Source organism: Anomalospiza imberbis, chromosome 17 (genome assembly GCF_031753505.1).
Source record: "Anomalospiza imberbis isolate Cuckoo-Finch-1a 21T00152 chromosome 17, ASM3175350v1, whole genome shotgun sequence".
Lineage (NCBI taxonomy): Eukaryota > Metazoa > Chordata > Aves > Passeriformes > Viduidae > Anomalospiza > Anomalospiza imberbis.
In genome coordinates, this window is record NC_089697.1 from 13,318,270 (window position 1) to 13,389,134 (window position 70,865).

At 48.1% G+C, this 70,865-nt stretch overlaps 1 protein-coding gene and 1 long non-coding RNA gene across 2 annotated transcripts; both read left to right on the plus strand.

The window, feature by feature from the left end:
• Positions 1-29,614: 29,614 nt before the first annotated feature.
• Positions 29,615-30,586, plus strand: LOC137484459 (uncharacterized). Its single transcript, XR_011004879.1, has 2 exons — positions 29,615-30,214; positions 30,246-30,586. It is a non-coding gene; the product is annotated as an uncharacterized lncRNA (long non-coding RNA).
• Positions 30,587-42,599: 12,013 nt separating this feature from the next.
• Positions 42,600-51,190, plus strand: ZFP64 (ZFP64 zinc finger protein). The gene is made up of 6 exons (XM_068208058.1): positions 42,600-42,750; positions 43,866-44,105; positions 45,973-46,134; positions 46,453-46,515; positions 47,009-47,260; positions 49,183-51,190. The coding sequence occupies exons 1-6, from the start codon at positions 42,699-42,701 to the stop codon at positions 50,478-50,480; spliced, it is 2,067 nt and encodes a 688-aa protein (XP_068064159.1). The 5' UTR covers positions 42,600-42,698; the 3' UTR covers positions 50,481-51,190.
• Positions 51,191-70,865: the final 19,675 nt, after the last annotated feature.

Consider the following 70,865-nt stretch of genomic DNA (forward strand, 5'->3'; position numbering starts at 1 on the left):
TTTTAGTCATTCTGACATGAGGCTTTCACACTGCAAAAATACTACTAATACTATTTTGCCTCTAAAGTGCATTTGTTATCAATATGCACTTAAACTGGTGATCAAAAGTTGGTGGGAGAGACACCTGCTCTGCATTTCTTATCTTTTTTAATACCTTAGGGACACATCACTTAATAATTTAGTGCTAAACCATTTAGCATTTTAGCCCATCATCTCTTATATTACACATAGGATTTCAGTAATGTCTGATAAAATTATGTGTTAGCTGCCTTATGTGTGTGTAAAACTTAATAAGTCTTCTTCCCCCCCTCAAGTTTAATAACTGATTTCTTACATTTATGGATGTGAAATTTTATTGCTCATGGATATAGTTTGAACCTAAATCTTCATATCTTATAAATTGATTTTTAGTTTCCTTTTTGACCTTATGAATTTCAATCAGACATTGACCTCTTGTTGCTCATGAATCTGACTGATTTAGTGCCATATAACAATAATACTGTAGAAAAGCATTATCATAAGAGTCCACAGGGTTTGCTGAAACCCATAACTAGATTTTGGAGGCCTCTAGCAATAATAATTCTTGACCCAAGACTATTCTCTAATACCTTCATCCTTTACTGTTCTGGACTGGCCAATCCTTGTTTTAGTACATTCAAGGAAAGTGGTAGAGACTCCCAGGAGGGTACGAGCTCAAACTGTGTGGAGAAGATAATGCTGAATATACTCCTGTAAAATGAAGCTTATAAAAGACCAGTTCTGTCTGGGATTTGTCACATTTTGAAGTGAGAGGGAAAGACGATTTAAAAGGAACCTTTTGTGGCAAAAATTAGTATTTATTCAGTGTTTGAGATTTTTGAAAAATAAAAATTTGATAGTAATTGTCTTTACTGGAATATGTTGTTATTCTTCAGTCTATCACTATGGCTGCAGCCTAAATAGAGGACTTGAATGATTACTGCTTTGTTTGCTTGACTGTGCTAATTTAATTTAATTTAATTGCTTATATGCTTTGCTTTACTGAATAACTGGGTGTTGATGTTCATTAGTCCTTATTAAGAAAGAATCTTAAAGTGAAAGCAGAAGTGGGGAGGCCGTGGGCCTGTGGTGTTGGTTTACCAGTGCTGAATTTGGGCACAAACATTTCCTGAGTGCCCGTGCATTTACTGAGTTTCTCTGTGCCTGTCCATAGGTATGGAAATGGCTGGTTTATGTATTAACTGATGGCCAGGACACAAGCAGGGAGCAACCAAGAAATCAGATAAAACTGCTTGTGCTAAACAGGGCAGAGGGTTAAGGAAGGAGGCATGAACTGTGAATTCCTGCTGGGAGCAGCCCCCAAAAGCTGCAGGTGTTCCAGCAGGACAGGGGCACAGGAGCAGAGAGCCCCAAGCTGCCCCAGCCTCCCAGGCAGGGCTCACTCTGCCAGGGGGGATTTATGGGGATAATAGGTTTTCAGTATCCAGTGTTATGTAAAACTTAGCTAACAGAGACCACTCAGATTAATCCTTTTCGTTTGTGCTTTGTGATTCCCTTGCTTTCACAGCAAAGTTGCCACAAAGAAAAGCAGAACTTGCAGCTGGGCATGAGAGTCTGTGCTGCTCCTCACCCTGACTGTAGAACTGGATGGAGAGTGCACTTTTTGGCCTGTGAAAGCCAAAACCGATCCCTTGGAGTTGTCTGAGAAGTGAACCTGAAGCTGCAGATTCTGCAGGCGCTGCAGGACGTGGCCACATCCCTGTGCTGTTCTATCCAACTCGTGCTCACAGGGGCTCCTGCAGGACACCCAGCAGCCTTTGTTTCATGCTGGAAGGCAAGAGAAGGGCAAAGTGCTCCTGTGCTTCTCGTGAAGGGTATCACGCCCTTGATGCTTGGCATTTAAAGTTAATTAGAAGTGAAGCCCTCTTCGTGGCAGTCCAAAAAGTCCCTTGCACAGAACCAGGTCCATTTCTTGCAGGTCCCCTGGAGAGCCCTTGGCACGCTGCTGGCACCGGGCACCACCCGCAGCTCCCAGAGCTTCCAGTGCAGACACAAAGGTTAAAACTGGAATTCCCAAACAGCAGCTCAGCCTTCTCCAGCACCACTTCCTTGGAGGAAGAAGTGCAAGATGGGAGCTTGTGGTAGTTTGGAATAAATGATGCCAAGAGTTGCTTAAAGAGCAAAACTCAGACTCGATGGAAGCCAGTGAAAACAGATTTCACATGTAACAAAAAGAGCTTCTGCTTCCCCATGCACTGGGCTGGGAGCTGTTCAAGGGAGGAATTTGTGTCTGCTGTATTAATGTTCAAGGCTTTCCAATTTACACACAGAACACAAGAGGTGAGTGGTCCAAGATATAAATATATGAGTAGAGCTGTGTAGTATTACTACTCTGTTTATGATGCTGAAAAGTCAGAACTGTGCCAAGCCACTGTTTTCTTATAAACTATTTAAATAATTTATTGACGTGTAAAGTTAACAATTCTCTGTGTTTGCTCCAGCTTGTGTTAGATCTGATATGAATGAGGCTCTTTGGACCTTGCATTTTTATCTAATTTCCTCAATGTTGGCAATAATTTTGCTGTTTCAATAACTTATCTTATTCACCTGCTGCTAAAAACACTTGTCATGTTGAATTACATACCCTGCACAGATATTGTTGCAATTAGCAATTACAAAATATCACAACAGAAGTGTACAAAGGTTTAGGATCCAGATTTTTGACTGTGTGTAATCATGTCCTAATTTGCTGAAAAACGAGCCAGCAAGTTCTGTTCATCTCTACATATTTTTTATTGATCTGCATGTGCAGATGCAGTAATTGCACATGTAAATTTGGAGTCAGTGATATAAATACAATAAGAAATTCCATGTTTTTCCTCATTCCCAGAGTTCCCGACTGGGCCATCCAGCACCACTGGGCCCAGCTGGATCCAGTGCAGGCCTTCTCTCAGTGAGAAGACTCCTGAGTTCATGAATCTGCAAACCAAGATCTCCGAGGTAAGATTCAACCCAATTTTTTGTGCACAAACTGACTGCCCTCCTCTTCCACAAACATTTCCAGGTGTGACAGATGTCCCCACCCCCAGACAGCATCTGTGACAGCAGGCAATTGTCTTCAGCACGTGGCCAGAACAAATGAAACCTGCCTGGAAACCAGGGAGGGGGAGCGATGGTTTCCAGGAGCCTCCTGGAGCCACTGGAGTGTGCAGCTTCCTCTGGTGGGGCTGGGCCACTGCAGCCCCATCCCAGCATCCCAGTTCTAGTGGAAGTGGAGAGCTGGGCAGCCGGGACACTGTGGGAAGCCTGGTCTGAGTGCAGGAGGGCACAGGATGGAGGGAATTGCTGTGTTTGAGTGCTGGTCCACTTTGTGAGGAGAGGTTTCTTTTCCACTTAGTCTTCATAGCACACAGAGAAATTAACCACTGTGCCATTGCTTTTTTTTTTTTTTTTTTTTTAAGAAACAAAAAAGGCAAGAAAATATTAAAAAACATTATATAGAGATGTATAGATGGGAGAGAAATCCTGGAAACATTTATTGCTGCTGTTTCCATCCAGTCTCTTGGTACAACTCTAACCAGGCAGTTCCTGGGGACCAACAGCTCTGGCTTCTCTTTTGGCTCTCCAGCCAGTGGAGTCTATTTTGATTTCTTGGTGTCCTTTCTGGTTGTGCTGGATTACTCATAACTGCAGCGCAGTGGTAGCTGCCAATACAAATTTAGTCTTTTCTGTTTATTCCGTACTGTCCTGTCAAAGCAGATAAGTCTGCTTTGCATTAGAGCTCAAAAATTTAATTGTGGGGAAATGATGAGTCACTGCAGCGAAGGTAACCAGTGTCTGTGTCAGGGGACCTTCTCCTGGTGGACAGCACTGAAATGACATCAGGGCCACGAGCCAAAAGCACCAGCTCTCACACCAAGGTGTCATTTACATTCCCCTGGGACGATGGGGCTTTTTGAACCAGCCAGAAGATTGATTTGGGGTCAAGTGGGAGAAAAAGTATAACAGGAAAAGGGAATCTTCCAAGCTCTATTAGCAATTCAGAACACCTGCTTGGGAGCATCTAATGAAATTCTCTCAAGTGGCTGCTCAGGACAGAGCAGGATTGTCCGTTCTCATCCCCCTGAGGTGGAGCTGGGCAGGGAATGCTGGGAGTGACCATCCCTAGGAACCAGAGCTGCCACAGGCTGAGAGGAGCAGAGCAGAGCCCAGCTCTCACAGAACCACGGAGTCATCAGGGCTGGAAGAGACCTTCAGATCATCCAGTCCCACCATCAACCCAGCGCCACCACCACCCCTAACCTGTCCCCAAGCGCCACACCCAGGTGCCACTTGAACACTTCCAGAGATGGTGATTCCACCACCTCCCTGGGCAGCTCGTTCCAATGCCTGGAATACACTCCTGCAGTGAAAAAAAAATTCCAATATCTAATCTGAACCTCCCCTGGTGCAACTTAAACCAATTTCCTCTCATCCCTTCACCTGGGACATGGCAGAAGAGCCTGATCCCCATCTGGGGGCTGCACCCTCCTGTCAGGAGTTGTGGAGAGTGAGAAGGATGTAGAGAGTGAGTGAAAACTCCTCTTTTCCAGGACGGAGGTCTGGCAGCCTGAAGCTGAAGTTACTCTTCCCTGGCAGCACTGTTCCTTGCAGAGCTTCTCTGAAAGGAAATCCATCTGCAGAGCCACACCAGCCTGAGCACTGCTCCCCGTGCTCCCCAGGAATGGGAGCACCGAGCCTTTGCGTGCCTGCTGGTGCTGTCTAAAGGAAGGACAAACGCAGCCCAACTCCTCTGGAGCTCCCTCAGGCCCAGTTTGAATCTTCCCCAGGTTAAGGTTGCCGTCAGCCCTTCCCTGGTGACTGGAACTGTGGCTGTGAAGTTTGTTTGGAGGGCCCATATCAAATCTGCATATCTGAGCTTGCCTCGCTGCATTCCGAGCAGACCTTCTCAAGGACAAACCTAGCAAGGCACTCCAAGACTAAATTAAGTGGCTGCAGGATTTCCTTGTGATATGATAAATTTCCAGCAGAACAAATAGCAGAAATGGAGTAGAAATGCATAAGGAAATCCCAGGAAGGACTGATAGTAATTAATTCAAAACCTTTTTTCTCCAACATAATTTGGGCAAGACATAATAGAGTTCACAGTTTACAAGTAAGAAGCAAAAAGCAGGAAGTACATAACTACTAAAACAGCTCAATTAATTCCCATTTCGAGCTGCATCTTTATGGGGAAACTCAGCTGTGTGTTAATGATCCTCAGAAGAACCCAGACAACACTGATGCTCCACTTACACTTCTTGTTAAGGGTAAAATTCACCCTATTGAAGAGGACAAGCTTAAGATCTATGCATCCACTTAGTACCACTTATCCCAATTTTCACATAACAAGAGCCTAAGTAGTGTATACGCCTGGATTGTCCTTCTGCACTAAAGTGAATTTTCTCCCCAGTAAATTAGATTGGTCTGATGTGTGCTTAAAAGGAAGAAAATCTTTGCTCTCATTAGGGGCTGTGCTGGGAAACTGCTGCTTGACCTATAAATTAAACAAAAAAAATTTGCAGTTGTTCACACCTGCCCTGGCAGTGGGACACAGGATATTTGCAGCATTTCGCAGCTGATCAAACGGCAAAGCTGAAATGCTGGAGCCCATCAATCCTGAAGGGGGATAAGCTTCGTGAGGGAGCTGCTCATTGCTTTGTTATTCACATCCTTCTCGTGGATGGTTTTTAATACACATTTCTCTCGATGTTTGAGTCAAATTGGCATAGAGTGGGCTGAGAAGCATCATGAGACCATCAGCAATCCCTCAGCAGAAAGCACAGAATGGTGGAATGAAGCTTTATATTTAACTTACATCTGAGATAAACATAAACAGGAGAGTTTTGCCAGCCAAGAAGTCCTGACAAAGCTGAATTAAGTGGCAGATCCTGTGTGTGTGCAGCCCTGTATGTGTCTGCTGTGCTGTTTGTCACCAGTGGCAGGCCAGAGCCTCCCGTGTGTGCAGCCCTGCTCCAGGGACAGTGCTGGGGCTGGACAAACACATTCACCATTCCCAGTGCCATATCCAGGGTCCTCTGCCTTCAGCCTTGGGAATGGGCATTCTGGTGGAGCAGTCTCACCCCAGGACATGCAGGGTCCCCTCCTGTGGCCTCAAATGCATGTTTTTATTTGCAGGAACACGGGCTCTGCGAGATATTGCAGTCACAGTTAATGAAGTCCTTAATGAACTGACAGGCCTGGCTCTTATCTCACTTATGCCAGATTTAAACCTATGTAACTCCATTAACTTGGTGAGTTGATCCTAATTTTACATAAGTGTAAAAAAGATGAAAACCAGGCGTTTTATGTTCTCATTATCTAAGAGAATACAAAGTACGGAGTTCTTGAAAATCTTTTTTCTGTTTTCTCTCAGTTGCAAAGAGATTTAAGGGCACCTCCACCTTTGACCCTCCCCGCTTTTCCTATGTACCCATTCCTGCAGCTCCTTACTCTGTCTCCCAGGTTAGTCTGATCATGCAGGTTTTGATCTCATTGTGGTTTGGTACCTCCTGAAACGAGTTTTGTAAACTTTGTTCCCAGTGAGCACATTCCTTCTGGCATGAATCAAAACTCTGCATTCTTCCCCCCTTCCCACGGAGCCTCTTCTTAGAGTTCAGCCTCCCCCAGAACATTCATGGCTTTCTTTAATGCAAAGAAATTACCAGCACAGAAACCAGTCACAGAACAGGGGTGTAAAATTGTGGAACTGAAGGCAAAATCGTTTTCCTCCTCACAGGTTACCTTTGGAGATGTTTAATCCTGTTGTTCTCAGCCAATTCTGCTGAACTTTCTCTGCCTGCAGTAGTTTACTTCCCACTTGAACTCTGGAAGATCAGTTTTACCCCAAGGAGACACGCTCTGTGTACACAGAGAAAATTATTTCAGATGTTTTTTGGTTGGCTTTTATTGTGTTTTGATATTGATATGATATCCAATAGAGCACTGCAGGGTTCTCCACAGCCAGGCTCAAATGCCAGTGTGAGCCTGATCTTCCAGAACTCCAAGGCAGGGAGAAGCTCACCCCCAGCAGGTCCTGTGCCAGCAGAGCCCCGAGGGAATGGCAGAAGTGGCCAGCACCACCCCAGCCAGACGTGAAATCCTGAAAGCACGACTCCCAGCTGACCTCCCCGTGTCAGCACTGCAGGAATGCCTCTGATGGAGTCGCTCACAATTTACAGCTCTGGGAGATCAAACCCGCGGCCCAGAGCACAGAGATGTTAACATGGACAGGCCCTGTCGGAGGAGGGATGCTGATTCTAATGGTACCTCCTGTCAGTCAAGCCACACGCTGCCTGTCACTTATGGGGACAACGGGTCACCTCTTCCCTCCGCTCTGCATGCCATTAAAAATATCAAAATCAGGGTCAGAATGGGGGAATGAACTATTAGGGAAATAAATAAGGGGACTGGAAAGAGAAAGAAAGGAGAATGAAAGGCAGGTGCCCTGCAGAGTCCCAGGCAGTTGCCCCGGGCTGGGCAGAGGGTGAGGTGGCTGCTGGTGAGCCCCAGCTCTCAGCGGGGTCACAGCCCTCCCTCCTGCCTGCCTTCCCCAAGGCTTGTGCCAGACTCCTCCAGAAAGGCCACGGGAGGCAGTGGGAGCTCCAGGACCCCTCTGCAGCCACAGCCAGGGAGGGATGAGGGCAATCCCCCCCGTCCAGGAAAGCTGTGTCACAAGGGGCTGAATAAACACCATTCAGGCACCCAGCTGAAGGGGAAACGAAGCAAATTTGGGATGTGAAACGCTGAGTAAGTGATTATTTCCCCTCTGTTTGGTCCTGCAATGTGCCTGACCCTTTCCATTTCTCATGGCAGTGACCAAAGGTTAAAATGAAGACTAATACTCCTTTTGTGCCCTTTATCACGAATTAACAAGATTTTTTTTTTTTTTCTGGGGATAAAAAAGAGGCCCAGGTCCACTGATCATCAGGTAGACTTTTCTGTCCCTATTTACAGTCTAGGATGTGCTGAGAGCTCCCTTCAGTTTAAAGATCTGTGAATTCTGCTCTCTGTCACAACCTCACACTGCCAAAATCCTGAGTCTGCAAGTGACTGCAGCAGGATGGGCTCCAGCCCTGAGCCCCAGCGATGCCTCTGTGTAAGGAGCAGCTCCTGAGCGAGGCACTGGGAGCCCTGCAGCTGCTCCTGCAGTCTGTGGCACTCACTGTGGGGAAAGAGCCCTGGAGCACTGCTGGAGCACAGCCCTGGCTCTCTCTGGCTGGGGTTTTTAACCACGGCAAGGTGCAGGAGATTCCCAGCAAGGCCAGCTGGGCACGATGAGGTTTTTAAAGCACAGCAATACCTGGCTATGACAAACAGCACAGAAGGGCTAATGCTGCTTGGCAATTTCCTGGAAGGTCTGTGCAGCAGAAGTTCAGTTCATTAACTGCTGCTGCTACCTCCAGAAGCCAGTTCAGGCTGTTTTCCTGCAATAAGACCTGAACCCAGATGGCAGAGGTGAACCTGCCTTGCCAGCCTCCACCAAGAGAAGATGCAGGTTCAGAAACAATATTTATACTCCCAAATCTCCATCGCTCTCTCTTCTTTAAGCTTATTAAAATTAAAACCATGACCTGCCACATCACATTACATCAAAACATGATGTAACTTCTTAATTTAAAAAAAAAAAGTTTTAATTTATGATTTTGTATTATGCCACAAAAAGCTTTTGTTTTCCCCAGAGAAACTATAAATTTTTTACAGTGACTGTTTCTCCAGTGTCTTTGGCAGACTGAAGCAGTGAGCGTTGGCAAAAAGCAGATATTTAACAGCTCCTGACGAGCAGCTTATGAATCACCAGGCTGGGATGCTGGCACACAGCTCCCTGCAGGTACCTCTGAAATCACCCAGCCTCCTCCCCTCCTGCTCCCTGCAGTGACCCTGAGGAACTGCCTGCCCCTGTCTCGGGGGTCTGGTGGTCGAGATGACCCCGAGAGTGTAAAAAGTCTTGTTCTCCCGGCCCCGCAGCCAAAGAAGGAGTCGGAATGCACAGGGTCGGCTTCTCCAGGTCTTTTATTGTCTCTTATCTAGAACACGCTTCCTCAAGGAGCTGCAGTCTGTCCAGCAGGTCAGTCTGTCAGTCTGTGACAGACTCCCAGCCCCTTGGGGCAGTGTTCACATTTTATACCAAAATCTCCGTGTGCCATGTTTACAATAACGTGCCAATATCTGTCATTTATGTTGGACAGTGTGTCTGTGCCTTAAACCAACAGAAAAGTGTCACCATCACAGCGAGACACGGAGGGCAAGGAGAAGGAGAAGGTCAGGACACACCCAAATCCCTCCAGCTTGTCCCCTGAACCCCATTCTAAAAACCCCAAAATTCTACTTTTCCACCCTGTGTTAACTCAACTACCACACCACTCAAACCCCTGTAGCTTGTAATTCCTCACACAAAGTTGGCAGCTTTTTCCACGGGCTAAAATGGAAGCCACAGGTGTTTTTGACTTGGTGCCAAGGTCTCTGAGCCCCCTGCCAGGGTCTGGAGACACAGGGCAGCCAGAGGGATGTCCTGGGTTCCCACACCCCTAAACTTGATCTCCTCCAGCCTCTCCAGCCCCTGGGTTTCTGCAGGAAAGCCTCTTTGCTGTAAAGTGCCACTGAGGCAACCTTCTAGGAGCAGGGTCCAGCACGGATTTCTCCTGATCTTGAGGGGCCAGGAAAATGCTTTTCAGTGCACTTGGCATTTAGATGTTCTACATTTGGAGACGTGGAAGTGCCCTGTGCAAACCCTTCCCCTCTGCAGAGGGAGCTGAGGCACGAGCAATAGGAGATGGGAAAAGCCAGCTCTGCTCTGCTGGTGCCTGCATCTCCAGGTGACAGATTCCTAAGCCCAGCTGGTTGCTCCACGTGCCCCTGAAGGCAGCCTGGGCCAGCCCAGGCCATGGAACGAGGTGTTTGTTGGCCTGGGGCTCTCACAAACTGATGATTTTTTTGGGAATGCTCTGGCTGAACCTGAGAACAGGGACTTGCTCCTGTCCAAAGCAGGGGTTTCAAGGCCCTGGTTTCCAAGCAATTGCTTTATGGAGTGAGCTGTGTGCTGTAAAGCTGCAGCACAGGCTATGGTCAGGCTGGCTTAACTGCCTTACTAAGGCTGGGCTTATTTCTCCCCCAGCTGCTGAAAGCCATGATGCTGTCAGGCCCTGCTGTGCTGGCTGGGCTCAGCTTTCACTGCATCCCATGATCCATGGTGCCCACGTGGGGAATAAAGCCTTCCTAAAATCACAGCCCCTTAACTAAAGCTTTTTCTGGGACACAGTGTGCCTTGAGTCACACTGGGCACCCCAAAGTGCAATGACTCCTGGGCCAGTGGCTTTGAAATGGATCTGTTTGAGGTGGATATTCCCCTTTGGAAGGGGTGCTCCTGATCCTATTTGTGAGCCTGACTGCTCCTACTGAATAACCTAAGAGGGGTGGGACAGTTCCTGGAGTGCTTTGGGTGTAAATGTGCACCGAGATCTTCATCACAGGTGGGTGGGAAGGGGACAGGCTTGTGTCAGGTTCTTTGTGGAGGTGGCACCTTGGGTGCCCCGCTGAGAACCAAGGCACAGGGCTTGGTGTCCTGTGAGAATCCTGGGAGATTCTCCGTTCTACCTCAGTGTCAGCCAGGGGAGAGTTCTGCCTTCAACAGCTGCCCATGGGCAGGAACCCACCCCTGGTGCCATTCCTGCATGGAGCACCTTTCCCATGGCTGCTGTGTCCTCCAGTGAGGCACTGGGGAATTTCCTCCAGTGAGGCACTGGGGAATTTCCTCCAGTGAGGCACTGGGGAATTTCCTCCAGTGAGGCACTGGGAATCAGCCTGAGTGGGTTTTACACGGGATCACATCTGCAGGGGTGCTCCTGTATTGTAAATGCAGGTGAACCCGGTGGGAAGAAATGCTGGTGTGTGACTCCAGCTCAGGAGGCTGAATGATTTCTGTATTATAACTATGCTACAATCCATTAATATAATGTTTAAAGGAGATACTAAAACTACAAACCTGCTTTTCTAACTACCAAATCTCACTCCCAACTCGTGCCCCTCTCTGAGAGTGCAGCCACAGGTGGGTTGGATTGGCCATCAGCTCCAACAATCCTCACCAGAACCCAACCAAGCAATCACCCCAGGTGAACAATTCTGCAAACACATCCCACATGGGAAAAACAAGGAGCAGGAATAGAAATTGCTTTCTCTTTCTTCTCTCGTGCTGCTCTATGAAAAAATCTTGAGAGAGAGAGAGAAACGTGCCTGCCCCAGTAAGTGCTGTGCAAACCCCTGCACCAGCACAACTGCCAGAGCACCGAGGCTGAAATCAGCTGGGGGCTGCTCCCAATCCACTTGTGAACCCACACCTAAAATGCTCTGTCCCTCTACAGCCTGGAGGACACTTGGCCACTGAGAGGAGATGGAAGGGCTCTCAGGTGAACGGATGGAGCCGAGCTGAAAACCTCCAAACTCTCTTCCAAATGTGGAAGGAATTATCTGGGATGAGTCTTCTCTTGACTTGACATAGGAGGTTTCAAGTTTCATGGCACCTTACATTATTGTTTAAATTTGTTTCAGGCAAGAAACACACTTTTTAAGGCCAGGAATACAGATTTGTGAGATGCTAAGACACCTGAAAAGCAAGAATACAGATTGTAGGATGAATATTTCACAGAGTAATTATTTAAATATATTCAAGTATGAACATCTTTAGATCCTAAATTTAGTATTCCTTAAAAACATAATATTACAATAAAATCTAGCCTGCTCTCACATCGCTCCTAACATCCCAATTCTCTGTTTGAACCAGCTGTTTTTTTTAAATTGTGTCTTGGTCGCTTATTTAAAGCGTCCCACTGGTATTTCTGCCCCAGCCTTTAATTTCTGGCATAGCACTGGCACATCTGCTGCTGCTGCTGCTGTGCACCTGAAGTTCCCAAAGCACGATGGCACAGCAGGGCTGCTGTGGGGATCCCTGATGGGAGGGAGAGGCAGCTCCTGCTCCCTGCAGAGATCCCCTGGCTGAGGTGGGGTTTAGGCACCTGCCTGGGGCACACCCAGAGCCTGCAGGAGCCCTTGGCAGCTCAGGCAGGAGCGCTCTGGGCATGGAGCAACCAGGGAGCAGCAGGAAAGTGTCCCCTGGAGAGAGGTGACGCTCGAGTACTCGGGCAAGGAGCTCGGATTTAAGGGGCTGAGAGCTCTGGAGGTTGTGCTGCAGCACTGGAGGTGCCCGAGGGAGGGATGGACACCTGCCTTGGAAGTGAAGAAAGCACTGGGAAAGAACAGCAGCTGCTGCTGTGAGCCCCTGAGCACACCCTGAGCTCTGGGGGAGCCTGGCTGCTGGAAGAGAGGCGAGAAGTCCCCGATTTGTCTGTAAATCCCATTCTCAGTCAGGGCCTCCAGCTCTGCACACGGAGGTGAGCTCCAGATTTAGAGCCCAGCTGCACCTCCCAGGTTTGTGGGTGATTCCCCCCACTCCTCTGAGCTCTGGGAGTGCCTGCAGGGACAAAGAGGCACCTGCAGGAACCTGAGCCTGCCTGCAGCTGGGGGCAGCTCACACACAGCCACACCTGCCCTCTTTAAACCCCTGCTAAATGCTAATTACACCGAAATGCCACCTAATTACCCCATGGAGTGACACAAACACCTTCAGTTGCCCATGGTGTCACCCAGCCCAATAAACAGCTCCAGTTTTGGACTTGAGTAGGGGCACATTATTATCAAGTGTTGGCCATGAATAATTGCTGGCACCCTTCTCCAGCCGCCTGTTTTCCTGCCTGGGTTTTGGGACGTCCTGATGGAAGATTTCATCTCCTGAGGTGCCCTCACTGCACCATGTTCAAGTAGGGTGTGCAAAGTGATGGGGAAGGTGCAAGAGAGCTCCAAAATTTTTGTGGCCTCAGTGTTACCACGTGTCTTTGCTGGTCTGTGAAATCCAGCAGGCTTTATGCCCTTCACAGCAGGCATTTCAGAGGTATTCTAACATTTGCCATTGTCAAATGTAACCTTAGGGCCAGAGAATGCTCAGAAATGCTGTGCTTGGACCCAGCTCTGGCTTTGGTCGCTCAGTTTTCTGGAAGAAGCAGTTTGGAGTCACAGGAGCAAGTCCAGTCCAGCCCAAAGGTTGCCATTTGGACCCCTGATTTATTTTCCCAATTTGTTTCCCTGTTTCCAAACCCTCCACTAAGCCAAACTGAACCTTCCCTTGCAGAAAGGCCCTTTCTCCTCCCAGCTAAAAGCAGAACGCTCTGAGTAATTTCAAATACAAATGTGCAATGAAATCTCAGCCTGGGTGATGCTACGAGAAGGAAGAGTGTGCAGTTTGCTTTATGTGCTTTTAGCTGTTCTACCCTGCACTGCAACATGTGCACCCACTCTTGTAACCTTTACTGCTGTGCAAAGATGATCTGTCATTTCTACAGGATATATATATATATATTTATTTATTTATATATTTATTTATCCCGAGGCAGCTCCGAGTCCTGACTGCCCTCTAGAGAAATTCTGCTGCAAAAGCTCCGACCCACAGAGTCAGCAAAAAATAATTGCAGCCCTAATCTTAACTAGAGCAGCTGCACACGGGGTCGGTGACAAGATCTGGAGGAGCAGAAATGCACTCCAAGGATGATTTCTCTCGCTGTCCTTGGGAGCTGTGGCCAGACACAAGCACCCCAACCCAGCCACTGCCTGGGAAAGCTCAGCAAAAACTCCGTTTCCATCTTCCACGGGTTGAAGTGGAAAAGAAATGAAAACACTTTTGGCAAAGAAATTAAAATCTGCCTCGTGTTCACCTCACTGGCACGTGATGCTTAAATTATTGAAGCTGCACACCTGAAACTCTGTGTTCTTACCGTGTTCTCACACTTGTAGCTCACACTGAATGTGCCTGAGGATGGGTCTGGCTGTGATTTCCTCTCTGGAGACATCCCATCCCCTCCTGGATGTGTTCCTGGAGGCCCTGCCTTGCACTGGAGCATCCCCAGAGCTGCCTTCCCCCCAAATCTGGGATTCAGAGTGGCTGCTCAGGCTCCTGCAGGGCCAGGAGAGCTCCTAGGGGTACCCCTGACCCTGCGGTGACTCCTTGCTGCTGCTCCAAGAGCAGCTTTTGGCAAGATTCATTTGTGTCCTTCTGTAAAATCACAGCATCAGAAGAAAGTGCATGTTTGGCAGTGCTGGGGGTTGTTATTCCACATGCTTGGGTCAGCACAGGGAAAATGGCATTTTAGCCATGAGAAACAGTGCAGAGCAGCTCAGCAAACTGAGATCCTCTTTGCACATGACAAAAATAAGAGAAAAAAAATGTAAAATGCGTGTTCCTGAATGTATTTTTCCCCAAAAGAGCCAAATCCCGCAATCCTGCAGGATCTTACTCGTTGGCCAGGCTGCCACTGCGAGTTCCCGTGCAGAGCTGAGCTCAGGGGTCTGCCCTGCCCACGCAGGGCCCAGGAAAGCTGGAAGGTGGCACAGGAGCCAGGCTGGAGCAGCCTGGGCTGCCCTCTAATGGCACCTGTGCCGGGAGCACACCTGGATCCTGCTGGGATTTGCCAGAGCACACCTGGATCCTGCTGGGATGTGCCAGAGCACACCTGGATCCTGCTGGGATCTCCAGGAGCACACCTGGATCCTGCTGGGATCACTGGGAGCACACCTGGATCCTGCTGGGATCACCGGGAGCCCACCTGGATCCTGCTGGGATCACCGGGAGCACACCTGGATCCTGCTGGGATCTCCAGGAGCACACCTGGATCCTGCTGGGATCACCGGGAGCACTCCTGGATCCTGGATCCCGCTGGGATATGCCAGGAGCATTCCTGGATCCTGCTGGGATGTGCCAGAGCACACCTGGATCCTGCTGGGATCTGCCAGGAGCACTCCTGGATCCTGCTGGGATCACTGGGAGCACACCTGGATCCTGGATCCCGCTGGGATATGCCAGGAGCATTCCTGGATCCTGCTGGGATGTGCCAGGAGCACTCCTGGACCCCACTGGGATCTCCAGGAGCGCTCCTGGATCCTACTGGGATGTGCCAGGAGCACTCCTGGATCCTGGATCCTGCTGGGATGTGCCAGAGCACACCTAGATCCTGCTGGGATCTGCCAGGAGCACACCTGGACCCCACTGGGATCTCCAGGAGCACTCCTGGATCCTGCTGGGATGTGCCAGGGGCACACCTGGATCCTGGATCCTGTTGGGATGTGCCAGGAGCACTCCTGGATCCTGGATCCTGCTGGGATCTGCCAGAGCACTCCTGGATCCCGGACCCTGCCTCGTAGAAAAAAATGCTGCAAACTTTTCTGAAACATAAGAAAGGTTCTGCTCAGTTCGAGGCAAAGTTGCACGCTGGGTTTTACTTTATCTGAACCACCTTTGTTTCCAGAGATTGATTTATTGTCATTTCCATGGACTCTTCCTCTTCTCCACTGAGTAACGTGGAAATCTGCAAAGGCTGAATTGAGGGTTTGGGCTCAATTTGGGTTGTTTAGACATTTTTATTTATTTTCCCAGTATTTTCAATCTGAGGCAAAGGTTGCTTTGCCCTCTGATTTTGTTATTACTGCTCAAAAATGCTTTCTGGAGATCCCCTGCTTTTTCCTCACTGCAGCTCAGAAACAAAGTTTCTGTTCCAAAAGACTTGTACCAACTTGGAAAGACCAGATTTAAAAGGATTTTCCCCTGCCTGTGCAGGAGTTTCAGTGATGCCCACGGGAAGGGACCAGGATTATCTGGTTCCACTTCACAGGAACTCCTTATCCAGGGTCTTCAGCACTGCAAAGGTCAGAAACACCTCCCCAAAGATTTTTTTTTCCCTGTTATTCCCAATTATTCCCCTTTGTGCTGGCCAGTGTGAGGATGGGGAGGGGAATTGGAGCAGTTGGTGTTGAAATGGAAGTGGTGAGGGTGGGCAGAGGGATTTGCAGCTAAGTCAGCACTGTGGTCCCCTGGATCCATTAGCACCCCTGGCCCTGCTGAGAGGGGAATTACAGCACCACGTTTCTGCTTGACCTGCCACCAAAACCAGCAACAAATCTCTTTATTTCCTGAAGTGGCTGTTTGACAGCATCCCCTTTCTCCAGCGAGCAGCAGAGGGGATGAGGGGATGGACAGTGGTACAGAGAATGCTCAGGGAAATACTCCAAAAATTGTGATTTCTCATTCATGTCTCTCTCTCTTTGCTCTATGTCAGGAGGACCTACAAAAGATGAATTTTAACAAGCAACCAACCTCATGGAGGCATTTGAACTCACACCCCCAGTGCTGGTGAGTGACTTATCTACCATTGGTTCTGTGGCTTTGCTGTGGACTAGAAAATCTCCCTGAAGCTCAAAAACTCCTCCTGGCAAGCACTTATGCCTTTCCACACAAGAAATTGGTTTAAATACAGAATAATTTCCAGTGAAAACTTGTTCAGGCAAGAAAGTACCCAGCTATCTCCATCAATTGGCCTAATCCTGTCCTGCCAGTGATACCTGAGCAGAGCTTGGCCAGTGCCTGCTCAGCTCATTGAGAGGACAAACTGTCCCCAGAGGAGCTCTGGCTGTGACCATTGTCCCTCTGAGTGACCCATCCTCACTGCACCACCCCCCAGCAGCCTGTTTGTTTTTCAATACTGCCTCCCCTGCCTCTATTCAATTTGCATCTGCTCTGAAACCCTGTCTGGCCCAGCCAGGAGGGGACACGGCGATGGGGGATTGGTTGCTGAGGTGATTTTCAGTGGCAGTTCTCACCGACTGCAATCAGGGAACTCTGCCTTGGCTTTCCCAGAGCAGCTGGGGCTGCCCCTGGATCCCTGGCAGTGCCCAAGGCCAGGCTGGACAGGCTGGGATGTGGAAGGTGTCCCTGCCAAGGAATGAGATGAGATTCAAGGTCCTCCCAAGCCAAACCATTCTGGGATTTTATGGTTCTGCAACTGAATTTCTGATGGATCCCACCCCTGGCCCATGATGTCAGATATGGACTAAGCTGGGTTCTTTGGGGTGGAGTCCAACGCTGGCAAATGTTCTTCACTGCAGTTGTCAGCTGCATTATTCAGAACAGCTTAATCCTGTCTGGCTCCTTGCACACAAATGTAACACGCTGATAATATCCATTCCCTTTCTTCTGTACCTTTGTCTCTCTCCATTATCATAATTCTGTCTTCCAGCTTTTTCCTCTGCTGAGCTTTCAGAGACCTCCCTAATCAACATTTGACACAGAGGGAAGATGGGTGGCACCAGGGTGGGTAAAAGGCTGTGCTGCAATTTGAGGGGCTCTGCAATCATCCCCAGGAGTGACAGCACAACCCAAGCAGCAGCTACAGCTCACTCACTCTGGGGAAAAACTATTTGATTTTAGCTATAAATGTATTTATATTTATGTGCATATGCTTGTACACGTCAAATATTAATTTCTTTTATTCTAATTTCCTCTCATTTCCATTTCCTGCTCCTCATCAGTCTGGGGCTGGGCTGGCTCTGCTCAGGCTTTGCCTTTGAGGGGGCACACAGCATCATTCCAGGGAAGGAACTGTCCCCAAAGGCCACTTCTGCTCTGTCCCCAGCAGGGGCTGTGGGTGCACCGCTGTGGCCCTGGCACCCTGTGCCAAGCAGTCAGTGCTGGCAGCACTGGGACAGGAGCTCTGGGACCAGCCCAGGGAGGAGCTGGAGCTGCTGGAGAGCCCAGAGGAGGGACCAGGATGGGCAGAGGGATGGAGCAGCTCTGCTGGGAGAGCTGGGATTGTTCACCTGGAGAGGAGAAGCTTTGGGGTGAGCTCAGTGTGGCCTGGAGGAGCCAAGAGCAAGGATGGAGAGAGGACTTCCAAGGGATGGAGGGACAAGACAAGGGGATGGCTTCAAACTGACAGAGGGGAGGCTTAGAATAGAGATAAGGAGGGAAGCCTTTCCTGGGAGGGAAGGGAGGCCTTGGAACAGAAGTCCCAGAGCAGCTGTGGCTGCCCCTGGATCCCTGGCAGTGCCCAAGGCCAAGCTGGACAGGGCTGGAGCAGTCTGGGACAGTGGGAGGTGTCCCTGCCAGGGCAGGGGTGGGATGAGGTGATTTTTAGGGCCCCTTCCAAGCCAAATCCCTCCATGATTCCATCCCAGGAGCAGGGGAGCCAGACTCCCACGGGCTGTACCCACAGCCCCCACAGGTGCCAGGCTGTGCCCCCACCTCTGGACGGGCACAAGGAAATGTCCTGCCAGAGCCTGGTGCAGGGAAAGGCAGAGCAGGAGCACGCCCTGACCAGGCAGGGAGCCAAGCCTGACCCCTCAGAGGGGCTGTCCAAGGCCAGACATTAAATGGGACCCAAAGCACCTCCCATTTCCAGCCCCTGTAATTTGTAATCCTATCACCAATGTCCCCATTACTTTTGATGTGTATATGAGATCCGTGCTGTCCCTAACAGGGGAAGGATCACCTTGGCTCCCTGCAGGCTCTGCTGGAGGCCAGCAGGTTAATTCCATGCTCCATGCATGGATAAAGAGGAGGAGAAGAGGAAAGAGGAGGTCAGGCAGTGGCAAAGGTGGAGAAGCTCTGCTTTAAACACTTCATGGGGAATTGTAAAACTTCTAAACAATTTAATAGATTAACCTCCCCTTTCAGTGGCATCAGTAAAACTGAATTATCATCCTCACTTCTAACTGATGCCCAGGCCCAAGAGTCATCCATCAGGGATCATTTACTGATAAAGCAATCAATCCTGCCAGGTGCAGAGGGGACAAACTACTCCAGATACCATCACCAAATATCCTTTCCACCCCAAAGCTTTCTGCAGCCTTTGTCAATGCAAGTGCATTTGTCTCCCCTTATCTGCTGCAGGAGATGTGGAATACAAAGGAAGAAAGGGAAATCTGCCTTTGATGTGCAGGGGGCAGAGATCACCCAGCCAGGAGGGCGGACTGAGCTCAGCCCTTGCACCACCACCTCAGGCACCACCCTGAGGGAAGCACACCAGCTGGGAAGGATTTGAGAGAAAAATGAGAGAGAATGGGGAAAAAAGGTGTTTCTGTTATCCTTGTTCCAGGACATCTTCCCTGACTTGAGCCAGGATCTCTAAAATCCCAATTGTTTTCTCAGAGATGCAAATTGGACTTTTCTTTTGGACTCCTCACTGGTACCAGGTTTGGGTTGGATGTTTGCCTTTCTGATCTATTAAAGATTTGTTTTATTTGGTTTTGTATATATCCAAAAGAACTGGGGAAATTTATGAAAGTTTCTGTAATTCTTTTAATCAGTAATTGGATTTTGATAAGGTCTATGTGTCCTAATGAGCACAACTATAATTTAAAGAAATAACTTCCAAAATATTCCTTTTACTAAAAATATCCCCACTTCCATTTGTCCATTTCCACTACAAAACAGGGAGATTTTTGGCAACAGGGAATCATGTTTGACTGAAACACAGAATAACTTATTTGCTAAAATAAGAATGATTTTTAAATGATTGATTTTCCTGCTCATTGTAGTTGAATTTCTCTATTATTTGAACATAATGTACAAAATCAGAGCAAGTTTCTCAGCCACATATGAACTGTACTAACACCAAACTCCTTGGATATTTGTGGATGATAATGTGGCCACGGGAGCAAAAAGAAACTTCTCCCTCCAGCTGAGGAGTTGGGATTTTCAGCAACAAACAGGTTCAGGGGAAATTAAGAGGTTCAGTGTAGCAGAGTTCTTCGAAGGCTTTCTAGTTGTTCAACTCTAATTAAAAGTCAATTGAATTGGACATTTAATTCCATTTGTGTCCATGAAAATCTCTCTTCTGTAATGTCCTGGGTCGCAATGGGTTCTGCAAGAGCTGAAAAAGCAGGGGCACAAAAATGTGTAAAGAATGCAGTGAAGGTATTTGTTGGGGGAGTATTATGGTATTTACAACATTTAACAAAGGGTATCTCCACAAAAGCATGCACACCACCAGATAATAACAAATTAAGATTTTAATATTTGCATGTTTAATATTTGTAATAGTTAATATTTATATATTTAATATTTGTAATAGTTAATATTTATATATTTAATATTTGTAGTGTTTCATGTTTGTGTATTTAATATTTGTAATGTTTAATATTTGTAGTGTTTAATATTTTAATATTTTTATTCATGTGTGCGATCTATCAGCCAAGACTGATAGAATTGTGGGATTTTTCTGTCCAGAAAATAGGTTTTGTGTTGTGTGCCAAAGGCAGCTGATGGAGGACGGCCAGCACAGCCCTGCTGGTGGCACAAAACCGAGCAGCTTTTCCAGGGAATTAACAGGGGCAGCGACTGGAGTGGAGCTCAGAAGTGATGACAGCAGAAAACTCTTGAGGGAAGACAGTCTGACTCTGCAGAAAGTGACTGACATATGCAGGACAGGAGGAGCAGCCAGCAGCGCGCACGCGTCCTGTCCGGAGAGGTGAAGTGCGTCAGAAGGAATTGCAGCAGGTGAAAATGCAAAGGTAAGGTGCCAGGCAGGGCTGTGTGTGCCTGCTGCAGAGAAAACCAACAGGGCCAGGGCCAGGGCAGCCCCTGCAGGGTCAAAGCCTGATATTCACCTCAAACCCCCCTGGTGCTCTGGGGCTCAGCTGTCAGCGAGCAGGCCAGAGCTCACCGTGGAAGATTCTGACTTTGGCAGAGATTCCCAGGGACGGAAGGACTTCACTCCTTGCTCCTGCTGGGGATGGGAGTGAAGGGCTTCTCATCCCCTGGGAACTGATCAGGATCAACAAATACGACCGGAGGTGAGAGTCACAAGCAAGTTTTCAGAGCAGCTGAGGGCAGGTTCTGGGTGTCCACTGCTCACAGCAAACCCGTGAATCCACAATTCCTGCTCCTACTGAGCAAATGGGAGCCCATTCTCCTCCCAGCCTGGGCTCGTGGTTTGGATTTCAGGTTGTGGGCTCGGCTTGCAGCAATTTCACTGACAGGACTCACAAGCAAGTTTTCAGAGCAGCTCAGGGCAGGTTCTGGGTGTCCATTGCTCACAGCAAACCCGTGATTTCCACGAGGGCTTTGCTTCTGCTCCATTAAAGAGGGAAGCCTGGGAAGCCCAGCTCAGCCCCAGCTGGCAGCTGAGCCTGGGACAGGCTGGAAATGCACTCCAGCCTTGGGAATAACGACCCGTTTGCATGCACAAAGCTGACTTCTGGCATCAGTGGCGTTTGCCTATAGCTTTCCCTTGAAAATCTCATCCAGACTGTCTAGACAAGTCAAAAGGCTCATTTGTGCTCAATATTTTATAATGTATTATTTTGTCTTCTGTTCAGATTAATTTGGAAAGGGCTTCTAGCAAAGCTGGAGTGCTGGGAGGATGTGATTTTTGTGATTTTTGTGATTTTACAGGCCACTCACACAGTCCCCCTGCTCTGGTCAGCTCACACACATAAACCCAGCCTCATAAATCTAACTCTACCTACTGGCATGCACTTTAGACATCCCCAGTTCATCCAAACACACACATTTGCTTTTTATTTCCTCCTATAGCTTTTTTTTTTTTTTTTTTTGATAGGAGCATTGTAAATGTTTCAGCAGGTGGACATTGTAGAGCTAAAAGAAATTTAACTGTGCCTTGTGTTTGCTAAGCAAAGATACCCTGGTAGACACTGACACACCTTTAAAAGGGTCTGTCTCCCTCCTTCTAACTCAAAATACAGCTTTAACAAATATGACATCTGAAAATTAAAATGCTTGTTCTGAAAGTAATAGCCAAGATCATGGCTAATATTTATGTGATCATTAATATTTGAATTTTGAATAATGTATACTTATATATATCCATCAAAGGATGCAACGTGGGGTTAAAGTCCAGTCACATTATTTCCTGTCTCAAGTGCAGGAGCAGCTTTATTTGCACGAGTCACTTGCAGGGATGCAATATCAGATTACAGCCTTACTTCTCTTTGTTTCCTGGAAATATCCACGTGGGGCTCTCTTCCCTTGCACACACGGGGGCTCCAGATTCAGAACAGCCTTTTAAAAGCTGGGTTTGGAGCAGCTCCCTCCTGAATCCCCTCAGTTCCATTTGCTCCCCGTTGTTTCTGCTCCTCACCACAGGTTTTCTCCCTGGCAAACACAAACCCTGTCCAGCACCCATCAGGAATGGTTTGTCTGTGCCTGGCAGTGCCAGAGGAGGGTGACAGCTGCTGCCCAGTGGTGCCAGTGCCAGGATGAGGGGCAATGGCCAGAAACTCAAGCACAAGCAGCTCCCCCTCCCCTGGAGGGGGCAGAGCCCTGGAACAGCTCCAGGGGGGGCCTGGAGTGTCCCTCTGGAGCCATGCCAAACCCACCTGTGTCACCTCTCCAGGTGACCCTGCCGGGGCAGGGGCTGCACCGGGGCATCTCCAGAGTCCCTTCCAATTTCAGGGATTCTGTATTGATTCTGTGATCCCGTGTGCAAGGGCCCTGTCCAAACTGTGATCTGCTCCACAGTTCCTGACCCTGCTGAGCAAATGGGAGCCCATTCCCCTCCCAGCCTGGGCTTGTATTTTGGATTTCAGATTGTGGGCTCGGCTCGCAGCAATTCCACTGATTCTCAGCTCAGGGTCTGGGTGCTGACACAGCAAGTGCAAACATTCCTTAAATATTTCACTGGACATTGACAAAGATCTGACATTCATCGTTACAGGACGTGATCTGTGCCCAGCAAGGTGTTCATGGTTTTCTGGGAGGTTCCCTGTAGGAGGACACTTCCAGGAGTGGGACACAGAGCTCATGTGAGCACAGCCCAGATTTCACACTCGCTGAGCTGCCTCTCACTGTGCTTTCTGTGGCACCCAGGTGCAGGAGAGCTGAGCAGCTCTTTGAGCACAATTGTAAAAATCAAATCCTGAAGAAGGGATTTAATGTGAAAACCACCTGAGAAAGATGATGTGAAGTAAAACAAATCCAGGAAATTGTGCAGAGACAGTTCTTCTTTAATTGCAACTGATTGGTAAAGGATTTCCTACACTTAACCCTGTAATTAAAAGAAGATTCACAACCTCGAGTGCATTCTTCCACTAGAAACCTTACAAGCATTTCCAAAGCTGCATTTTGAGCCTTAGAAAATATATTTGAAATACTGGCTAACGTAAATCACCTTTTATCCACTATTCCCAGTAAAAGTGCACAAGTTGAGGATAAGGACCCTGTTCCTGAATTATTTGTGTAAGTCTTGTTAGCAGAGGTGTGAGAGGGATTCCATGCTTGGACAGTTAATGGATATTTCTGACTGAAAAAGAACATTTAAATCAGTTGAGCCTGCAGCTGAAATCTTTTGCTCAGATTTTAAAGGGAGCCAGAGTGCTTGGCATCGTCCTCCCCAGCACAATCCCATCGAGCCAAGCAGACTGTGGCCAGACACAGCGTCTGCAGCGCTGCCTGGGAGCTTCCAGCAGGGCTTGGACATCTCCCTGATCTAAACTGCAGCTGTAAGTAACTGCAGGTGAGACATGCACCCTTAATTATTGTTTTGCGCACACACCAAAAAACAAAACCTGCTGGCATTTGATCCTTCCCTTTCTCTTTTTTATTACGCAGCAGAGCCATGAGAAACAGCTTCACCCCGCACTGTGCACAGAGACCTTTCCCCCTCTGAGCCTCCAAGGGAACACCAGCCCAGGCAAGGGCCCTAGTGCCTGTGGCTGTGCTCCTGTATTGTAAATGCAGGCAAACCCAGTGGGAAGAGGGATGATGTGTGACTCCAGCTCAGGAGGCTGAAGGATTTCTTTATTATAACTATGCTACAATCCATTAATATACTGTTTAAAGGAGATACTACAACTACAAACCTGCTTTCTCTAACTCCTATATCTAACTCACTCCCAACTGGTGCCCCTCTCTGAGAGTGCAGCCACAGGTGGGCTGGATTGGCCATCAGCTCCAACAATCCTCACCAGAACCCAACCAAGCAATCACCCCAGGTGAACAATGCTCCAAACACATCCCACATGGGAAAAACAAGGAGCAGGGATAGAAATTGCTTTCTCTTTCTTCTCTCTGTGCACCTCTATGAAAAATCCTGGGAGAGGAGAAAATCCTGTGTCCAGGTGAGTGTGCAGAGCCTGCAGGAAGGCTTTGGGAAATCTCTCTGTCCTGCTGAAGTGCCACGGAGACGTTCTGTGCACAGAGCTGCCCACGGTGCTGCCGGGCGGCTGCAGCAGGGACGGGGCAGCTGTGGGGCTCAGCAGGGCTTGCAAAGCTGCTCCTCTCCTCAGCCCCACTCCCTGGGGGACTCAGCCCCAGACCCTGCCCTGTGCATCACACACAAAGCTCTGCGTTGGGTGTTTCTCCCAGTCCCTCGTGGCAGGGGTGGCTGAGGAACGCTCTCTGCTCAAGAGAACAAATCCCATCCATGCCTTCACTTCCACTTTGCCAGAGTCCCTAATTAAGGGGGACTTGCTCAAGAATGAGCACTCACAAGCACAGGGCAAGGGAGACGTGTCTTGTTCCTCTCCTCCTGGCACACGGATCGGATTTCTAAAAATTCACTGTGGTAATCACAAAGAGCTGCTGCAGAGAATTACTTGAGAAAACCTTCTGAGATTTCAGCCTACCTGGTCCCTTTGTTTCATAACTAGAAGGAGCATAATAAATGCAAAAACTCTGTGACTAGAGCTCAGCAGGGCCTACTTTTTTCTCCTGGCTCCTGTGATAATAATAATTTGATTTTATAGGTGTCTATCCTCAGACCCCGGCTAGGGAGCAATCTTCACTGAGTCATGAACTTTCACATCATTAAATCCCTCTACATTTATTTTAAACATATCAGAAGTGTCAAGTAACTTTAGATCCACTAAATTTTATGTGCTCTGGGTGAAATGAAGTTTGGCCACTGGGGGAAATGAGTGGAATAGTTTCCTGAGCAGCTGGGCAGGGATTTGGGAGCGGTTCCACCCTCGGAGCAGAGCAGCACATCCTCTGTGCAGGACGAGGGTTTACAAGGACAGGAACCTGAGTAATCTCCTCCCAGTCTGAAGGGAATATTAAACTCTTCTGTCAGTTGGATGTATATTATTTATGGCCCTTTTTTTATTGTTGTTGTTGTTGATTTCAAAAAATATTTCTTTGTTGGTGCAACGCTGACTCCCGATAGAAAGTGATGAAATGCCCAATATGTTAAAAAACCTTATCACTAAATCAGAGGCAGAACCATAAATTTGGGCTTTTGAAACTGAACTGACTGTTGAGGATCATTTTGCTCCTGAAATATTACAGCAGTGATCAATTTGCTGTAAAATTAAGCAGTTTAGCTCTGCAATCTATAGATGGAAAACATGTTGTTCTTGAGCAAAGTTTATGCCCTGCCCAAGGGATAAATTAAATTTTATGGGTAAGACATGCATTATTATATGCTTATCTGTTTAACATATCATTCTTTTCCACATCAGTATTATAAATATTTTTAATCACACATTTGATCTCTTGTGCATATAGTGATATGGTAATTCCCCCTGCCCCCCTCAAAAAATATGAGCAAACGCAGCTAATTCATCACAGAACAGGGGAGAATATTCTAATCTTCCCCAGAAATGTGCTGAAGGTTGAAGCAGAGGCTCGTAGAACTGGGGCCACTTTGCAATCACTCAGTGGGATAAAATTTTCCTGAAGGAAGGGGTGGGGCTACGTTCCTCATTTTTATTACAGGTGTTATTATTGAATATTTATCTTACAAGGCTCTAATCAAACCTCAGGGCTGCAGTCCAAGACAATGCAGTCACAAAAGTTTGGAAAAGTGGTGAAATATTTAGTAAACCTGTTAATAATGGTTTTATGGATTTCTGCTGGTTTTCCCTGAATTCTCTAAATGGGAGTCAAAGCTCTCAGACTGGCCCAAGCCCTGGCCTTCCAGCAGTGGGAAGTTTGTACAGAAATGGATCTTCTGAAGGCAAGAGGAGGAGGGAGAAGCTGTGAATCCTCTGCCTTTCCCAGAGGAGAGAGCAGGGAGAGCTTAAAAAAAACAAAAAAAAAAAAAAAAAAACAACAGGGAGGAAAAAAGTGTCTTCAAGAAGAAATCATCCAACTGTGGAGAAAGCATTATTATTTATATTACATATCCATTATACATTTATATTACATATCCATAAATTTATATTACATATCCATTTATAAATTTATCCATTTATAAATTTACAACTAAACACGTTTGGAATTTCCCACTTGTCAAAGCCATGCGACAAGAACTGCTCCATCCCCAGGCCCTGAGGAACTTGTGCCAGGACAAACCAAGGTTTTGTTGGCAAAGCCCAGTCCCAGGCACTGAATTCAATGCCAGTTTGCCACTGTCCTCCCTGGATTCTGGAATCAGTCCCCAGCTGGGACAGCAAAATTCCTTCAGGCTCCTCCTTGTCTCCTGCAGGAGAACAAGACAAAGGAGGTGGTTCCAGGCCCAATATCTCACACAACTCAGCTACACTTGATTATTATTTGCTTCTCACAGCCTGAAAAGAATCCCACTCCCAGATTTGTCTGTCTCAGCCCTGCTGAAGCTGAGCACTTTCATACATATGTATGGATAGCTTAAGTTTTTATGAGCATAATTTGGGCTTTTCAAAATAGTGACACAATAACAAAGCAAAATTGAGACACGCATGTAATTTGAATACTGATTTGGTTTTATCTTTTCCTGGTGCTGGCACTTTTGATGCTGCTCTTTTCCACTCCATCTCCCCTCTGTTCTTATTTCCCAATGACTGGAATTCATTGGGAGAGCATTCGTGGCTTCTACAAACCAAACCCAAACCCAATCCCAAAACCAAACCCAAACCCAAACTCTGCTCCGTGACCTCCCTGGCGGTTCTGGAGAGTTGCTGCTACCTCAGAGTTTTCTGTCAGCTCTCAGGGCTTGCTCCTGACCCCTTTCAGACAGGAAACCTCTGGCAGGTGGTTCTGGCCCCGTTCTGTGGAGCTCCACAGCACAAGCCCTGATTTTCATTTCTGCATTCCAGGGGTGTTCCAAGGACCTTTGCTGGTTGTGTTTGGGCTCCAACACCCTCAGAGCTGTTTGCATGGCCCTGCAGGTGCAGGACAGGATTCCCAGTGCTCCCCCAGCCAGGTGAGGAGCCCAGGAGGCAGGGCTGTGTCTGCTCTGCTGCTGGGGCATCTCCCAAGCTCTGAGAACCAGAAATGCTGCAGCTCTGACCTGTCTCCTCACCTTTTTTTGAGGTTTCTGAGGCAAAACCCCAGCCCTGTCACACCTGAACAGCAGCACAGAGGCCCCTCAGACAGATCTGAGCAGTTCTGTGTCGTGGAGAGTCTGATCCTGAAAATTATTCATTAAAAATACCCACTTAATAATTTCAAAGAGAAAGCTGAAAGATGCTCAGGGGCAATCTGTGAACAGAAAAAGGGGGTTAAACTCACCTAATAAATTATTTGCAGACTGAATAATTCATGGGAAATCCAGGGTGCATTTGGAGGGGTTCGACTGGGGCTGTCAGCTCCTCTGGAATGAGAAGATGCCTCAGAACTTGGCATTTTCTAAGGCACCACTTCAGTACAGCAGAATTCCCACCTGGAACCAGACAAGTGGGTGAAGTTTCCTGTCGCTGACCCCAGCCAGTGCCTGGTGGTAGAGGAAAAGCCATAAAAAAATCTCACAGCTGGTTTATCCTGTCCCTGTCTAATTGGAGGCTTCTGGCAGCGGGCAGAAATGGGAATTAAGGGTTTGGCACAACCAGGAGAAGCTGGCAGCCACGTCCACGTGCTTGAACTTGGTAAGGTGAGCAGATTAAAGTAAAGCAGACGTGGGACCAAGTGTGAGAGTGCAGGTGTGGATCATTTACTGGTCACCTCAGGGATTGCTGTGCCACAGACAGGCTTCAGATTATCAGATGGAAATGTAAATGAAGATCTAAGACCTTTCTGGAGGCTGTAAACACTGGGCTTCATCTTGTGGCAAAGGGTTAAACCCAGTACTAGCACTGGGTTTATTTTAACTTGGGATAAAGTTTCCAAGAGGTCCACAAAAATAAGCTGAGGTTTGTCCAAATGCGACGGGAAACCTGGAATTTTAGTACATGAAGCAGGCAATGGAAGCAGCACATGAAACTTTGTAAACAGAGGTGTTAAAACAAATTTAATAATAGACTTTTTAAACTCCCAGATCACTGTCAGAGTATATATATGTGTTAAAAGACCTATAAATATATTTTAAAACAATCTATTTTCCTTTCACTTAGCTGCCAAGATCTCCATTAGGAGGTTTGTGTTTCCTTCCAACATTAAAGAATCTCTCTAACATCTGTAGCGATGAGCAGTGAAGAGTGTCAGTTCTGCTTCTGAAACAAGCAGTGCCACCATTTGAAGGAGGAAAAATGTGAAATAATGAATATGCTTCTGCAGATCAGGCTGCTGTGTGTAACAGGAGATGTGCAAAGCCTCGTGCCAGGTTTGATCTCCCCAGTTTCTCCTCTCCACCTCCAAGGAGTGCAGGTAATTATGCAAAACTTGGAGAAAGTATTGCCCAGGGATGCTGAACCCTGGCTCAAAGTGCCACAGAGCACTGCAAGGGCTGGGCTGGGTGTTCCCCTCCTTCCTGAGCCTTTTTTTTTTGTATAATCTGGACAACCTGGCAGCCACATCCACGTGTTTGAACTTGATAATGTGAGCAGATTAACTTCAAAGTTAAGCAGATGTGGGACCAAGTGTGGTCATTTACTGATCCAGGTGTGGATCATTTACTGGTACCTTCCTTCCAAGGGCTGTGCTGGGTGTTCCCCTCCTTCCAGGAGTCAGGAGCAGAAAGGGATCCCAGCCCAACACGAGCCAATCTCAGCTGCACCGGAGCAGCCACGACTCCAGAATTATCTGCTATTTTCCCACGAAGGCTCCCAGGCCCCAGGACAGCAGCGTTGGATGGGGGTTCAGGAGGCTCGGGAATGTTTTTATTCCCACGGTGGCTATCACAGAATCAGAGAGTGACCTGCATTGAAAGGGACCTGAAAGCCCCACCCCTGCCCTGGCAGGGACATCTTCCACTGTCCCAGGCTCCAAGCCCTGTCCAGCCTGGCCTTGGGCACTGCCAGGGATCCAGGGGCAGCCACAGCCGCTCTGGGAATTTTATTCCAAGGCCTCCTCACCCACAGGGAACAATTTCCTCCAAATCTCTGAAATAAACCTTTCCTCTGGCAGTTTGAAGCCATTCTCCCTTGTCTATCAGTCTCTCCACGTTCTTTTAGGCTCCCTTCAGGTACTGGAAGGGGCAATTAGGTGACCTCAAAACCTCCTGCAGCAGCTTTGGGCCTGCCTGCGCTTCATTCCCCCTCTGGAAGGAAAGCACCCCCATTTTCTGTGGTTTGATGACTGATCAGGTGGGCGTGGGAATGATGGCCAAGTGCTCAGACACTGCAGCAAGTGTCCCACAGTGCTCACGGGTAACAAACACAGCAGTCACAGGAGCTTGACCTCAGCACAGAGAGCCCCAGCTCTGCCCACCACAGCACGGGCAGGATTCCACACCACAGGGAACAGCCAAAAGAAGATGTGTGATCTGGAACCAAAAATGTGACAGGACCTGCAGGACCCCCACGGCCAGCAGAGCCCACAGACACTTCCAAGCAGAGAGCTTGCTCCTCATCTCAAGAAGAAACGGCAGAGCAGCCACTGGTTTTTACTGGGTTTGGATCTGTGTGTAATGCTCAGGAGACACAGCTGATAAATGCTCATTCTGCCTCAAACCGCAGGACATTTACAGCGTGAAGATCTGCACAAATATCGCAGCTATTCCTGACTTTTATGCTGAAAATCACAATTATGCACGGAAATGTCTCTTACCTAATCTAAACAGCGTGTCCTGCCACTTCAGCAGGGGAGAGAGGACATGGACTGCAGTGAGACTCAAAAAGAACCAATTTTTAACAATTTTCAACAAAATCATTGGCTGCACTTTAATCTCAGGACTATCTTCCCTGGCTGTACTTTTCATTTCAGCTGCCCTGAATTGGAGAGTTTTATACCCAAGTGCACAGCTACCATGATGAGTGTGTGAGGATGTCATTTATAAAGACATAGGGGGATTCAAACCACGACATTTGCAAATCTGAAGATTTTTAAAAGCTGATTCCCAGGACTCCTGTGTCAAAGCCAGAGGTTCAAAACCACAGTGGTTAAAAGGAAGATAATAAACTGCTCACTACTTGACCTTAACTACAATGAAGAAGGAAAATCAGTGTTAATCTTGCTACACAAACCTTAATCTATTTTATTTTTTGCTTAGCTTTCCTTTTTTCAGCATCTATATAATTTTATATATAAGATATGCAAGGGTTTATGTTTATTATCTGTAGATATGCAAGCGTTTATGTTTATTATCTGTACATATGATCAGCCCAAATTGCTAATTCATCCTTAATTTTTGTGGTTCAAGTTACACACTCCGTGTTATTTTAACATAAGGCTTTTTTTGTAATGTAATGATATTTAATTTGCATTAGCACAAGTGACATACAATAGATCATGCTATTATCATGATTGATATCAGATGAACTGGCATAAATTCAACGTTATAAATTGAGCCTATAAATGAAACTCTGATTTTACAGGAATTACTGGAGTAGAAAGGCTAAGGACCCTCAAGTCAACCTTACTCAAACCCACTCTTTAGAGCTTTATATATTTTATGCCTGCAATAAATGCTTTTGTGAAAGCCCATAACCCGCAAAAAAATATTTTAAAAAATCATTGGAAGTCTATTAATTATAATAATCCCATCCAAAAAGCTGTGAGGGCTTATTTTTGTGACATCACTCTTTGATTTCTTACTGCCTTAAATTATCTCTTTGTTGGCTGGGTGAGGGTAACAGTCATACTTTTGTCATTAAATATAAGGAGTTTTAAAGCCTGATCCACCCCAGCTCTAATTGATATTGCTTTCATTTGGCAGATAGTGACCTGATTTATAATTTAAATATGCATCATTATATGCACCTCTTCTGTATAATGAAAAAGTGAAGTTACTCTCATCTTCTCCTGCAATGTTAACATCAAGGAAAAGTATCTTCCTTTTTTCCCCTTTTATACTTAGAGCCTAATTGAAAACTGTTCATTGAATTTCAACATGATAGAAAAGTCTTTTTATCTCTCAATTTGTCCATTAGCTATTATAATTGAAGTATCTGCTCCACTGCTGAATTGATATTGTTCTTGTTTAAATTCGGGATTTCTCTAAACCTCCTATGAGGCAGCAACTCAACAAAAAATTGGGGTTAGGAGAGAGGAGTGAGCCTGGATGGGAGCTTAGAGCAGCACTGCCCACGTGCAGAGCTGCCAGAGTAGGAAGTCACAGGATTCTCCTGGAGAACGTGTTGCATAATAATCTCACCAGCATGACCAGAAGGTTTGCTAATTGCCACATCTGTTTAACAGCTGTCAGATGTTTGCCATATGCTGCCATCAATATTGCAGCAGAGTACATTACAGGGAGTTTTATTGTGTTCCACTGTTATTTATTTGCCACAGACATTACCACAGTCAGTGACGTCTGCTGATGTTAGATCACTAATTACATTTTAAAAGCTGCATGCAAAATCCAGGGGGTTCAGCCTCCTCAGCCCCCATTTCTGATGATGTCAACGAGAATGTTTCCCCTGCAGATCTCTGAACTGGTTTATAAACTTCTATCTCTTCTAATGGTAAATAATTCTTCTGCAAAATAACTTATTTATGTTGTTTTTGAAGGATGTTTCTAAGCCCACGTTATGTTTTAACAGTGATGCTTGTAAAAACTCAAACTTCTTTTTCAAAACCCACTTCATTCCATGGTTTTTTTTCATCAGGGCCCAGGTCAGGGATGGAGGACGATTCAGCTTTGCAGCTCAGAAGGTTGATACCCCAATTCTGCTCCCAGACCTGCACTGACTCATCCCATGCCCTCGATTCTTGGTGTGACCCTGTTTTCCCAATCTGTGAGCCAAACCCCTGCTGTGCCCTCAGAGCTGGGCAAACCGGGCTGAGCCAGCACCTTCCCAGCCACGAACCTGCCCGAGTTTTGCTGCTCTTTTCAGCGTTCTTGCAGGGATTTCTGAGACAACTCTTTTCAAGTTACTTTTTTGTCACCACGGCAAGGGAAAGAGGAAGCAGAGATTGACAATGTGCAGACGAGGCAAAATCTGCATGATGTGATTTAATGTGAGTTGATAGGTGTCACTGATCTCTATTATAAATAGACTGTGTGAATTCCATATGATGTATTATTTATCTGTTGTAGATGCCTTTTTGTTTCATTAATAAACCTGGAAATCAGACGTATACATTTCCAATGATGAGATTTTGGCAATACAAGGCATTGTGACATTTGTCTGCAATTGCTCAATTATTTTGATGATTTTCTTCTTCTTTCTCTATAAATGATTAATGCTTGAGATGTTTGTTCAAGATCCTCCTGATTTTAGCTCATTTGTCCAGCTGAGTTCTTTCTTCCTCCTCTAATTAGGGAAGATTATTGCAGTGTAAGGGCTTCCAGTGTGACCTGAATTCCAGTTCCTGGGAGATGCTGCACTGGAGCACACGACAGGGGCCCCTGGCTGAGGTCTGGGGGGGTCTGGGCCATCCAGGATATCTCACTTTAACAATGAGGTTTCCATTTAAATCTGCCTCAGAGCAGAAACTCCTCTGCTGTTATTCTGCCTACACTTGAAAACATTTCCATGGTATTTCTGTGCTTGAGAAAGTTCAGAAAACACTTTGCTGTTTACTCAGATAGGAAAGGACTTGAATTTTTCCCATTTCTGCAGAGAACAATAAGCAGCAGCTGGAGCCTTCCACTTTGAGAAGAAGCACCAAGACATCTTTGAAGACGCCAGAGGGCAAAGAGTGGTGAAGAAAAGGTAAAGCTGGGGGTTGTTCCGGGAGCCAAAGTGTCACACCTCGGGGTCCCTGGGATGGGTGAGGACAGGGGGTCCCTGGAGGAGGGAAATGGGGCTGGGAGGCAGGAGCAGGAGGTGCTCAGCTCCCACGAGGAGTGGAGTGCCTTGCCCGAATGCCTCCGTCAGTAATCTAAAATTTGTCTGCCTTCTGCATTTGATCTCCTCATTTTCCTCTTCTGTGCCTTTTTAATGCTGTTTGTAGCCATTTCAATTATGTGATTTCCTTATCTGTGTACCATGGAGAATACTGTACAAGCCTTTAGAAACAGCTCCTAAGTTTATCTGCCTGTCATTTGCTTTTCATTATGCGAGATAACAATCTTCCTCATATCTTATAAGAGGATAGAATGTGATTGTTTTGAAATGGGGAGGGGGAAAAAAGTCTACTCTGCATTATCCTCAGCCCGTAGCATTTGTAACGTCACCAGTGTCAGCACAATCTCCAACATTTCTCCTTGCTGTGGTCCAGGAAGAATTATCTCCGTAGTTTCTTGTGCTTCCTGCTATCGCCTCTTTTTCTCCATTTTACACACAGTGAGGTTCTTATCTGGAGCGTGGTTCTGCAGCTACAGATTTGCCTAAATTCAGTGTGATCGCTCCAAACCCTTTGGTGGAGCTCGTGCACCGAGGGGAAGGGTGAGAGGCAATTGTCAGCAGCTCGCTGGATTAAATATGGACAGATATTATTCATGTCATTTGACAGTTCCTGACTTTCAGCTGTATAATGACAGAGCAACAGTAGGAATTCCAGGAGCCCAGCTTCTGTCTAACTTCAAGATAAGCTTATCAAGCGTAGCCTGAATCCATTCAGCTCCTCAGCAGATCAGAACTCGTGTCAGGCTGAACTGCTGTGCTGATTCCTGCTTCCTCCCCTGCTCTGCACGTCCCTGTGGGCTGGGCTTTGCCATCTCACAGCTGCCTTGCAGGGTTTTTAGCAGACAGACTGTGCCCTGTCTGTGCTCAGCACCTTGTCCAGGGCAGCCCTGGATCCTCCTGGTGCCACCGAGTGCCCCTGGAACAGAACAAGGCAGGAGGTGGGACCAGGTGATGGCCAGCCCTGCTGGGGTTTGCTGCTGCTTTGAGCAGCTGCTTTGTTTGGCTTCTTAAGGTGAAAACCTCATCCTGAGGTTTCTCCTGCACTGTTCATCCCAGAGATTCAGAGGGAGCTCGGAACAATGCAGGAATCACAGCTGTCAGTGCACACTCAGTGGTTTAGGGTTAGGAATTGACCAAGCGTCTGGAATTTCCCCTGTGTGCCCTCCAGATTACAGCACTTCCCAAACTTGTGGGATTTGGTGTCAGGGGAGAATCGTGGGTTCAGAGGATTTTGGCAGGTGAATGTTCAATAAAAAAAAAAAAAAAAAAAAAAAAAAAAAAAAAAAAAAAAAGGAGCAAAGTTGTGAAAGGAAATTCAGTGGGTTTGATCATACAGGATTTGATCAGCCAGAGTTTGATCCTGGAAGCTCCTCCAGGCTGGGATTACAATTCTGGCTCTGCCTGTACAATGAAGAGCACAAAACATATAAAAATGGACAAGTGTTGGCACTGGCCGTGGCCACAGGCCAGTGCCCTGTCCCTGGCCAGCCCTTGTCCCCTCACTGCTGTGCCCAGTGTCCCCCCTCCAGCTGGCAAATCAGGGACACCAAACAAAGTCAATCACTCCAGACTTCTCCAGAATATTTTCAAATCATTTGTGTTTATTAAATCATTGTGGGTTTGGTTTGTCTATTCTGAATGTGGTCACTTTTTGAGGAGCAGCAAACAAAAGTGATCATTACCAGAAAAATGGAAAATATGGAAGTTTTGCAGTTTCTTATCAGTGGGAAACTCTTTGCTGCTTGACTTTTCCCTGGAAGACGTTGGTAAAAATATGAGTTCACGTGTGAGAATTAAATGCACGTCTCAACAGCTTGGTTTATGCACTCGCAATTATATTCACAATTAGAAACAATGTAGTTGGGAATAGAACTTTTTTTTTTGTTGGCTGAGTGCACAAAATGAGTTGTGAAGAAAATATCGTTTTAAGCCGGGCTTTCTTCCCCACAATTTAGGAGCATTTAAGCTTCACCTCCGACACACATTAGGAAATTAGGGGCTAATTGAGTCCACATGGGGCAGTACTCAGGTGAAAGACCGCCGGGTCCCTCCCGAAATTCCCTTCTGCACAGCAAAGCCCCAAAAGCTGGCACACGGCAGGACACAGAGGCGCCCGCGCCGCGGCTCCCGGGAAGTATTTTAATTCTTTTAGAGCAGAAAAGCCAAGCTGTAAATGGAAATGCAGATGGGGAGAGGGCACGTGGCACGGAGTAATTGAGAATTCCCTGCCCTGCCAGGCGGGGTTAATGGGCAGTGCCCTGCAGAAATCCGGCTCCTGCGAATCCTTGAAATGTCACCGTGGTACAGAACGAGACGCTGATCCAGGTCCTTGTGGTGTTAAGTGGAGGCTGCAGGGCAGCTCTGAACCCAAACGCATAATTTGTAGACACAGGATGTCATTTACCACTGCTTACCTCTCATTAAAACTAATCAGAGCGGCTTTCTGGCAAAAATTGATTTTTAATTGGAAAAGTTACATCTGTGAACCTGTTTTCTTTCCCCCTGAAAAGCTGGGAACTGATCGACAATGTCCTTGTCTGCTGAGAGCTTCAAGAGCTCTGAATGACCTCTTCTCCCTTCAGATTTTGGCCAAAACTAGCGTTACAAATATTTGTTTGTATGCTTTGCAGGATGATTTTAGTCAGAAAAAAAATTATTTTCCATTAAAAAAAAAAATCAGAGGATGTCTTCACTTGCCAGCTTGGGAAGCACACAGGAGGGCAGGACCTTACAGTGGCTTCCACACTTCTCAGGTACCTTTCACCAGGACTGTCACTGGCAGCACAAGGTGCAGCAATGTCACTTTTAATTAAAACCTTTTGTTTTACCTGCACACAGAGCAGCTGCAGCATCCACAACACGGACAAGGCCAGGGCCGTGGCGTGGAAAAGGAGACACTGGTAATGGGAAGCCACACAAAGCTGGTTTGTGCCAGAAATCCCAGAAAAGGCTGCTCACTTCTCCCTGGGCTGGGCTGGTGGCCAGGTGGGGATCAGCCAGGATGGTCTGCGAGGCTTTTCCAGCCAGGATGTTTCTGTGAAACAGCTGGAGGGCTCAAGTTCTTTGGGAATTTCAATACAAACCCTCCACAAAGAGATGCTAGCTCCCATTAGATCCCCAGGTGTCCCGAACCCTCAGTGTGACCCTCAGGAGAGGACAGATCTCCTTCCTCCTGGAAGGAGGAATGGAGGAAGGAGGAATTCCTCCTGCTGGAATGTGCAGCCTGACCTGGCCAGGGCCCTGCCCTCCCGAGGAGCCGTTCTGGGGGGACTCTCACAGGACAGCAGGAGCTGATGTGTGTCACTGACCCTGCTTTATCCATCCCAGCCGAGCAGGGCGAGAACTCCCTCGGAAGCAGAAGGTCCTGCCACGGCCCAGCCAGCTCCGGGTGTTCCCAGCCCTGCCACCCAAACTCAGCCAGGAACCAGCAACCTCACAAAATCCAGCGGGGCAGGGAGCGTTTCCAGGGCTGGCCCGGGTGGTGGAGGTGGGAATGTCCAGGAAGGACCTGCAATGGCAGCTGCAGCACAGGAGGAGGCTTGCTCCAGCCTGGCACTGCCAGCTCCCCTCGCCTCCCTTCCCAAACGCAGGTAAACACTCACCTGCAAGGAGGGCGAGCTGTTCGCTAGCTAATGACACTCGGGTCACTTTAAATGGAACAATTGCTAAGCCTGGTGCGCAAGGAGGGTTCATGCCTTTGTTTTGCCGAGATATTTCTTCCCTTTGTGAGCACTCCCAGAAATATCCTTGCAGGATGTGCCTCTCATTTTCCCGAGGATTTTCTGAAGACCCCAGGGAACAGACCTCTGTTAGCTGAAGTCACTTTTCTGTCACAAGAGCCAGGTAACAGCCAGGCAGGAGACACAAAGGACCTCTGGAATTTAAACTTCTTTGGTGTTCTGCTCAACACAGCTGAGCAAGAATTTATGCTGGCACCGAAGTTCTCAGCGCTAGGCTGTGCTATTTAAAACGGGATTTCATCCTAACGAGCCTAAAATACAACAACGTGTGGAAGGAGATTTCCAAGTATCCTCAGCTGGATCAGGGGTTCGGGAGGAGGAAAAAACGCCAAATCCGACCAAAGAGCACCCTCTCCTGGCCACCGCGCCCGGAGGAGCCCCCGAACGCTCCCGCTGCAAACCCCGGCTCCGCCGCGCCTGAGTGACAAGGTAAGCGGCCCTGCGCAACGCTTCCCGTCCAATCGCACAGAAAACGCTGGAAATGTTCGCCCGCTTTTCTCTTTCTCTGTGCTTTCTAGTGAATCATGAAAAATTGCCAGAAGCAGGGGCTCGGTTTGCTGTAGGAGGAGGTGTTAGTTATGAAAGGTTTGTTTTCAGCACGGTTTTATCGCTGCTGGAAGATCTCTCAGGTGGGTCACTCAGCACATCGGGGTTAATCATTTTCTGTATCCAACAGATGCTGCATTTTGACCTATTTCCAAGATTATCATTTAAAAAAAAAATTCCACTATAGAAAAGTAGCTAGTGGAGATTCATTTTATTTTGTAGTGCTTTACTAGAAAATATCTTTTATGTATTTGATATTCTGCCTTCTCCAGGAAGATGCTCTTCTGTTTCTGCCTCTTGACTGAATAGATTTGATGGTGAACTTTTCAATGCACATTTAAAATCTGCTCTCCATGAATACCCTGCCACGTTCTCTGAAATTCACAGATGAATGAATTTTTACAGGATTCCTGGAAAGCAAACACATCTGACCACGGGGAATATTAGCCTGATAAAGATTTAATTGTAAAATGACAATGAGCAGCAGTTGAAGTTCAGATAGTATTTCCCTGGCTGTCATTTCTGCGTGCAGACATTATTCTAATAGCAAACCCTCTCATCTTTGTTACCCTTTTCATGCTCTTTTCAGTGCCAGAAAAAGTCAAGTACCAATATCTTGTGACACGAACACAAAGCAGAAGCTTTTTTTTTCAGAAGGATTTTTTTTTTTTTTTTTGCAGTAGGTGACACAGAGTTCATGAATAGCAGCATTGAGTCCTGATACCAACCCAAAATCTATATTATTATTATTATTTCACACCAGGACTGACTAAGCTAAATACCTGCTAAACTAAGGACCAGTAAATCAGATTTTTTAGCTGGAATATCCCAGGATGCTCTGTACAACAGCAAAGCTCAAATTAATTTCTGATGAAGAATATGTGCCGTCACACTAGTTCTCTGTGCCACATCTGAGTAAATTAAAATTTGCACACAAAGAAAGGGTCTCCTATACTTTGTTCATCATTCTAACATTATCAAATGTCATCTAGAGTAGCATAAATAGAGATTCAACTCCTGCACACCTGGATAATCCCACTAAACTCAGAACAGGACTTTCCTCCCCGTAGCTCCAGTGCTGTGGGACGTGGTATTTAATAGCTGATGGATAATTATGGAGTACAAAAGGAACTCTCGTTTTATCTGCTAGCAGTTCATTCAGCTGAGGGAATCCTGTCAGGTAGAAGCTGGAGAGGGTTGCTCTAACAGGCAGGAAATGAGAAGTCCTCCTGTCCCTGGCCAGTGAAACACCCGCTGTCTCTGACCCCAAAAAGGCATTTCTGTGCCTGTCTCACCCCAAAAAGGCGTTTCTGTGCCTGTCTCACCCCAAAAAGGCGTTTCTGTGCCTGTCTCTGACCCCAGAAAGGAGTTTCTGTGCCCCATTGACAGGCTCTGCTTGTCCCAGAGTGCTGCAGCCTTCTGGAAGCACAGACCTCGTGAAGGAGGGCAAGATTTATAGAGCAAAACTGAAGGCAGAAGATTATTTTCTGTAAGCTTGGGAGGGCATGGATTAATAAATCCTGGTTGTCCCAGCTCTTAGGAATTCCATTCTGTCTAAATTTCAGTTTGGTTTTCTCCTTTCCCCCACAGAAGAGCTGAACCTGGGAACAGCATCACTCAAAGGCTCGTTAGTTTGATGAAGTGGCAAAAGTGACTCCAGCTCCCGTGGGTACTCCCAGCTCCGAAACATTTACACATCCCAAGGGAATTCTGAAAAACACCACCGAGCCTTTAGGTACTGAATCACAGGCAACTATTTTGAATCTTTAATTTTTTTTTCTATATTCTTTTCTATGAGGATGTCAGAACTAAAATATGGAATATGCTTTTCCCACTTGGTTCCTATTACTTGTAAAGCATTCAAAAGCTTCCAGAATAAAATTACCTCTATGCCCTGCCAGGGAGCAGGCAGAGCTCCACGGAGTATCAAGGGAGTCCCTCTGCTGGTGTTGCTTTCCATTTTTAACCCAAATATAATCATAAAAATGACTAAATGTGAGACTGGAGCTGTACAAGCCTTAGATTCAGCATTTATTTGTTATCATGTTCATCCCAGTGGAGTTTTACTGTGCTTTTATATTTATACAAAAAGTGTTGAAATATATTCCATAAATTAAGGAGTTCATTTTCAGGTGTGACATATTCATCATCACCATCACCATCATCATCATCATGTGAGTTTGTTTTCAAACTTTGCTCATATGAGAGCAGCCAATTTGCATTTAGGAAAAAAGAAATTGAGAGAGAAATGCAAAGAGGTAAGAGGTGCAGGAAGCTGAATTCTGCCCTGAAATTACATCCCTTACTTTTCTATCCCAACCGCACATTTTCCATGGGGGGGAAAGGCACTGAGGCACATTTAACCCTATAAACGCCTGACATTTCCCCTGGGTGGATTTGGGTCTGTGTCCTGACAGTGAAGAATTAAACAACTCAGCAAAAAATACATTTCTATTTTGTTCCAGTATTCGTTTGAGGCTTAATCACAGTTGTCAATGTGCCATTGCAGTGAATAACATTTTCATATTGAGTTATTTTACAGTTCCTACAGCAGTAAGGAATATCTTAGGGTACTAACTGATTGTTTTGGCTTTATTTATTGTACAGGAAAGCAATGACATTGAAAATATTGTATAAACAGCAAATACACTGAGCAGCAAAATCCCTACCCTGCATTATGAATTGAAATGACATTATTTTAAAACATTTGAAAAAAAATCATCATAATTATATGTTCTCAACACAGAGACAAATTACCTATTATTTTAACATAATTAATTTGAGCTCAGAGCATTTATGTTGCTATGTGTGTCATTATCCATCAAAATGCTAAAACTTGGGGATTGAATCTTTAAGGTTTTTTCTCCAAATCTGTCGTTTGTTTGTCTCCACATTCAATACCTGAAAGTTTTAATTACAAATGACATTTCAGTTTGTTGTCTGTCCCCTAGGCCACATGTCCAAGCTCACTTGTGATGATCTTGCACCAGGGCCTTCAAGAGAGAGCTCTCCCTCTTCAGTGACCTCAGGCATGTAACCAAGTTTCTGTTCTTTCCCCAGGACACGGATGGGTTTTGAGGGGTTTTTTTTTTTTGCATCTTATTGGTATATCCTGATCATTTATTCATTTATACTGCTCATTAATGTATTTTTCTCTTTCAAACGCACCCTCCTCCATCTGCTGTGAAAGGCAAAGGGAACAGTGAGTGGTGTCCTGTTTCAAGGGTCAGGGCTTGTCCTCGGGGCTGGCTGAACAGGTACCTCTCCTCCCAGCACCTGCACAGGTTTGGGCTGGGTTTTCTCTGAGCTCAGCCTGGGATCCGCTGCTCCTGTGTGGTCTGGGGTGACAGGAGATGGATGGAAGCTCTGCATGAAGGCAAAAGTCCACCCATTTCTTGTCGTCCTGTCTCCAGGAGAGCACTGAGGCCACAGCTGTCCAAACTGTGCAAGGAACGCCTGTCTCTGGGGCTCTGATGAGCTCTGACTTTTCCATGCCTCTGGTTTTCTTCTCCCTTGTCTCTCATGATTGACATTTGTCTGTTGTGGGCCTTGTTTGCTTGCTCTGCACTTGTGGGGAGCCCGGAGCAGTGCAGTATTTTCATGTCAGCCGGGTTAAGGGTGAGGAACATTACACATGCACACTGATTTATGCCTCAGAGGCTGCAAATCGTGTCAAGTGTGATCTCAGCACAGCTCTGCTCCATGACTCAAGCGCTCGGTGCAGTGTTACACTCTCAGACATCAATCCTCAGCCAGGCAAGGGAGAACTCTTCCAGAGCATCCAGAAAGTCCTGGGCTGGGAGACTTTAATTAGTTATTCATGAGATAATAATGGTGTTTGCAATGTTCGTGCCAAAGCCAGAATCCCATCATCACTGAGCTTGGAAACGACCTCCAAGCCGTGCCCCATCCCCACCTCATCCCCAGCCCAGAGCTCCGAGTGCCACCTCCAGCCCTCCCTGGGACACCTCCAGGGATGGGCACTCCAAACCCCGCTGGGCAGCCCCTGCCAAGGCCTGAGCACCCTTTCCAGCAACAAATTCCTCCTGATGTCCATTCTGAGCCTCCCCTGGCACAACCTTTTATCCCAGTCCTTCCATAATTCTGTTTTGCAGGGCCATATGTCAGGAGCTCCTGTGAGCAGCTGTGGGTCTGAAAGCTGCTGTTCTCTGCAGCAATTTCTTCAATATTTCAAGCTCTGTGTTGTATTGAAGTCGGTGCCAGTGACTGGCTTTTCTTCTTCTGACCATCCCTGTAAAACAAAGCTCAAAGAGAGGGATCTGACAGCCAGAATTCCCTTAGGACACCAAAGGCGCCTGCCCAGCCACTGCTGCTTCTGCTGCCATGCCTCTCCCCCTCTGCTTTTAACCACCTGAAAAACCTCTCCCAGCACAGCCATTACCAAAATTCAGGAATCCCTATGAAAAGCATTAATTTGGCCCCACCTCATCTTCTCCCTGAAGTAAAAGAGGCTGAGAATTCCCACGTTTGCAGCGTGCTGGGAAATTGCAGCGGTGGGAAGCACAGCACAGGGACCTGAGCAGTGCACTTTGCTACCGAGCCAGCACTTTCTGCAGGACAGCAGGGAGGGGCGAGGGAAAGAGTGGAGGGAATTCCCCTTTGCAACGCCACAGCGGCTCAGCTCATCTGGATCTTCTGTTAGTTTAACACATCCCGTTAGCAGTGTCCGATGAATAACACAGCAAATAACGCGCCAGACGCACCAGGGCTTCAGGCTGGGGCCGGCAGAGCCCGGGGTTCAGGAAGGGGACCGGGCAGAGCCCGGGGTTCAGGAAGGGGACCGGGCACGGCTCGGGGTTCAGGAAGGGGACCGAGCAGAGCCCGGGGTTCAGGAAGGGGACCGGGCAGAGCCCGGGGTTCAGGATGGGAACCGGGCAGAGCCCGGGCTTCAGGCTGGGGACCGGGCAGAGCCCGGGGTTCAGGATGGGGACCGGGCAGAGCCCGGGGCTCAGGCTGGAGATGAGGGCAGAGCCCGGGACTGCGGCTGGGGCCGGGCACGGCTCGGTGCCCCGGCTGGGGCCGGCAGAGCTCGGGGTTCGGGCAGAGCTCGGAGTTCAGGAAGGGGACCGGGCACGGCTCAGGGCTCAGGCTGGGACCGGGCACGGCTCGGGGCTCAGGCTGGGGCCGGGCACGGCTCGGTGCCCCGGCTGGGGCCGGCAGAGCTCGGAGATCGGGCAGAGCTCGGAGTTCAGGAAGGGGACCGGGCACGGCTCGGGGTTCAGGCGGGAGGTGCGAGCACGGCCCGGGGTTCATTCAGGCTGGGGCCGGGCACGGCTCGGTGCTCCGGCTGGGGCCGGGCAGAGCCCGGGTTCACCGCCGCCGCTCCGCTGCCTCACGGCCCTGCCTGCCCGGAGCCGCTGACGGCCGGCACCGCCGCAGCCTCGCTGCCGCCACTGAGCATGCTCGGCTCCCGCACATCCGCCGGCGCCCGGCGGCCGAGCGGGGGGAGCGGTGCCGGTGCCGGTGCTGGTGCCGGCGAGCTGGGCCCGCGCAGGAGGCGGCGGCGGCGCCGCCATGAACCGCGGCGGGGCGGGGGCGGCGCCCGCCTTCCCCGGCCCCGTGCAGTGTAAGTGCTGCGCCATGCGCGCTCCGGGGCCCGCGCCGCGCCAGCGCGGGGGAGCCGGGGCCTGCCCGGGCCCCGAAACCTGAGTAGCGCAGGAAACGGGCGGGAGCGGGGCCCGGGAACCTGGCTGGGGGCGGGGGGGGAACCCGGGAACCTGCGTGAGAGCCGCGGGCGGGCGGGGCCGGAGGGGTCAGCGGGGCCGGAGGGGTCAGCGGGGCCGGAGGGTACGGAGGGTCAGCGGGGCCGGAGGGGTCAGCGGGGCCGGAGGGTCAGCGGGGCCGGAGGGTACGGAGGGTCAGTGTGGCTGGAGGGGTCAGCGGGGCCGGAGGGTCAGTGTGGCTGGAGGGGTCAGTGTGGCTGGAGGGGTCAGCGGGGCCGGAGGGTCAGTGTGGCCGGAGGGGTCAGCGTGGCCGGAGGGTACGGAGGGGTCAGCGGGGCCGGAGGGTCAGTGTGGCCGGAGGGTACGGAGGGGTCAGCGGGGCCGGAGGGTCAGTGTGGCCGGAGGGGTCAGTGTGGCCGGAGGGTACGGAGGGTCAGTGTGGCCGGAGGGGTCAGTGTGGCCGGAGGGGTCAGTGTGGCCGGAGGGTACGGAGGGGTCAGCGGGGCCGGAGGGTCAGTGTGGCCGGAGGGGTCAGCGGGGCCGGAGGGTACGGAGGGTCAGTGTGGCCGGAGGGGTCAGCGCGGCCGGAGGGGTCATTGTGGCCGGAGCGGTGGTCCATGGGTCCTGGCTGATGGTCCGTGCGTTCCGGCCGGTGGTCCATGGATCTCGGGGATGGATGCTCCATGGGCACTGGTCCATGGATCCTGGGGCATTGCCCGCGTGGTTTGTCCACGCTCCATGGGCGCTCAGTGGTGGTGTCCGTGGATCCTGGGGGATTCTCCACGCTCCCTGGGTGCTGTCCGTGTGTCCCCGGAGGGCTCGGTGCAGCGGTGCCGCAGCCCGTGGGCGAGAGCCCCCGCGGGACCCCGAGCCCCCTGGGGCTGCATCCCTGCCGCCCGCGGGAGCCGCGGTGCCCGGCAGCTCGGGGTGCCCGGGCGGCAGGGTGTCCCTGTGCCACCCGGAGCAGTGTCACCCATCACCGTGCCCGGGACGAGCTGAGTGTGCCACGTCCCCGCAGTCCCCGGCAGCACCACGGTGCTGGTGGAGCTGACCCCCGACATCCACATCTGCGGCATCTGCAAGCAGCAGTTCAACAACCTGGACGCCTTCGTGGGGCACAAGCAGAGCGGCTGCCAGCTCACCAGTGCCACGGCCGGCGCCACCAGCACCGTCCAGTTCGTGTCCGAGGAGACCGTGCCAAGCACACAGGCTCAGAGCACGAGCAGGACCATCGCCTCCGAGACACAAACCATCACAGGTATCCAGACTATCACAGGTGCCCCCAACCCTGCACAGGGGTACCCAACCCTGCACAGGTATCCAAACCATCACAGGTGCCCCCAAACCATCACAGGTATCCAGACCATCAAAGTACCCCTAACCCTGCACAGGTACTGAAACCTGCACAGGTACCCAAACCATCACAGGTACCCAACCATGCACAGGTACCCAAACCATCATAGGTGCCCCCAACCCTGCACAGGTACCAAAACCTGCACAGGTACCCCCAAACAATCACAGGTACCCCCAACCCCTTCACAGGTACTGAAGCTTGCACAGGTATCCAAACCATCACAGGTACCCAACCATGCACAGACACCCAACCATCACAGGTACCCAACCATGCACAGGTACCAAAACCATCACAGGTACCCCCAAACCATCACAGGCACCTAAACCATCACAGGTACCCAACCATGCACAGACACCCAACCATCACAGGTACCCAACCATGCACAGGTACCCAAACCATCACAGGCACCCAAACCATCACAGGTGCCCCCAACCCTGCACAGGTACCAAAACCTGCACAGGTACCCCCAAACAATCACAGGTACCCCCAATCCTGCACAGGTACTGAAACTTGCACAGGTATCCAAACCATCACAGGTACCCCCAAACCATCACAGGTACCCCCAAACCATCACAGGCACCCAAACCATCACAGGCACCACCGTGTCACCTGCCAGGTGCCAGCCTTCTGTCCCTGTGTCCCCATCACCCAGCTGAAATAACAGTTTTCACATCAGCTGTCCTGTAACCTAGGGAATGGAACAGTCCTGTGCTGCCTTCTTGGGTTTGTCCTGACAATAGTTGCTTAATTTGCTAATTGAGGTACAAGTTCTCTCAGAGAATTGCTCAAGTCTGTTGTGTTGTGGAAGCAACTTGGGCAAATTAATTAAAATTGTCAATACTTATGAGAAATACTGAAATTACTATGCATTTTAATTTTTTTTAAGAGTGCTCTAGATGGAAAACACACAGAATTGCTGTCAGGCACCCATCCAGACCTTTTTTTGTGAGAACACTGCATTCCCTAATATTGCTCCCACAACTAATTGGCAGGAAAAATATTACTCAAAATTTCTGCCTGTGTGAAGACTCAAGTGAGGTCCTGATCCTGGAGACATTTAAATAAAATTGGGATCTTGTTCCGTGTGTGAAGGTTTGCCCTTCTATATATAGTTTTGTTTTATTTTGGCGTGGGACCTTAGTAAACCCCAAATTATTTGACTCTAATTTGGATAGACAGGTTAAGGCAGGGAATCTGGAAGAGTCATGAAACAAACTGAATTCAGGGCCGGCTTCCAGGAATTTTTGTATTATAATCCCTCAGCTCAGTGTGTGTTTTGGGCGAGTCATTTTTCTGCTTCATGTTTACTCATCTTTAAAATGAGGACGATTCTACCCATTTGCCCTTTTGGGCTATAGTGTTGTTTAATTGATTTAAAAGCTGCTAGTTTGGCTGAGATGTTTTCACCTGTTATTCTTGTGAGTAACAGCTAAAAACAGAAGAGTTGAAAGAGGCTGAACTTTTTCAACAATTACAAAAATAATTTGTGTGATGCCTGTTGACAACATTTGCAATCTAAATAATGATATTTTTTTCTCATTTGGGCTATAACACAGACAGAATTGAAAAACAAATATGTCTTTATTTGGTATTTGGAAGAGAAAAACCTTTTTCCTTTCCTCCTCCCCCAAGTAAATAGGAACACAGGAGCAGGAATGCTGCTGGAAAAAAAAACAGAATAGAGAATTCATGAAACTAGACAATAATTAGATTTTTTTTAAATCTGATTAGAGAAGTTAATGCTGTCGCATGAAGTTTTTTGTGTGTTTAGTTTCTGCCCCAGAGTTTGTTTTTGAGCATGGCTACCAAACCTACCTGCCCAGCGAGAGCACGGAGCCTCCAGCTGCCGCTGTCGTCTCTACACCACCAAAAGCAAGGTCCAAGAAATCCTCCTCCTCAGTGCCCCTGAAGAAACTCAGCTGCCTCTACCCAGGTGAGATGGGGATTGGACCTTCTTTTTCATTCCAGCGTGGAGAGCTTTCCTCTAGAGGCACACAGGAGATTTGATACCTGCAGCAGTTCTGGAGTGACTTGCCTCTAAGGGGAAGCATTAGAAAACTCAAGTTCACAGGTGAGCTGCTGACTCTTTTAAGCAGATGTGAGTGAACAAGATGAGGAATTAACTTTCTGTTAACAGTGAATTTTAAAGAAAATTCTGTTGAAAAGAAACATGTCCCGAATATGGTAATGTATTTTTATTATTTTGCTAGATTTTCCTTGAGTTTAATGATCTTCATCCTTCTGTTTTCAGGGTGCCAGTTCAAGACTTCCTATGGTATGAAGGATTTGGAACGTCATCGTCGAACGCACACAGGTTTATGTTCCTGTATTTTCTTTTGGGTTGGTTTCCTCCTTTCAGCTTTTTCACAAAAGCCATTTTCCTATGAAGTAATGTCTCTATAAGCAGGATGTAGAGGTGTCTGTACTCTCTAGCATTGTCCTGGCCTGTGCCTGAGGAATTGCCTGTTGGGGACATGTGCTGTCAGGCACAGCTGAGGCACTGGAACACCGGAGGTCGATTTGAGGCACAGTTTACCTTCTGAGTGCACACCATGAGTTTATCAGGGTGCAGTGTGGTGGGAGTGCACACACCTGCTCTGCTTTATATTAAAGCAGTTCCATGATTTTAGCTCCCAGTTTCGGAGTTGCACAGGGAGAAGGCTCCAAAGGCTCTGCTGTTTGTGGCAGCTATGCCTGCAGCCCCTACAGACGTGTCCCTTTCCTGGTCAGCATCGAGTGTGTGCTTTCTGCTTTACCACACGCCCTCCCCGTGCCCAGGGCTGAGTGTGTGAGTGCTGCTGTTGCAGGAGACAAGCCCCACAAGTGCGAGGTGTGCAGCAAGTGCTTCAGCCGCAAGGACAAGCTGAAGATGCACATGCGCTCGCACACGGGCGTGAAGCCCTACAAATGCAAGCACTGCGAGTACGCGGCGGCCGACAGCAGCAGCCTCAACAAGCACCAGCGCATCCACTCCAACGAGCGCCCCTTCAAGTGCCAGATCTGCCCCTACGCCAGCCGCAACTCCAGCCAGCTCACCGTGCACCTGCGCTCGCACACAGGTGGGGTTGTGCTCTGTAAGGGTCAGAGGGTCACAGAGATGATTTAAAGTCATGTATAAGTGTCCAGATCCCCAAAAGGGATGATTTGAGTTCCCAGTGAGTGCCCCTTCAAGTGCCAGATCTGCCCCTGTGCCAGCCACAGCTCCAGCCAGCTCATCGTGCACCTGTGCTCACACACAGGTACGGCTTTGTCTCGGTTTGAAAAGCCAGGTGTCTGTTAAGGAAGGCAGGAGCCTCCCCTGAAATGGAAAATGTAAACCCCCTCCCTCCGAATTACTATGATTTTGAAATTAAGGGGCTCTCAGGCAACGACAGGGGAGCAGGAATAACAGTTCTTCACTAGGAAAATTAAAATACAAATGCAATAGTACAAAAAAACAACACTGCCAGAGTGAGAGCAGGCCCGGCAGCCTGTGGGTCAGGCTGGTGGCAGCAGTCCCATCCCATGGTGGCTCAGCCCTCCTGCAGTGCCAGCTGTGCTTCTGCTGGAGCAGGGATCCTGCACAAGGCTGGAGTTTTCCTCTGAAGCTCCAGGGCTGCTGGAGATGGGCCTGGGCTTCCTCTGGGAATGCGGTGGGGCAGAAAGCTGCTCCTCTGGGAATGCAGTGGGAAAGAAAGCTGCTCCTCTGGGAATGCAGTGGGGAAGAAAGCTGCTCCTCTGGGAATGCAGTGGGAAAAGGCGGCTGTGGTGTTCCAAAAGTCAGATTGTATCCAGGTAGGATATAATTCATCCTTGTTAGGTTGCAAAGCTGTCATACCCAATTTTAGGAGAAAAGTAAGACTGGTATGTAGAATATATTTCTTACTGGGGTTAAATTAATAATCCTCTAGAAGGTGAGTGTAATCCCCATTGCTCAGAACAAGATCATCTTCACTTGTTGAACTAGTCACTAAACATCAGCTTCCTGTTAATTTGAGTGAAACTACTCTTAGAATTAATAATCCTATGGTCAGACACAAGTTTTTACCTAAATCCTGGCAGCGTCAGTTAGGGATGGGCAGAAATGTAAAGAAATACAGAGTAGACCACTCTTTAAACAAACAGAACCAGCATTTGCTATATTCTTTTTCATATATTGTGCTACCCTGTATATGGAAATTAAGTCATTGAAATATGAAGTATGCCTTCATCAGCAGAGCAGATAAAAATTCAGTAGCTGAGTGTGCAGCTGAGGCTGTAAAATAAACTAGATGAACAAACAGTGCATCTTCATTAATAAAGTCTGTTTAATACAGATAGTACACCATGTATCTCAATTATTAAACAGATACATGGATTAGCACAGTAGGCCACAACTTGATTTGAAAAATATTCAGTTAAAACTATGACATATGTAGCTGGATAAGCAAATTATGCAAAATTATACAGCTCTCACAAACTCTATAAAATATTAACTTCTAAAATAAATCAGCCATTTGCAGTTTGATTATTAAAGAGGATAAATGCTTGTTGAACTAAATATACTTTCCTTTTCCTCCTTTCACCAAGAATGTCTTAGAACCTAACAACACAATTCTTCCACTTGCTCAAAATAGTGCCTACCTTTAAGACTTCATGCTCAAGTATTTTAGAGAACTGTAATTTTAGATTAAAGAAAGAAAAGGGAGTAGTTATTTAGTTTGGTTTCTAAGTTGGCTTTGGATTTTTTTTTAATGGCTTTAGAACAGCTTGACTGGAATTGATTGGGGATTAGCAGAGCTCCACCTTAACATGGTCACATTGTGACACCAGCCTGCAAGTACAGAAAATGCAAAATAATGGGTTAAGATCTGAGTGTGTCAGACCAGGTGATAATTCCATGTCACAAAATTTCTCTTGACTTTGAGAATGCGTTGGGAGTCCAGGACAAGGCAGCTGCGGGGGCTCCGTGCCAGCAGCAGCTCCTGGTGTCCCCTGTGTGACCCGTGGCTTCTGTTGGCAGGAGATGCCCCTTTCCAGTGCCAGATGTGCCCCGCCAAGTTCAAGATCAACTCGGACCTGAAGCGGCACCTGCGGGTGCACTCGGGGGAGAAGCCCTACAAGTGCGAGTTCTGCGAGGTGCGCTGCGCCATGAAGGGCAACCTGAAATCCCACGTGCGCATCAAGCACAGCATGGAGAACACCCTCAAGTGCCCCGAGTGCGACTTCCAGTGCGGCAACAAGACCAGCCTGCGGCACCACATCCGCAGCCACCAGCCCGAGCAGCCCGTCAAGTGCTCCGAGTGCAGCTACTCGTGCTCCAGCAAGGCGGCCCTCAAGGTGCACGAGCGCATCCACGGCAAGGAGCGGCCCTTCAAGTGTGACTTCTGCAGCTTCGACACCAAGCAGCGCAGCAACCTCACCACCCACGTCCGCAAGGCCCACGGCGACAAGGCCAAGGGCAAGAAGCACTCGCTGGACAAGAAGGAAGGAGAGAGGCCAAAGCAGGGCGGCTCCAGGCAGGTCGCCAAGCTGGATGCCAAGAAGGCCTTTAAGTGTGACCTGTGTGACGCGTCCTTCGTGCGGGAGGACTCTCTGCGCAGCCACAAGAAGCAGCACAGCCTGTACAACGGCTCCAAGAACAACGAGCTGGCCGTGCTGCAGCTGCAGATGGATCCCAGCCGCCAGCCCGGCGCCCCCATCACCGTCAGTCACCTCCAGGTGCCGCTTCAGGCCGCTCAGGCGGCCCCCTACAACGAGGGGAGAGTCAAGATCATCGTGGGCCACCAGGTGCCCCAGGCCAGCAGCATTGTCCAGGCAGCCTCTGTGAACGTGGTGCCCCCCGGGCTGCTGGGCGCGGGGCAGGAGGAGGTGCTGGGCAGCGGCCGCCTGCAGCTGCTGGGCCAGGTCAGCGTGCTGGCCCCGGCCCCGGCCGCAGTGGCCGCGGGGGACGCGGGGCCGGTGGCAGAGCCGGCCGTGCTGCTGACCGCCCACGAGCAGGGCGAGGGCAGCGCCCTGCACCAGGCCCTGCTCCCTGGGGCTGCCCCCGGCCACGAGCCCCCCGCCAGCCAGGCCTTCATCGCCAGCTCCGGCATCAGCTGCTCCGACCTGGAGGGGCTCAACGCCCTCATCCAGGAGGGGGCCACGGAGGTGACCGTGGTCAGTGACGGCGGGCAGAGCATCACCGTGTCCACGGCTGCTGCTCCTCCGCCCATCTTCTCGTCGTCCTCGCACACTGAGGGCCCCAAGCAGGGCTATTCCATCATCCAGAGCGGGGCTCACGCGGCCCTGCTGTGTCCCGCAGACTCCATCCCCGACTAGGGGCTGCCCTGGGCACAGGGGCTGCTCTGGGCACTGCTCTCTCCTGGGGCGGTGCTGAGCCTGGCAGGAGCGTACAGCACACAACTGAACGCAGGATTTGTCCTCCAGAGCCAAATACCTTCCCCTTCCACGCTGTGTTTGTCTACACTGAAGCATCTTGTGTGTGAGGAGAAGGATGTGTGTGTTTTTCTACACCTCTGCTGCAGTCAGAGGCCCTGCTCCTTGGAAAATGGAAGCAGCTGTTGCCAGTGTCCCCAGGCAGGGACACCCCCAAGAATGGCTCTTGTACTGTGCTGCCTGCCGAAGAAATCCTCCCCTTGTGCTGAATTACCTCCACAGCAGCCTTGTTTGATGCCCACCCAAAAAGACAATAACCTGAGCCCTTCTGGAGTTTGTTGGACTGAGGTCTCAGTTCTGTGCTCTGAGCCTGGCGGAGCCCTGAGGAACCCCCGCTGCTGGCTCTGCTCCAGCCCAGGTGAACTCTGGAGGCTGCTCCTCACTGTGGGTAGAAATTGGTGGCACCTGGCACTTGGAATGCTCTGCAGAGCCCAGGTGATTGTTTTCAGAAAGTCAAAGAACGTTGTCCCTCTCTCAGTAGTAACTAACTTTGTTAGCAGCAGCACAGATCGTCTCTGGCGTGGTGGTGGCTGTCAGAGCTGCCTGTGAGTTAAAGAGCAAAACAACTGGAAATATATTTTTTACAAACACTACTTATCTTTTGTTTTTATTTTGGTGCTGCCTGTTGGGAGTTGCATGGGTGGTAAAAGTGTATTACAGTTTGGGTCTTCTTTTCACCTTAAAGGAAAAGATTGAATTTAATTTAAATTTGTTTTTAAATCTTCTAATCCAAGGTTTTTCACTCCAGCAGAAATTCAGGTTGGATCACAAGGAGATGGTAATTCATTATTATAATTATAATATCATTATACATATTCATAATGATATTTCTGATTTATTATGGACATTTCTCTGATGAAAGAATTCCAGGCTGTATTTTGAGCTATGCAGTCGCCTGTGCGAAGGTACCACAAACTAAAAGCAGTTAATTTCCCCATCCTCGGTGGTGGAGGTGAGCTCTGCAGGCAGGGCTTCCTCACTCCCAGTGTTCCGTGTCATCCATAGGTGGTGCCAGAGGCCCAGGGAAGCTCTGGAGTGTGCTCTGGGCTCCTGGATGATATTTCCTCTTCAACACTTCCCTGTAAAAACTTTTCAAAATTCAGCCTTTAAGACTTTACCAAAAGCTCAGCTGTTAAAATCTCACTTAAGAGAAAAAGCTGCAGATCAAAAGAAATGCCCAAAGTTTTCTGCAAGAAGCAGATCTGTGGCCAACACTTAACCTCACAATTTATGTTAAATTGATTATATTTTGCTCCCTGTTAATGAATTTTACCCTGTTCATAGTTCCCAGCTGTACAACTGTCGGGCACTACAGGAGTGATAAAACCCGAGGGATTTTGGCAAAGCTTTGGTTTGAAGGGCAGTTTATCTCTGCTTGTCCTTGGCCAGGAGTCTCAGCTCCAGTGCCGTGTCACGCTGAAGGTGCCACAGCTCTGCTATCTGCACTGCAGCTGCTCAGAAAGCCTCGAGAAGCTTCTCAAGTAGGAAACCAGTAGATGTGTCATATTGTAGAGACTCACCTTGGTACTGGGCCTCAGAGATAAACAGGAAAGATAACGAAATGGTGTGAGTGAACAGACAGAGCTTAGTGCTGCTGCCCCAGCCTGTGGCTGATTGCATCATGTGAACAATCTAGAGACTTCTTCCTCCACCCTGAGAAAAAACCAGCTGAGAGCCCAGGCTGACACCGGGGCAATTTCTTTTCAATTTTCTCTTCCAATATTCTGGCTTGATTTCTGTGTATGACAGGAATGGTCTGTGTGTTTTGGAGCTGGCAGGAGCAGGTTGTTTTAATCTCTGATGTTCACTTAATACATTCTTCATGTTATCAACAGAACCATCCCAGGAGGGAGCCTGGTAATTCAGAACAAGTGTCTCTTGTAGAGCTCTCCTGCTTCTGAGCACATGATAAATAAATCCTGTCCCTCCCACCCCGGAGTTCTGCCATGGCCTCAGAGCTCTGGAGCAAGCTGGCTCTTTCCAGGACAAAATATTGGGATGGATTTTTGTTCCTGCTGCCTGGAGATCCCCAAGCTCCCCTGGTAAGTGCTGGGACCAGGAGCAGAGCTCAGTGTTCCAGTGCTGCTCACCCAGCACAGCCCAGAGGGATTCAGAGGGAAGGGAAAATCTGGGTATCCCACCCAGCACAGCCCTGGCTCCAGGAGAGAAGGGAAAATCTGGATATCCCACCCAGCACAGCCCTGGCTCCAGGAGAGAAGGGAAAATCTGGATATCCCACCCAGCACAGCCCTGGCTCCAGGAGAGAAGGGGAAATCTGGATATCCCACCCAGCACAGCCCTGGCTCCAGGAGAGAAGGGGAAATCTGGATATCCCACCCAGCACAGCCCTGGCTCCAGGAGAGAAGGAAAAATCTGGATATCCCACCCAGCACAGCCCTGGCAGGCTCTGCTCTCTGCACAGGCTTTTCCCCAGGTTGCCCATGGGCTCCCAGGTGTGAGTTTATGGTGTGTCACACCCTCCCTCCTCTCTGGGGATGAACTTCTGCCTGCTCAGAGATCTGAGGTGAAATTGGGCAGGCAGAGGTGCAAAACCTGTTGCATTTCCTATAAGCCAACCCCAGCTCTTGGGCCTTCCCAGCCCTTTGGGGTTTGTTGCTGTTCCTGATGCTGCTTTTCAAAGGCAGACCCAGCTCCACATGAGCTGATCCTCCAGCAGACCTGCTGAAATGTGCTTTTCTCCTGTGCTTTTGTGAGGCAGGAAAACACAACAGGAAAAAAAAAGCTGAAGAAAAATGTGTTTGGACACCTTTAACTGTGTTTTGGAGAGGCTGGTTCTGACTGAGCCCCAGCTCAATGTCCCCAGTGGGGTTTGAACAGCACTGGATTCAACCTTATCTGTGGTGCTGTATCCTTCAGGTGATTTTGATAAAAACTTAAACTGTTATTTGCATCAGAATGAGAGATTGCTGCTCAAAACCAGCCTGGGGTTGTCCCATGCACAGGGGGGATTCCTGGGTGGGTGGATGGGACCAAGTCCTCACCTCAGATGAGGCCTAAAAGCAGCAGAACTTGGCCCAAAGCTGGCTCTCTTGGGAACTGGGGGAAAAACCAAATTTATATTGAATACATGTGGGGCTTGCAACTGAAAAATTGTAATCAAAATATTTCCCTCATTTTGGGAATGAGCTGTTTATTACTGCTGTCATCTGACTGCACTGGAAAGTACCTTCTCTTGTGGGGTTTAAAATGTCACAGACATGCCAGGACATTTTTCTCTACAATACAAAGAATAGGGGAAAAGCTTGGATTTTTTTTTTTTTTTAATTTAGATACCTTTATTTTATTCTTTTATGTTGTAAGATCATGGAGATCAGCCATTGATTGAACTTTAATTGGCTGGGGATGCTCATTTCTGATTCTTTATTTGTGTTTGAAGTCAAAATACAGTCAGTCATCCTTTTTGCACTGTGCTGCTCTGGTGACTGCAAAAATATTTTCTGTGTCCTCAATGGCAAGACCGCTATCCTATAATTTCAGGAATATTGACTGGCTACTCTAATGGCTTTTTACATCTCCAGTTGGAAAATCTTTAGCCTTGTTATTTAAATTTTAAGAAGAGAAGCCAGTATTGTTACAAGAAACTGATGTCTGCTGTCACCTACCCAATGACCTTTCATGAGGTGATAAAGGTTTCTATAGTGACCTGAGGAAATGATGTCTCAGGTATCAGCATGAATTAAAAGTCTGTGGCAGGAAAAGCTTTCTTTTCTCTGTCTCTCAGGTATCCAATTCTGCCTTTGTCTTTATTCCAGTGGCTGGACATGGAGAAGGACTCATAAAACATCCAGTGTTTGGTTACATGGCTGTCTTTGGAGGCTTCACAGTGTGGTAGGGAAGGAAAAACGTCCATGGCAAAGCAGAGGTGAATTTTTCACAAGCTGTGTTCACGAGAGCCTCACGTTCAGGGTCTGCTGGAGTGCCACTGAACTCTGTAAGCCCGGGGATCAGCCAGTGTATTCCACAAGCCTCAGGAGCTGTGTTTGCCTCTCCAAAACCAGCCATTGTCACTGACTGCAGATTCAGCTTTGACAGAGGCGTTTTAGTTCCTCGATTCAGACCTTGTGTAAACTTACCTTTAATTCTGAAAGTGAAAGCTCTTGGTTAGTGAGAGTGGCTGCATGTTGTAGGTAAAAGTGAACATGATCTGGGAAATAATTAACTGAGGGCCTGCAGAGTGTTTTGAGGTATTTTTATTTGGTTTTTGTGTTTTGGTTTGGTTTTATTTTAAAGACACAAGGATGCATTTCTGCCTTCTTGTGCTGCTGGGTGAAACAACCTGTTATCGATGTCTTCCAGTTTATCAAACCTGATGTGAGACACCTAAAAAAGCCTTGGAGAAACCTCCAACGTTTTCAGCTTGAGTTCCCATTGATGTCCTCCAAAGTGAAGGAAAGCTGATAAATCTTTGTGCTGTCTGTACTGGCAGGGTTTGAAATCAAGGCTGGCCCTGGTCCCTGTTGCTCTGAGCTGTCAGACAATTTTCCATCATTTTGCTCCCCAGGCCCTGGGCCAGCAGAGGCAGAGCAAGGCCAGCCCTGAGCCCTCACCTCCTCTGCCTGCTGGTTGTATTTGCACTTTCTAGATGTCAGACTGAAAGAAAAAATCCTCCCCACACCTTTTCCTAGCACAGCTCACAGCTTCCTCCTCCCCAAGTGTGGCTGCACTTACTGCCATAACTAATTAATCTGGCCATAATCCATGATTCTGTCAGTAATATCAGTACATCAGCTATCATTCCATCAGTGTTTGCACTGGAGCTGTGCTGCTGGATTCCCCACCTGGAGAAGGTTCCCCCAGAAGGATATTGTGAGGATGGGAATAACTGGGATACCTCAGTGATGAGCGAGATGCAAATTGCCAGATAGATCCTGGAGATAGTCACATCTCCTGATGGCCCAGAGGAAAATCTGAAAGAACAGGAATGCATAAAGCTCAGCTGCATAATGCATAGCAGTCATAATTAATAGATTAAAGTTCTTTGTGAAACATGCTTTTTTATTCTAATAAAGGGAAGGGACTACAAATGGTGACACAGTTCTAACAGAACAGCAATGTGAGATGCCATGTTAGAGTTGTAAAGCTAAAGAGGTGATAAAAATGTACCTTGGGTTTAAATTTTTACAAGGCTGAAGTAAGACTTATTACCTTAAATAGCAGCACTTTTCCTTGTCTCTGGGCACGTTGGATCCTTCGGGTTCTCAAACTACATAAAATTGCTGGGGGATTATTTAAAACTTTCCCATCCTTGCTGCTTAGTCCCTCTTAAAAAGTTCAGGATTCATCCTGTGAATCACTTTGCCTTAACAATGTTAAATTTTGCTTTTGTTGTAAAATCATGGAGATCAGCCATTCATAGAACTTTAATTGGCTGGGGATGCTCATGACTTTTTTCCTTTAAAAAAAAAAAAAAAGCCTGCCAGCAAAATTGCTTTTTGGTGATGACTCTGCTTGAAAAGTGCTCTGCAGGGGCCCATTCCCAATTGATTATCTTTCACAGCTAATAGCTTCAAAGGCTATTTGGTGGACAGTCCAGTTTTACATTTAAATGTAAATCTCGATAGCCTTGACAGACTGATGATCAGAATAAAGAAAGGTAGAACCAGTAAAATGGATGTACAGCTGCTGTAACTTTCACCAGCTCCTCCCGGGGCAACTGGAGTGAAATTAAAATGGTTGCAGTCTGACAAAGCTCTTCGGAGGGGATGGAGAGTGGGAAGTTCCCTAAGATGCAGCATTAATAAGGTGCTGAGTGGCCTGGCAGCCCTGAAAGTTCAGTGTGGTGTCAGTGGCTCCCATTTGTGCTGCCTTTGGGGTCAGGAGGGAAGTTCAGAGCTCTGGAGCCACCTGAGCCAAGGCAGACTTTGGATGGAGCCACGGCAGGGACATTCCTGGCCAGGGGAGGGGAGGACACGCCAGGGAGGCTCAGCCCTGGTGGCCTGGGCATGGCAGAGGTGCCACAGCTCCCTGGGACCAGCGGGTGCTGCCTGGCAGGGCTGAGCTGGCCCTGCCCGAGTGCAATCTGAATTCTGACAGCCCTTAAATCCCAGAATCCCTGGGTTGGGAGAGACCTTCCAGACCGTGGAGTCCAGCCCAGCCCCTGGCACCCAGTGCCACATCCAGGCTGTCAAACACATCAGGGATGGTGGCTCCACCACCTCCCCGGGCAGCCATTCCAGGACTTTTTCACTCTTTCTGGGAAAAGCTTTTTCCTGATATCCAACCTGAATTTCCCTTGGCACAGCTTAAGACTCACCAGAGTGACTGATATCATTCTCATCCCATCCTCCCTGGGAGAAAAGGTGGACAAGGAGCTCCTCAGCTCCCAGACATCTCAGCAGCTGTGAGGAGGTGCCTTTTTCCTCATTTTTTTAATCTTTGTTGCCATGGAAACAGAGCACAGATGCTCACTGCTCCTTTGCACTGCCTATTCCTCAGGGCCAAACAAGTCCAGGATTTTCCAGGCTCCCAAAAGAAGGGAAAATAAGGGACAGGAAGGGAGAATGTTCAGTGTAGAACCCACTGAGAAACTGGAGATCAAGGGAGGAATGTCTGTCTGAGGAAGATAGGGAGGTGGTTCGGGGATCCTGGGGATGAGGGTACAGAAGGTGTTTGTCCCAGGGGACTGGCACCCTGGGAAAACACCCCTTGTCCCCTACTGCCATTTTCCTATGGACTTCTGGAATCTTCTGCATACAGTAGAGAGAAGAAGAGAATGCTTTTGTTTAAATTAAGTTTAAATTCCACTCCAGTGGCACAATATTCCTGTGCAGTGGAATAAAGGGCATCTAAACATATTTGGTTTTTCTTATTAATATTTTCTTTTTTTTCCTCAGGTTGATTTTTTGTCGGGTTTTTGATTTTGTTGTTGTTGTTTTGGGTTGTTTTGTTTGTTTCTCTTTGTTGTTATTTGACTTGGTTTGGTTTTCTTGGGTTTTTTTTTTTTGTTTTCAACTTCTACAGCTCCATAAATCCTCTGCACCAAATCCCAAACTCCCTTAGGAGTGCTGTCCAGTACATTGATCATGGCTAAATGGGATCAAACCAGGCCAACACCCACCTGCCTTTTATTTGTCCTTCAGGGCAGCACCATGGATCAACAATGATGCCCCCCAGGGAAATCATATCCCCCATATCCTCCTTCCAGTACCAACTTCAAGAAAATGCATAGAACATGTTTAGCAAAATCTGACACTTGTTCCTCCTTCCCCTGAGAAATTCACTCCCCCATTTTTTTATTCATTCAGGATGCACAAAGCCAAGGAAGCAGCAGAGCAGAGACCCCGTCAGGCACGTGGAGAAGGTTTGTGCCACGGCAGAGCTCAGCCCTTGGGATGGTTCTGAGCTGATGGGATGGGCAGGACTGGCAGCAGAGCAGGGGCATCCCTGGCACGGGCTGGGGCAGGATTTCGAGGGCACCGGGAGGAAAGCCCAGCTGGCTCCTTGCAGTGCCTGACCCAGCTGCTGCAGAGCAGTGGCAGCAGAGTATTCCAATGGGAATTAGTCCTCTCTTCCTCCCTGTGTAGGTAAATCTGAAATAATAAATCCAGCTATCAGTCCAGAGGCTGTGAAAAGGGAGGATCCAGAAAATCCATGGGCAGGAATACACATTTCTGTATTCCTGAATAAATTATCCATGTGGCCACTGAACTTTGCAGTGATCTTTCCACTGACTTCAGGTCAGACCCCTCCTTAAAATCTGCTTTGTGAAATGACTGGTACAGAAACCAGAAACCAGCAGAAGAAAAAACTTTACTTGTTCTTTCACCTTTTGGCAGTTTCCTGCTCTGGGTTCAGCTTTCACCGATTTATTCCAGAGGCCTTTGGCCCATTCGTGCAGAACTGGTCAATTTGCATGTGCAAATTTCTATTCTTTGCCCTGTCTCTGTTCCATTGTGTGAGTTCAGTTTTTGCATTTGGTAAATAGAAATACTTTGTATTTGGAGAAAAACCTGGGCCACACACACATTTCTTCTGTTTACTACAACTAACGGCAAGTAGTAAAAAAAAAAAATAAATAAACAGACATGTTCCCCATTAAATTAGTATTAATTCATGCAGAAAATCCACTTCATCAAAGTTTTTCCACTTTGGGGCTCTCCATGTTATAAAGATGTTAATTTCTTTAAATCCCAAGGACTATCATTGTTTTAGCTCATATTTAGACACAGAGACTGTACCATAAAATTAAAAGCATTCCTCCCTTCCCTTCTGCATTGTTATTATAGGGAAAAAATTACAAAACAGAATTTCCTTGAAGGGGACTTTTATAAACTTTTAAATTTGTAAATATTTAAGAGTCGTAGATAATTTAAATACCGAGTATAATTTACTGTGTTCATGCTGGGTAAAAATCTGGCTGTTGATTACTTTTCTGTGAGCTGTTTTTTCTGAAGGAGCTCGGTATCACTGTGGCAATCAAAGCAGTTTGGGGCATGGGGCTGTTTAGCATCCTGCTGATGAGTTATGCCATCAATACCAAACTGATTTCCAAGATAAACCCAACTGAGGCATAACAAAGCCCGAGTGATGGCCAACTGTGCTTATGTGATCATCTTACAGTGGTTACACAGCTCAGAGCTGCTTTTATCACCGGCCTGGTGATGCATTTATTGTGGGCTTTGCAGAGAAAAGGATTCAATTAAAAAGGCATCGTGGTGTTATCAGCCAAATTCTTCAGTTCAGCTCCTGGCCCTTAAACGAGTTACTCAGTTTACACTGAATGAATCGAAGAAAAATGGAAGCAGGAGTGATTTGTTAGAAAAGCAAATAAAAGTGGGTACAGTTGCAGGAGGAGGACGTGAGTGAGGCCCTGGGTGAGCACATCATCTCCTATGTACAAACAGCTGCTAATCTTATCAATGCAGAGATGCCTCCGTGCTGCATTTAAAAGCAAGCTGCCTTTATTCCAGCTCCCACTCCATTGAAATCTGCTATAAATACCGACTTTATAACACTGACCCAATGTATAAATTGCTCAGTTCAAAAGAAAAGCTTTTTTGGAGGAAGGGGGGAACAGAGTAAATGTGGTGTGTTGTAAAAGCTAAGTGGTTTTATTGGCACTTTAAAATACCCTTTTCTGCTGGACTCTGTCAGCTCTGATTATATATAACAACACTGGTTATGTATTAAAAATGTGTGTCAATAGCTGTGGTGGCACTGTGATTTGTCATTTGTGTGCCAGAGGTCCCAACAGGCTCGATGGACAAAATCTGGCCATGGCTCAGAGGGATCACACGGGGGCTGTGTTTGGCTGGTAAATTGATGAGAGCAGCCATCTCAGTGATTAAATAAGAAACTTCATCGAAATGCCCGTGCAGGCTGCACTTGCACACCTCTCACAGCCCTCTCCTTTTGCCAGCAGAGGAGCTGAGGCTGCCACAGGGCAGGAGGTCCTTGCAGGAGTTTGTCAATCGAGTGATGAATTAAACCTCGAGTAAGGAACAAGGACAAGTTAATTCCTATTTACACAGCACGGCTGCCCTGTGGTTTCATGCGTGCCCTCATAGGTAGAGCCTGTGAACCGCTGCTCCCCAAACACCTCTGCAGAGGGAGGTGAAGGTGTATTTGTGTTAAACCTTGTGTTTTCCACCGGTGACCGGCTCAAAAGTACCAAACATTATTTTGGTGTGAGACTACAGCCAGGATGGAGCCACTCAGACATCTCATCTCGCCTAAACTCCCTGAATAAGCAGCATTGAAAGCAAGCTGTATCCAAATTGCTTCCACAGAGCAGTCAGGCTTTTCAAAGACCGCTTTCAAGCCAGGAGTGGGTATAAAACAGGGAATAAAGCCTCCCTGCACTGGACACGAGCAAAGCTGTCCTCAGGCAGCAGGTGTGGAGCCTGTTCTGTGCAGGGAGGGCAACCTCTGCTTTTCAGCAGCTTGTTCTGCCCGCGTGTGAGCTCACAGGCTGGGAAATGAAACGTCCCCCAGGACAGCTCCCTCTTTGAATCCTCTCAGCTGTATCCTACATAAATTACGCTGTGCTGAGACTGGAGGAAGTAATTTAATGCTGGAACTCTCCAAAGGCTCTGACTGCTGCTTGTGCTGAGGTGTAGCTGTGTTATGCATTACAGATAAACAGGGACTTTTGAGGACCCCCCTCCCTTTCCTCATAGTGTCTCACGGGGGTGAGATCAGTGGGTTTTTGTTGATAATTGCTGAGTACTCAGTGCTTTGGTTTCTTTTCAGACCATCCTCAGCTGAAGGCCAAGCCCGGAGGCTCACCCAGCTGCTCCTGGTCCTGGGTGAGCTGCTTTGGCCACAGGTGGAGAACATTCCCTTCCTCCTTCTCCCTGCATATTCCAGCTCCAGCACCCCCAAAATCACCTCAGGGGCATCCTCCAGTGCTGACCATGCCAGGCCCTGAGCAGATGCCAATGTGAGAAGCTGTGCCCCCTGCTTTGGTCCCCCCTGGGCCGGGGGCACCGTGTGGTGTCTGCAGCGCTTTCTGCAGCGCTGGCTGCCCTGCTGCTGCCCTGATCCCCCCTCCTAAAGAAAATGATGTTGTTGTGGCTGGTCAAAGCTCTTGTGCTGTGCTGCAAGCCAGGCTGATGGGGCCGAGCTCTCGGAGCCTCCAGGAGAGAGCAGGAGCAGCAAAGTTTGGAACTACCTGGGGGAACCTCCCGGCTCGGGGACAGAACCCGCTGCCAACATCAGCCCTGGCTGATAGCACGAGTCCTCCTGTGGGTGGGAAACCAGCAGGTTTATCACTGTAGGGTGATAAAAGTGGCCTTGTTCTATTTATAAAGCACCTACTGCTCTTCCAGTGGCGTGCAAATAGAAGGTAAATGAAATAAAAACTCCTTTTATATAACCTTGCAGTCCATAGTGATGGGGACAGTGACAAAGGCTGGGCACTGCCCAGTGAGGCTGCTCACATCCTGCCTGCTCTCTCTGAGCACAGGGAAGCAGTTTTCTCCGGGGCTGAGTCAGGGCAGTGTCAGCTTTGAGTCACCCCTTGGAAGCTTCTCCCTCTGCACTGATCCACAGCGAAGTTAAACTCAGCAGCTCTGAGCTTTGAGTTTTGGGCTTTGCAAACACTCCCTGGAAGGACAAGAGATGTCTCAGACACGCCCTTCTCTCACTCGCTGCTTGGTTTAGAGACGCTGCTTTTCCGTTTACAAGTGGAAAAACTGTTAATGCTAGGGGGAGGTGATATTTTTATTATTGTTATTTTCAGACAAGTTGAACTTTCTTTGTAAGCGGCATGTTTTGCCCCAGCCTCTGGGTAACCAGCCCTGTCCCAAGCAGTGCCCAGGTGTTTGTGCTGACTTTCTGGCTGTGTAACACCAGCCCATCCCCTCAAGCCCCCGGCCAGTTCTGTGAGCAGCCTTAAGATGTCACTGCCCGCCTTGGCCGCGGCTGCGGCCGCTGCGTGCGGCAGGGAGCAAACGGGCTGGTGTTTTGAACACATCTCCCCCTCCTCGGGGAGTGACAGCCAAGTGCTGGTGTCAGCTGGCTGCTCTCACAGGCATTCATTAATTCGGCTAAAAGTCCCTTTGGCTCCCGTTTCCTTCTGCTGGGCGCAGCGCTGGGGTGCCCGGGGAGCAGGGAAGGAGAGCTCGTGTGCGGGATGGAGCCGGGCTCTGCCTGCTGCTGCCGCTGCCGCTGCTGCGCTGCTGCTGGTGCTATGCTGCTGCCGCTGCCGCTGCTGTGCTGCTGCTGCTGCCGCTATGCTGCTGCCGCTATGCTGCTGCCGCTATGCTGCTGCCGCTGCTGCTGCCGCTATGCTGCTGCCGCTGCTGCTGCCGTGCTGCTGCTGCTGCTGCTGCTGCTGCTGCTGCCGCTGCTGCTGCTGTGCTGCTGCTGCTGCCGCTGCTGTGCTGCTGCTGTGCTGCTGCTGCCGCTGCTGCTGCCGCTGCTGTGCTGCTGCTGTGCTGCTGCTGCCTCTGCTGTGCTGCTGCCGCTGCCGCTGCTGTGCCGCTGCTGTGCTGCTGCTGTGCTGCTGCTGCCGCTGCTGTGCTGCTGCCGCTGCCGCTGCTGCTGCTGTGCTGCTGCTGCCGCTGCTGTGCTGCTGCCGCTGCCGCTGCTGCTGCTGTGCTGCTGCTGCCGCTGCTGTGCTGCCGCTGTTGCTGCTGCTGCCACTGCCGCCGCTGCCGCTGCCGCTGCTGCCGCCCCGCAGGGCTGAGCACCTCCCCTGGCAGCCTTTTCCAAATCTCCCAGCGCCTTTCTCTCCTCGTGTCCCAGCCCTGTTGTTCCGCCAGGTTTCAGCACTCCGGGCTCTCCTTGTGCTGAGCTCTGGACCTCTCTCCGGGCTCTCCTCGTTCCCAGTTTCCTTGCTCTCTCCTGCTTTTCCACGGCTGAATCCTTGCTGCAACACGTTGAATCCTTGCTGGAACACGTTCCCTTGGGGCTGTGGTGGTTTTTATGCCTGCACGGAGGGGGATGGCTGGGCACAGGGAAGTGTTTGGAGGGAGGGTTGGGTTGTCCTGCTCCAGGGCAGGTCCTTGCAGCTCCTGCTGCCCTGGCATGCTGCAGGGAGCTTTCTGGGGCCCGAATAAACCCTGAGAGCAGTAAAAGCCTGACTTTCATAATAAAATTATAACAAATAATAAAAACCTTATTTCTCATCCAGCAGGCTGCTGGAACTGCCTGCAGGGCTGCGCAGTGCCACGTCTGTGCCACCCACAGTGCCAACCTGTGTGAGCAGTGTTCATTCATGTTTCATTTCCCATTTGCAGTGGGACCAGGCTGTGCAAAGCCAGGGATGGCTGGTGACCTGAGCAAGGCCTGCAGCTGCCAGTCCTTCCACTCTCAGCTCTTTCAGACCTTGTTGGTGCCACCCTGAACTTGGCCAAAATAACCACAGATGACCCCCAATGATATTTCAATTAAATGTGTAGTGCCCATCATACTGACACCCACAGAGCTGGGATTGGTGCCAGCACTCTCTTGGCTTGAGAAGTCCTCGGGCACTCCAATGAGTTGAACTGAACATGGAATTTCTACTCCAGTGCATTCAGAGGTGCTGCGTGTCCTTTGAGCATCTGGCACTGAATCAAGGTTAAACTGGGAAAGAGGTTCTACTTTTCATCCCCTTTGCCCATATTTACAATTGGTAGATAGAGAAATACAAATCTGTATTTGAATAGTTAAAATCTATAAAAATAGAAAATATCTCTAGAAAAAAAAAAAAAAATTTTAAAATATTTTGTCAGATGTTGCAGGTTGAGCTCTCCTTACCCTGTTTCCTGCCCAGCCAGTATAACACAGTAGGAACAATTCCATATCTATATCTATTTCACAGGAATAAACTCAATGTATAAATTCACATTAAAGCATACTTCTCTGAAGTACAAATCTGTGACAAAATTCACCACATCTGTTGGTCTGGGATATTATTTTTTTGCTATTCTACCAGCTCCTCCATCCTCTCTCACAGAAACTTTTTTTCCTTATAATTCTACCACTGCTTAACTGGGCTCTGGTCTGCGTTTTACTTCCTTACCAGTAAAATAATTGAGCTGGTGGCTCCTGCAAGAGCCCTCTGTTGTTCCTGCCCAGCGCATTCCCACCAGGACAGCCAGGGATCCCCAGCCAGCAGCTGAGGTGACACGAGTGCCGTGGACAGAGCCAGCTCAGGTTGGTCCCTCCTCACCTGCTGAGGATTCACAGCACATTTATTTTGGCAGGGACAGCTGCTGTCTGCCAGATTCCTCCCAGTTCTCTGTACTGGAGAGAGACTCTGGGCAGTGAGGGGGAGCTGCACCCCTTTAACAGTGCTCATTAATTAGGAATATAAGTGAGGATGAAAAGAATTGCCTTCGTGTTGTGGAGTGAAACGTTAAAGCCTTGGTGTTAAACGTTCAGATCTCCAAGAAAACAATGTATCCACATCTTATAAAATGTATGGCTGTAAAATAAAACAAGGAATGGATGGTAAACAGCGAGCAGTGTGAAGAACACAGTAAGGGAGGGTGTGCTGGCTCTGGGGTAGAGCTCTGATTCAAGGTTTACTGCTCGACCATGGTTTCATGAACCTTTTTGTGACCCCAAGCAAGTTACTCCCATCTCACTATTCTTCCATTTCCTCCTTCTGTAAAATGATATTAATAGCACTTCAGCTGCAGAGCAGGTTTATTGTACAAGGCTTAATGAATGTTTGTCTCCCTGTGATTGAGATTCTTTCCTGCTGGAGGCAAGAATTTTAAGCAGGTTGATTAAGTAGAAAAGGTCTCTAACTGAAGCTATTATTAAAAGCAGAAGGAATTATTTCTTAGGGAATTTTTAATCTTATGTGTATTACAATTGTCAAAATACAGCAGCTTTAGTTCTCTGTTGTTTAGCAACTTTAGTTTTTTTTCTGCCAGAAATTCTGCTGGGGGATGCTCTGAGTTTTGAAATGATCCAAGGCAGACCCTGCTAAACTCTTCTCACTCTGAGGAACAACAGTTACACAGTGAGGTAATGTGTCACTGTATCAGCACTGCACACAGTGCTGGAATTGCAGGAAAAAGGAATTGTGGGTGTTCAGACAGATCCAATCCTCCTCCCTAAGGCTGTTCCTGTGATGCTCTGAGGTTTGAAGCTCTGGGACGTGCAAAACTTGGTGTTCGCAAGGAGCAAACTCAGCAGCCCATGACAGGATGGGTGAAAAAGGCTGTGCTGGGCTTGGAGCACCAAACCCATCCAGGAGGGAGCACTGAAGACAACTCTAGGACACCCTGAATGCCTCATGGAGGCAGCAGCACCCACCTGTGCTCACCTGTGCTGGAAATCCCAGCAGCAGCCCAAATGTCCTGGTCTGGGAAAGAGGATTCCCACTGTCCCAGGCTGCCCAAAGCTGGGGCTGTGCCCTCCTGTGCCAGCTCCCTGCCGAGCCTCACCTTTACCAGCCCTCCCTGGGCCCAGAGCTTTGTTAAAAATGAACTCCATGCCCAGAGCTCTGTTAAAAATGAACCTCCATGCCCCACCAAGGAGGGCTCACGAGCAAGAGGTGCCAGGAGCAGCTGTATGAATTTAATCCCTGTTCTGTGGGTATGATGAACAGCTCGGCAAGGATTTGGGCACTGCCCACACCAGTGTTCCAGAGCACCGTGGTGGGGCAGGATTCTAAAGCTGCTGCTGGTGGCCAGAGACAAAAGATGGGATGTTTTAAGAGTTAGGTCCAATTGTATGCACAGTGCTGCCATTATTATACAAACAGGGCTTAAAGTCCTTGTCTTTCTCCCTGATGTGTTCAAAGCAGCTGCACTGGTTAATAAACATCAGGGGCAAGTTTTGGGTTTTGTCAGAAAATGGAGTGGCTGGAGCCTCTTCAGAAGCTGTGGGATGTAATTTTGTTAATAACTGCAACTTCTAGCTGAGCAAACGAGTTCCCTTGTTAGAACTGAAATGCCCGACAGAGGCTTTGTAGAGCTTGCAGAGAGAGAGAAAACGGGACTGTATAAAGGAATATTTTGCTGTGGGAGCAAGGGTTTAACATTGGCCAGCAAATCTTCCTTTTTGTCCCTCTTTACTTTGATTCAGTGCCCTGATGCTTCCTCCTAACCCTGCTCTGCCTCCTGCTCCTGGTATCAGCTGTGGAATGAGCAGATCCAGTCAGGAGCAGCAGCCTGGGCTGGGAGCAGTGCTGAAAGGGCTTCAGAGGCGCTCCTGGGGCACGTCCAGAACTCCCCAGGGAATTTTCAACCACCTGGGAGCTCTGAGGCACCTCCACAGCCGCGGAACCGAGGACGGGCATTGTCTGCTCCCCTCCTGGGATGCCCCGAGGCACAGAACCAGCAGGAATGGCTGATGATCTCACCGGGATCGCCACTGTGTTGATTTTTTGTTCCTTTTTTGTTAAAGTCGGGATTAAAAGTATGAGACTGTATTTCTTGTTTGGACTTAGATGTTTATTAGTTTTTATTTATATTATAGACTTACAACCTGCGAGTTTTACAGTAGTTTACTCTAACAAGCTAAAAGTGGAGTTGTATTTCTCTTTCTACAAGGCTTTTTAAGGATAAACTGTCTAATTAAGAAATGATACCTAAATTATTTTGACTTTTAATTTAATAACTAACTACTTGTGTTTTGCAAGTAGATTTTTTTATCTAATTACACAATACTATCTAAACTCATGGAGGTGAAGAAGAAGGACTAGCTTCCACGTTAAAACTTCTATCTTGCTTTACATTTATCATTATATTCTAAACCTTTAAGCTCTACGTTTTTTACTATGTGATATTATACACTTCCATTCAAACTACACACTCATAATCTCAGTTTTATTATTTAATTTTGGAATTTTTCGTTATGGCCTCAGGTCAAATGTAGTGTGGTGGCCTGGTGCCACCAGCCTGGTGCACCTCTGCAAGGAGGCTGGCCTGGAGCTGTGCAAGGGGGCTGCTGTAAAACCCAACCAGTCTTGCTGGGGGTTGGATTCAGATAACAAATTAGGCTCGGCTCAGTGAGGAAACTTTTGAGGGTTTAAATGAATTCATCGTTTGCTGATGTTTCTGTGTTAGGAGTAACGTGTTCTTTCTGTTTGGCAGAGCAGTTAAATGTTTAGTGTCAGCCTAATCCTTCTGATGTTTGGGAGGCTTTCATTTATGAAATCCTCAGGTTATTCAGATCCTGCTCATGTAGAAGTGACTACAAAATTAGCATGAAATCTCCCAGCAGAAAGCAGAGGTTTCATGGAGCTTTTGCAATGAAAGAACAATCAACAATCATTTTTTGAAACATCTTCACAATGTCATACTACGTTTAGGACGTGTTTAAAACACCAAATAGATCTTTCCTGTCATTCAGTTCTTTCCAAATAAATTCTGAGAGTCTAATTCAGAGGGGTTTTGCTTCCATTACCTTTTGGCATTCTGAGGCTATGAACCCAATAATATGCAAAAATACGTTTAATAAGCTATAAAGTTGCATTCTGTCTCTCTTCCCTGTTATGGGGATCCATCAGCAACACTAAAGAATTGCACATATAAACATGTACTCAAAGGAAACCTGCAGGGAAAATCAGATTTACCATCTTCTTTCACGAAGAATCATGTTTTTCTCAGGCTGTTTACAGAGGTTTTAGAACCCATTAAAAACAGAGCTCCTCTTTTACCATCCTTAGTCCTTAATTTCTCAGATGTGGGTAGAGTGTTTGTGTTTTCCTAATAACGGTTGCAGGAATGGTTTGGTGGGAAACTGCACTTTTATGTAGATACTTTTATGCAGCTTTTAATTCCAAGTTTATTAAAGACATTTTTGAAGGGACAGTTCTGAAAAAAGAATCCTTGCTTGCAATTTTTAATGTTAACGGTTTATTTACTGGTTTATTTCAGCTGCTCATCTCTCCCTAACTATTGCAACCCCAATCTCTTTTCTGCCATCAGAGGAAACAATCAGGAGAACTGCCATTGCCCCTTCAGGTTTCTCGTTGGCTAATTGGAGTTTTTGGCTCTTTATCCTTTTGATTAAAAGAACAGCTGAGTGGAAGTCAGATTGCAATGCGTTTACAGAGCTGCCACACCCAGCCCTGCTCTTTGCTTTACTCTGATTAATTTAGCAAATGAAAAACCCCTGTAAACTTACATATTTTTGCTCACAGTTGCTCTATAGTTCGCAGTAAGCCTTGGGTAAACTGGCCTGGAGATAACAAAATCAGTACAACAAAGGCTTCCAAAAAGCTTTGTGTTGAAAAGCGGGGTTCTGTAAAGTAACATTTTCTGCTGGGGCACATAGATGGTATGAAATGGAGCAGCCCTTCTGGAGAAGCTGCCTTTAATTCGGTGTATGAGAAAAACAACTGTCACTGTTTACACTCCTCGCTCAAGGTAAGCGTGTTTGTCTAAAGTATTAGCCCAGCCTGCCTTGCAAACACTCGAAGCTTGCTTACCATTTTTCTATATATAGACTGCTCTGTGGAACTGTCTTTATCAAAACTTTGGGGGAAATCTTTAACAGGATCTGAGAGACTTGCCTAATTTATGCAGCCATCTATTCTCCTCCTATTGATTCCCCCCATGATATATGTTTATCCTCCCTGCCTGTGAAAACCTGGAATTAAAACCCAAGCATTTCTGTTTTATGCCTGTAATTGCTCGTAGAGAAGAGATGGGGGTTATGCATAAAAGCTGTAATCTCTTTAGTGAGCTTTAAACAAATCATCCTGCAAATCCCAACACAAAACTACCCCAAGTTTACAAGACAGAAACTTCCAAACAGCAAACCCTTCCTTCACCACAGTTTTTGGAAACTATTTTCGAGGCCCGTTCCCACACCTTTTGTGATGAAATACCCAAAAATGAACCAGCTTCCTGATTTGAGACGGGAGAGAGAGACTTGGGGACCTGCTCCCCTCACCAAAACCATCCTGGAGAGATCGACCATTGATGATTTAAGTCTTCACTACTTTATCTCTTTGTTTGCTGCTTGGAATGCTATTGATAGCTCCTTTGTCTTTGTAATTGTTTTAATTAGCCGCCCAGCATGGGCCCCTGGCCGTGCCTGCGCTGGAGCTTTGCGGCCCCGCAGCAGGACGGGCACCGTGGCCAGCTTCGTGCCCTTATTCCTGTCCTTTCCCCCTTTTGTCGGCGTGTTCATGGGTTATTGCTGCCGAGGAGGGGAAAACCTCCCCGAGAGCTTGGAGAGGAGCGTGGAAAGCCGGCACGGATGTTTCTGGGGGTTGTTCCCTGGAAGCTGCCTTTGCCACGCACGGCTGCAGAGCGGAGCGCTGCCCGCATCGATGGGGCTTTGGGCTTCTCACGAGTCGTGTCTCCAGCTGTTAGGCCGAATTTCTGGCAGTTACTGTACTCTCCTCTCGGCAAATTTCTTCTGAATTATTGGGGGTTTGGCTCTCTAATGTTATTTGTTCTTGTCGACCACATCCTTCTTTTGTAAGTGGAAATCTGGATGTTCAATTAAGATGCAGATCTGCAACTCATTAGCAGTAAGCTTTGGTGCTGTGGCCATTTGAAGACAATTCTGTCATTTAACTTGTGGGAACTTTTGGCCGTGTGTGTGTTCTGGGGGGAGGAGAAAACCCCAAAACCCCAAAGTTTGTTTTTAGAGATAAACAGTAACATCAAAACCACAAATCCTTTCGTAGTATAGGTTTCCTCCCACCAAAAAACAAAAACAAAACCAAAACACACCACAAAAATAAAACTCCAACCTGTGCTTGGGATAAAGGAATGTGACTAGGGAGAGGTGCTCCATGAAAGCACAAGTTTCCTTTGGAGTTGGTTTGTTCAAATTAGCCCAAGGTCAGTCCTTGCCAATTATTGCCCCACTTCAGCTGCTCTGCGGGCATTAATAAAAGCATGTGCTGTATTGACCAGGAGCCCAGTCTGGGGCTCTCAGCGGGAGGAGCTGGGGTGTTCCCCCTCTGGGAGGGGTTTTAGCTCATTAGCCTGTGTGCTCCATCTCATTGCTCCCCTTGAAATGTGTCCACAATAAAGGATTCGTTCAGTTTGATGGACTGGATTGAGATCATTTTCTACTTGGAGTTGAATGGAAATCCTGGGAATGTCTATGCTGTGTTAACCTACAGGCACTGCTGATTTTCTGTGTTGCACTTTCCCTCTGGCTGGAGGGATGTTAAAAAGGTGTGTGGTGGGGGGAGGCCTGGAAGTTCTTTATTAGGACCGACAGACAAATAATGTCACCTCATGAGCAGTGGGAGGGACAGGGGCTCCTTCAGGAGGGGAAGCAGCAACACATTCCCCGCCACGTTTTACCCCTCTTCAAGATAAGAGCTAATTTCAGTTTCTCTGCACCTTTTCCTTGGCTGTCAGATATGAGGGGACAGAGAGGGGTCTGTAGTTTGCCTCAGCACTGCTCAGTGGTGTTGGTGGGATGGGGAGTGGCAGAAATTGTCTCAAGATTTACAGATTTTTACTTGCATTTGTAAGTCATGAAGCAAAAGTCTTGGCTGCAGATTTCTTGTTGGACCTTGGGCACCGTGTTCAGCCCATGGTGAGCCTCAGCCTCCTCCCAAAGCAGAAGCTGTGGCTCCTTTTGCTTTTCTAGAATGTGGCTAAAAGCCACTAAACATTGCAAAGAGCTCAGAGGCTGCTTTAAGTAAAACTTTTGGGGTTGAGAGGAAGAAATCTGAGAGTAACTCTGATGACAGTGCTTAGCCAACCTCTACAGAAAAACAAGTAATCTTATTGATATCTGTTTATGTCTTTATTTCCCTTCTCCAAATAGAAACAGAATTCTTGAGTGGCACTCAGACTCAGCTGTGCTATGCCATGGGTGCCAAACTGATACTTGTAGGTGATATTTGAGTATTTTAATCAAAACTGAATTAGTCAACCT

Coding starts and splice junctions, on each gene's coding strand:
- ZFP64 (XM_068208058.1), top strand. CDS start 42,699: ATGAACCGCGGCGGGGCGGGGGCGGCGCCCGCCTTCCCCGGCCCCGTG. Junction 46,135..46,452: donor ACTCAGCTGCCTCTACCCAG/GTGAGATGGGGA, acceptor TTCTGTTTTCAG/GGTGCCAGTTCAAGACTTCC. Junction 47,261..49,182: donor GCACCTGCGCTCGCACACAG/GTGGGGTTGTGC, acceptor TTCTGTTGGCAG/GAGATGCCCCTTTCCAGTGC.